The sequence below is a fragment of the Aegilops tauschii genome, chromosome 1 (genome assembly GCF_002575655.3).
Source record: "Aegilops tauschii subsp. strangulata cultivar AL8/78 chromosome 1, Aet v6.0, whole genome shotgun sequence".
NCBI lineage: Eukaryota > Viridiplantae > Streptophyta > Magnoliopsida > Poales > Poaceae > Aegilops > Aegilops tauschii.
The window spans coordinates 105,839,119-105,911,207 of record NC_053035.3 but is presented as its reverse complement, the minus strand read 5'-3'; the positions used below and the strand labels follow the sequence as shown (position 1 = coordinate 105,911,207).

Genomic DNA, 72,089 nt, shown 5'->3' with positions numbered 1-72,089 from the left:
CGAGTAACCCGGCCCCTCCTGGCGGGTGACTCTAGGGTTTATATCCTCAACATTAGGCCCCAGATTGATTTGAGCCGGCTCATGTCAATCTTCAATTCTTTCGAATGAAAATCTCCGGCTTACAATTGTGTGAAGGCCATAACCCGGTGTGACGTCATCCTCTGGATTCCGGGTAATCCGCCGTGACGTCATCTTCATTAAGTCCATTTTTTACTCCACCATATCCGCAACGGATCTTATCTTTATTGCCATCCCAAAAATCGAGGCGTTTTTATGGTGAGATAACCGCGCCGTGGCCTCCTCGTCATGCTGAGCTTGATCCGCCGGGTCAACCGCGGCGGTCAACAGGGCCGTCATCTTGTCCGTGAGATCCATCAGCACCTGAGCCGGCGAGGGCACCGGGTTTCCCGCCCCAGCAGCAGGGTTCTGAACAGGCTGCGCACCGGCCATGAAGATTCGAACCCGGCTCGGCGGCTCAAACGGGTCCGGAATACTGTCACCATCGGAACAACCCATGAGCCTGCCATCTTGAAGTTGATACAATGAGTTTGACTCATCTGTGGACGACTCGCCGTCAGAGCCGGCGGCCGTCTCATCACCAGATCCAGGTCCATCAGAGAGCCCTCCATGGACACATCCCACGAAAGCATGCTTCAAGGCAGGCAGGGCCCGGGCGGGTCGTGCGCGCTGAGCCGTCTCGATGAGATCGGCGCAGAGATCCGGCTCGGGGCCCGGCTCACCAATCTTGCCAATGAAAACATGAATTCCGCCGAAGGGGACCCGGTATCCGTACTCAATTGAGCCGGCGTCGGGCCCCCAGTTTGCATCGTCGATGTAGAGCTTGCCGCGACGACTCTTGGTCATCCGGCCTACCGCGTATCGCTTGAGCCCTTCGAAGCTGCCCTTCAAGAACTCAAATCCACCGTGCGCTGGCCCCACGGTGGGCGCCAACTGTCGTGGAATTGTCACGGCAGATGTCCTCAAGCTAGGACTTAGTCGTGGAGCCATCGCCGCTAGGAAGCTTGAAGGGGTTAAACGAGACAAGGAACACAAGGGTTTATACTGGTTCGGCCCCTTACGGTGAAGGTAAAAGCCTACGTCCATTTGAGGTGATATTGATTAGGGTTTCGATGACCAGGGAGCTTAACTGCTATGCCTGGCTCTCGATGAGATCTTTCTTGCCTCTAAACCGCTGCCGGGTCATCCCTTTATATAGAGAGGTTGACGCCCAACAGCTCTCAGAGTCCCGGCCGGCTCATAAGAGTGTCCGGCTCGGACTCTCAACTATTCTTGCCTTACACTACAAGTTCTACCATAATGATGATTGTAACTACGGGCCTTAAGCCATCTCCGGGTCTTAAGCCCATCTTTGGCCCACCGTCTTCAAGCTTGGCGCCGGGCTTCAGGCGATGACCATTATGAGTAACCCGGCCCCTCCTGGCGGGTGACTCTAGGGTTTATATCCTCAACAGAAATCGTGTACCTCAACCTTCGAAAAGCATCTGTTATACGAGTTATGGCAATACTCCCGAACTCGCGCCCCAGTACTGGGTGGCGTTGAGGTGATCTCACCAACAACTGCATAAAAGAGATTCCGATGTCGGCGAAACTCAGGTATTCCAGAACTGCAACGATAAAATTGTGACGACAACACCTCGGAGCTCAACTCCCCGGGACACTGCCACAACCCCTAAATGTCAGGAGGCACCAAGAACAATGTTCTCGTCACAAAATCATCGGAACGATTCCAAGATACCCGCGTGATCCTAAATTTTTTTAGTGAAATTTGAGGAGAGAATAGTCAAAACTTCTACGTCAGGAGACCTCACCAGAGCGACGAAGGGACTGAGGAGTAAAAAGAATCCTACTCCCCGATATATATAATCCTAAGACTCAAAACATTTTTGTTCTAGACTCAACAACGCCAGCGATTCGATCAAGCAGGGGGCTCCTAAGTCGGGGATGGCTCTGATTACCAACTTGTAACGCCCACGATGCGGTTATATCTCCCACGTGTCGAGGCACGACTTAGAGGCATAACCGCATAGTGGTTTTGTCACAAGAAGGGTCATCTTCACACAATCCCATGTAATGAACAAGAATGGGATAAAGAGTTGGCTTACAATCGCCACTTCACACAATACATAAATATAATCCATACATCATCCAAGATACACACATAGACCGGCTACGGTCAAGATCCAAATGAAAATAAGACAACCCCAAATGCTAGATCCCCGATCGTCCCAACTGGGCTCCACTACTGATCATCAGGAAAAGACACATAGTAACGACCACGTTCCTCATCGAACTCCCACTTGAGGTCGATCCCATCATCTGCACTGGCATCGTCGGCACCTGCAACTGTTTTGGTAGAATCTGTGAGTCACGAGGACTCAGCAATCTCACACCCGCGAGATCAAGACTATTTAAGCTTATAGGAAAGGATGGTGTAATGAGGTGGAGCTGCAGCAGGCACTAAGCAAATATGGTGGCTAACATACGCAAAAGAGAGCGAGAAGGGAAGCAACGGAACGGTCGTCATCTAGCAATGACCAAGAAGTGATCCTGAACTCCTACTTACGTCATTCATAACTCAAACCGTGTTCACTTCCCGGACTCCGCCGAGAAGAGACCATCACGGCTACACACACAGTTGATGTATTTTAACTGGGTCAAGTGACAAGTTCTCTACAACCGGACATTAACAAATTCCCATCTGCCTCATAACCGCAAGCACGGCTTTCGAAAGATAATACCCTGCAGGGGTGTCCCAACTTAGCCCATCATAAGCTCTCACGGTCAACGAAGGATAAACCTTCTCCCGGAAAAACCCGATCAGTCTCGGAATCCCGCTTTACAAGACATTTCGACAATGGTAAAACAAGACCAGCAAAGCCGCCCAAATGTGCCGACAAATCCCGATAGGAGCTGCACATATCTCATTCTCAGGGCACACCGGATGAACACTACGTACAACTAAAACCAATCCTCGAGTTTCCCCAAGGTGGCGCTGCAAGTGGCTCTAGTTTGGACCAGCACTCAGAGGAACACTGGCCCGGGGGTTTAAATAAAGATGACCCTCGGGCTTTAGAAAACCCGGGGGAAAAAGGCTTAGGTGGCAAATGGTAAATCCAAGGTTGGGCCTTGCTGGAGGAGTTTTATTCAAGGCGAACTGTCAAGGGGTCCCATAAATCACCCGACCGCGTAAGGAACGCAAACTCAAGGAACATAATACCGGTATGACAGAAACTAGGGCGGCAAGAGTGGAACAAAACACCAGGCATAAGGCCGAGCCTTCCACCCTTTACCAAATATATAGATGCATTAATTAAATAAGAGATATTGTGATATCCCAACATATCCATGTTCCGACATGGAACAAGCTTCAACTTCACCTGCAACTAGCAACGCTATAAGAAGGGCTGAGCAAAAGCGGTAACTTAGCCGAACAACGGTTTGCTAGGAAAGGATGGTTAGAGGCTGATATGGCAATATGGGAGGCATGATATAGCAAGTGGTAGGTAGCGCAGCATGGCAATAGAGCGAACAACTAGCAAAGCAAAGATAGAAGTGATTTCGAGGGGTGGTCATCTTGCCTGCAAGGTTCTCAGAGTTGTCGAAAGCTTGATCCTCGTAAGCGTACTCAACAGGTTCCTCATTCACGAACTCGTCTCCCGGCTCTACCCAAGACAAGAACACAAGCAACGGAACCACAATCAATCACGAGAAATGCACAAGCAACATGATGGAAAACATGTATGATATGCGAGATATGATATGCAATGCATATGCGTGCTCCGGAAGGAAAATGATGAACAAGGCAGTAACTTGCCAAACCAAGCATGCCACTGGAAAGATGAGATGATTTCGGTCGAAATCGATATAAAGATCACCGGAAACGGATGCACGGTTTGCAAATGGCAAGCAAAACAAGAATGACACGAATCTGCGAATAACAGCAAGATAGCACTTAAAATGCAACAAGTAGAAATGCTACAGCACTCCAACATAGCAACAAAGCATATGGCAGTAATCTACAGGAGATGCTTGACAAAAGATGAACACTGAGCTACGGCTAGATCACAACATATCAAGCTCAAACAAGCATGGCAAAAGTACAAAAGATAACAGGTTCACAGACTTGGTGAAATTACTGGACATGGCAGAAAACAGCATCAGGTAGCAATGTTCAGAGCAAGACAACAACATGCTACAGGAAGTTAACATATCAAAACAAGGCATGGAAGTATTCTACTAGATGCACATGACAAAAGTCCCTTACTGACCATAAACCAAAAAGGACCAGAAGATATGATGACAACCCCGTAAACATAGCAAGTTTCGTTAACAGGTTCCAGACTTAAAAAACAGAGCATGGCAGAAATAATAATATGAAGGCATCTTGGTGAGCTTGATGCACTCACCACAAAGCAATGCATGACAAAAAAAGCATACCTACAGCAAGATGGAATATTTATGAAGCTATCAATGGCAAGTAAAACTACATAGCATGTATGGATCAACTACAATAAGCTTGGCAAAAATGAATATCATGTTAAGAATCTGCCAGAAATATTTTATAGCAAAAGTAGAGCAAGATTGAGTCATGCTAGGTCACTCCATAATTGAAAACAAGGGTAGCAATGGAACAATTACAACAATATCTACAAAACATCCTTACTCAACATCTTCAAAATATGCTTGTATCTCTCTGTAGCATCAAGTTTACATGGCAACAAAATAACAGCAAACAAGGACTTAGAGAAATCACCAAGTCCCTGAAATCAGAAACATTACGGGGCCTAGTTTGCATGCTTGTGCTAGTCACCACAGAGATCAAAAAAATACATGGCATACACCACTGGAAAGATAGCATGGCATACAACAAAATACATGTAGAGCTCATGCCCATAAGATGCACAGATTAAATGATACAAAAATGACAAATCTCCAAATTCTGATAAGAACCAGCAGATAACAGCAAGTAGCACTCTTGCACCAGAGATTTGGGCATCAACATGGCCTCTAATGAACATGGTGCAATTGAACAAAATGTAGAGCATCACGAGACGAACAATTTGACATATTACACGCATGAAACGGAGCTATATGCAGAGAGTTACGATGCTATGAACAAGGGTACTTGCTGAAAAAATAAAATGACTTGGAAGTTTTTAGGGTTCGGGAAAAGTCAACCGTAGGCTGTTGCTCCAGATCCGATCGGGGGCGCGGCTCGAGGGAGCTCGCCGGCGGTGGGGAGGACGCTGGAGGAGAGGAGATGGAGACCGGGGCTCGGGGAGGCGCGAGGCACGGCGGAGGAGGTGGAGAGGGGCACCGGAGTGGCGGCGTCGGGCGCCGGGCGGCGGTGCGGTTGGAGCCGCGGCGGCGGCGGCGGGCGGGCTCGCCGGCGAGGCGACGCGGCGGGGGCCGACAACGGCGCGGGCAGGCGGAGGCCGGGCGGCGGCGGTGCGGGCGCTCGGGCCCGGGAGGGCCCGCGGCGGGCCTGCGGGCCGGCGCGGTGGAGAGGGCGGCGGTGACAGGTGGCGGGCTCCGGTTGGACGCGGGCGGCGGCGCGATTCCGTCCGGCCAGAGCAGACGTGCGGCGGCGCACGGGGATTTCTCTAGGGTTTCATCTGCGGATGTTTTCGGGAGGGGATGAGTATAAATAGGTAGAGGGAGCTAGGAGAGTCCAAATGAGGTGCGGTTTTCGCCCACACGATCGTGATCGAACGACCTAGAGCATGGAAGAGAGTTTGGTGGGTTTTGGGCTGGTTTTGAGGGGGGTTTTGCTGGAACCCACAGAAGGCGTCTGCGGTTACCCGGTTAACCGTTGGAGTACCAAACGACCTCCAAATGGAACGAAACTTGACCGGTGGTATCCCGGTAGTATACCAAGGCCACTTGACAAGCCTCGGTCCATTTCGAGAACGTTTGACACCCACTCACGAAAGAAAACAAGAGGGGTGCACCGGAGGAGATGGGAGCGCCGGATTGGAAAACGGACAACGGGGAAAATGCTCAGATGCAAGAGACGAACACGTATGCAAATGCAATGCACATGATGACATGATATGAAATGCATGACATGAACAAAATGCAAAACGACAAACAAAAACCCGACCACGGAGGGAATATCATAACACATAGCCGAAAATGGCAAGAGTTGGAGTTACAAATATGGAAAGTTACATCCGGGGTGTTACATTGAGATAGCTCGACCTCCATCAGTCTACGCACTAAATGGAGCCAAGCTTCCCAACGATTACCGGCTAGCGTTCTCCTGAATTGAATATTAAGGGGGATGGACTGAAATACTGTTGCAACAGACGCGTCGCGTCGTTGAACAATATTATAAAGAGTCGGGTATTGAAGCGCGAGGGGTGTCTCTCCTAGCCAAGTATCCTCCCAGAAACACGTGTTGGTACCATTTCCGATTATAAACTTGGTCCTATTGAAAAAGGCTGATTTGACTCGCATCAACCCTTTCCAGAAAGGCAAATCCGCCGGCCTTGCTGTCACTTGGGACAAAGTTTTGGAGTGAAGATACTTACTACGGAGAATCTGTGCCCATGTGGCCTCTGTCTCTACAGATAATTTAGACAACCACTTGCTGAGAAGACATCTGTTCTTGACCTCAAGATTTTCAATGCCAAGACCCCCTTGGTCTTTTGGTCTACAAATAATATCCCATTTGGCGAGTCTGTATTTTCGTTTTAGTTCATCGCTTTGCCAGAAGAAACGGGATCGATAGAAGTCTAGTGTTTTCCTAACTCCAACTGGAACCTAAAAAAAAGACAAAAGAAACATAGGCATACTCGTGTGAACCGAGTTAATGAGAATTAATTGGCCTCCGTATGACATGAGCTTGCCCTTCCAGCAACTCGTTTCTTCTCAAATCGATCCTCAATGCACTTCCATTCTCTGTTTGTTAGCTTACGATGGTGAATTGGTATACCTAAATACGTAAAAGATAGAGTCCCCAATTCGCACCCAAACAATTGCCTATAAGCCTCTTGTTCCTCATTGGCTTTTCCAAAACAGAAAAATTCACTTTTGTGAAAGTTAATCTTTAACCCGGTCAATTGTTCAAATAAGCATAACACCAGCTTCATATTTCTTGCTTTTGCCAAGTCATGCTCCATAAAGATGATAGTATCATCGGCGTATTGTAAGATGGACACACCTCCATCCACTAGATGAGGCACCAAGCCACCCACCTGTCCAGCTTCCTTAGCCCTTCCTATTAGAATTGCCAACATATCAACTACAATGTTGAATAAAATAGGAGACATCGGATCACCTTGTATAAGGCCCTTATGTGTCTGGAAGTAATGACCTATGTCATCATTCACTTTAATTCCAACACTCCCTTTTTGCGTGAAAGATTCTACCTGTCGTCTCCAGGCTTCATCAAAACCTTTCATATGCAAGGCCTGTTGAAGGAAAGGCCATTTGAATTTGTCGTACGCTTTCTCAAAATCCACCTTGAAAACAACTCCATCTAGTTTTTTCGTGTGAATTTCGTGGAGCGTTTCATGAAGGACCACAACCCCTTCTAGGATGTTTCTGTCTGGCATGAAAGCAGTTTGGGAGTGCTGCACCACAGAATGCGCAATCTGTGTGAGCCTATTAGTCCCGACCTTGGTGAAAATTTTGAAACTAACATTAAGAAGACAGATTGGCCTGAACTGCTCAATTCTCACAGCCTCTGTTTTCTTAGGAAGCAAGGTTATTTTTCCAAAATTTAGGTGAAATAACTGAAGCTGTCCAGAGAATAAATCATGGAACATTGGTAACAAATCCCCCTTAATAATATGCCAGCATTTTTTATAGAACTCCGTCGGAAATCCATCCGGGCCTGGAGCCTTATTATTTTTCATCTGCGAAATGGCTTCAAACACCTCTTTCTCCGAAAAAGGGTCAGTCAAAATATCATTCTCATCTATAGCCAATTGAGGAACATCCTCAATCCTAGACTAATCCAGGGATACACAATTATCCTCCGGAGGCCCAAACAACTGCTTGTAGTATTCGGTTATGTATAATTTTAGGTTTTCCTGCCCTAAGATCGTTCCTTCGTCTTGTTCAAGCTGAAATATCCTTTTCTTTCTATGCTTGCCATTAGCGATCATGTGAAAGAATTGCGTGTTCGCGTCCCCCTGGACAACTTTGCGAACCTTAGCCCGCAGCGCCCACTTCAATTCCTCTTCACCGAGAAGCTCTTTTAATCTCATCTCCGCTTCAAGTTTAGCATTAAGCTCTGAAGTGTGAAGAATTCTGGACTCAGCTTTTAAATCTAGGGACTGAATAAGAGTAAGGAGCCTTTCCTTTTCAACCTTATAAGTCCCACTAAGATGCTTAGCCCACCCACGCTAAAAACTCCTCATGTGCCGTATCTTATTCTGCCAGCGCTCAACCGAAGTTCTACCTCCTGCATCCTTAGCCCATTCCCTGGCTACCAGATCCAAGAATCCTTCTCTTTCAAACCACGCCAGTTCGAACGAAAAGGAGTTTTTGTTCCCCACGTGGGTTGCCTCACCGGAGTCCACCAGTAATGGCGTGTGGTCCGAAATTCCGCGAGAAAGCGCCTGGACCGTTACCAAGGGAAATTTATGTTCCCATTCAATGCTCGCAAGGACTCGATCCAGCTTCTCAAACGTCGGGTTTGGCAAGGTATTAGCCCAGGTGAAATTCTACCCGAAAGCTCAATCTCTCTCAGATCCAAGCTTTCAATAATGGTATTAAACATAAACGACCACTTGCCGTCGAAATTAGCATTGTTCTTTTCATTTGTCCTTCTAATAATGTTGAAATCACCCCCAACCAAGATTGGAAGCCGCTCAGAACCGCAAATTCGAACTAGATCAGCCAAAAACTTGGGTTTGAGTTCGGGCTGTGCGGCACCATATACCGCCACCAGTGCCCAGTTGAACCCATCGGCCTTCGATCTAACCCGAAACTTAACTGCGAAATCTCCCATCACTACACTTCGCACTACCAGCGATTCGCATCTAACTCCAAGTAAGATCCCTCCCGATCTTCCTCTCGGAGGAAGGCAGTGCCAATCAAAATCAACACCTCCTGATAAGGTACTGAGAAACTGGGGTGAAAAATTATCTCGACCAGTTTCCGAGAGTGCAATAAAATCCAACTTAACTCAATGGAAGCATCTGCAAGAAACCTTCTTTTAGCCAAGTATTTCAGACCTCTGCTATTCCAAAAGATTCCTCTCATATTTCATCATCAATTTTTTTAGAAGTACGGATCCTAGCATTCCTGCGCACCGCCGAAGCCGGGTAAATCTTCCACTTCCACTTGCGTTTAGGTTTGTTTTGATCCTCCACCCGGTCCTCACAACCGGGCTCCATGGATCTAACTACTTCACCCTCGAAAGTGTCATCCTCTTCCTCTGACTCAGGAAAGGATGGTGCAAGATCCGCACAAAAGTTATACAGTACCCTAACTCCCAACGCATCTATATCGGAGTCATTCATGGGTTTGACCGCTGCTAAGTTTCGAATCATTTCTAACACGCGTTCAACTTCCAAATCCAGGATATCATTTACAGAATTAGATATTTCACTATCATTGCTACCTAGTGAAACTCCTAATTGATTTGCATTATTAATAATCTCATTATTAGAAAAATGCGAAATGGAATTAGCGGTGTTGACCGACATACCAGTAATGACCTCAATGTCACGAAGCTTGGCCGCCCTCATGGCGCACCTCTGCTGCATGTCGTCAACCTCCGGAAGATCCTGGAGACGGCAGCTCATCCCCCGCCCCACAGATACCGGATCCGAAATCCCTCCAAACGCGATGACCTCCTCCCGAGTGGCCTCACACGAAGTAAGGCCTCCATCCTTACCTCGAACACAGTGCGGGGCTGCACCCATCGAAGAAGCAGCAGGAACTGCCGTGAGCAGCGGAGATGAGCTCCAAGGCCCCACCGACGTTGGCCTTGAACCGACGCCCTAGGGCGCAGTCACGCAAGGGGAGGGGGTACATGGGCTGCCTGCCCGTACTCCCCGCCCGCCCCGGCCCTCTGGCTAGAAGGCGTCGCGGGCGCCACAAGCGGCGCGGCCACCAAAGCCATAGGAGGAGAGGAAGGGGCCAAGGCCCCCTCCCCTAGGCTCAAACACCGTCGTCGGTGAGGCCATGGTCAGAGCGGGAGAAAGAGGGGCCTCCTGCCCAGGCTCCTCCCCCCTCCATCGACCGAGGTCATCAGAGAGACAATCACCTCCGAGCCCCTGAGCACCGGACCCTCAGCAGCATCAAAATCCAGCGGAGGGAGCGTACGCTCCAGCACGTCATCGGACTCCACCCGGTCACTCCATAGTCTGGGAGGAGCAGAAGCTAGCTCAAATGACCCAAATCTCAGCGCATTCATTGGCACCGAAGGGGATGGTGCCGTCCCGTCCCCGGGCATCTGAGAGACGGGCACCGAACCGTTGGACAACTCTCGTCCAGCATCATCCACTGGCGCCTCCTTGGCAGCAGAACTATCATCTCCCTCGTGCATGTCTACATCAGTCCCATTGATGGCCTCAGCGAAAAGCTTGGTATCCTCAAACTCAATCTCAAGGGTGAAGATTTCGCCCCTATATGTCCACTTAACCACATCAAGCACAAACTCAATATCCAGAACACTCACCAACAATCGAGCCACCCTGTGAGCTCGGGTGAAGGCCATATCCACTCTCTCAGTTTTCCCAACCAAAATACCCAGGCTAGCAACAACCCGAGCATCCTGCATCGGCTTCGAGGGAGCCCCAGAAAAACGTAACCAAACCTGAGTAAGAGGCTTGCCCTGTGGCTCAACCTTCTTCCACTCATGGAACTCCAGTATACATTCTGTGCCAGGCACTCGGCACAGCCCGAAACTAAGAAGTCTCTGCAAATCCTCAACAGATGGGAACTCAACCTTATACATGTTGCCTTCGAGACTGACAAGCTCCCACTGGTAGTCACCTGGAACTAACTCCATAAGCCTCTGCACAATCTGAGTCTCAGAGACATCACATTTGGTAACTTTCACAATTCCAGTGGTCATGCTCTGGGTCTCCTCTGGGATGTCACGCGCACTAGGAGACTCAAAGAACATCAACTCAGCACAATACACACCATCAATAGTAATAGTCGGCATCTGATCACGCAAAATCGGGCACTCCCCCGTATCATGGGCTACCTTGAGGCATGTATCACAAAGCTCAGTCACGCATTCCCCAATAAAGTGGCCCTTCTCACCACAACGATAGCACAACATCTTCTCCTTCTTGCGTGCCCACTTGAACGCCTTATCAGTATCTGCCATGTCTGCAACCTCAACCGACCCCGTCGCTGGGATCTCAGCCGTAGCCAGTGCGGCGACCACCTCCATAGCCTGACCGGGCGCTCCGGCGTCTGACCGGGATCGGCCGCCTCCGCGGAGTCCATCTGCTCAACGACGACAAGTGGAGGAGGTTGACGTTGCCGGTAGCGGCCACCTCGGCCACCACGACCACGATGACCATGGTAACGACCTCGCTGCCGGTAGTCAGGGCCCGATGCCCCCTCAACAAAGCCACCCGGAGGGCCGTAAAAAGGTCTCTCAGTTGTACCATCACTCTGCCAAGCATAACCACGGCTGCCGCCCGTCGACGACGAGCCTCGATGCTGGCCTTCACCATACGCATTGTAACCATCATCACCCCATTGTCCCCGGGCGGTCCATTAGCACCACTGTTAGCTGGGTCACGGGGCACACCCGCCCCTCCATTAGCAGACAGAGGCGGCGGTGTATGTGTCTGTGCCGGTCCAGGCCGCTTCTGCGTCGACCTCGCGACGTGGTGCGGCGGCGGTGTAGCCCGAGGCTGATGGCCAGGCGCCAGGACAGGCACGATGGCAGGCCTAGGCTACGGCGGCCATGGCCCTTGCGTAGCGCCGCCCCGTCCCGCAGTCGCACTTGGTCCATGCGGCGGTGGCCGCGGCCCAAGAGCCGTCCCGCCCCGACCCACGGTGGTCACCGCCGCCGGTACCTGCACCGGCGGCCTCTGCCCAATCTGGCCCCCACCGCGTCCCGCGGAGACGAGCGCTGCACCGGCCACCACCGGAGGTCTAGGAGCAGACGGTGCCACGACACCACGTCCGACTCCAGCCGCCGGAGGTCTCAGACCCGGCGCGCCGCCACCGCGTCCCGCACCGGCCGGCGCAGTCCCAGCGGCTACGGGGTTCTTCTGTCCAGTCGCCGCGCCACCACCACGGCCGACCGGCACAGTCCCGGCCGGGGGCTTCGGTCCAGTTGGACCACCTCCATTCCCCGCCATGGCTGCGAGGGGCGGAATACGGGCAGCACGGCCAGTCCCACACCTAAGAAATTCGGTCCAGGGGGTAGGGCGCGCCCTCCACCCTCATGGACGCCTCGTGTCCTTCCCAGACTACTTCTTATTTTCCTATTTTCTTAAATATTCCAAAATGGAGAAAAAATGCCATTAGAACTGTTTTGGAGTCGGTTTACTTACCATACCACATACCTATTCCTTTTCGGAGTCTGAAACGTTCTGGAAAGTGTCCCTTATGTATTCCTCCGGGGTTACGGTTTCAATAACATTAGTTTCAACATTTATAGGATTACCTGTGATATAATGTTTGATTCTTTGACCGTTCACCACCTTCTGATTTGTGCCTTCGAAGTTGTTGGTTTTTATGGCACCGGAATGATAGACCTCGATAACGTAAGGACCTTCCCATTTAGAGAGAAGTTTTCCTACAAAAAATCTTAAACGAGAGTTGAATAGCAACACACAATCACCTACATTAAACTCACGCTTTTGTATCCTTTTGTCATGCCATCTTCTAACTTTTTCTTTAAACAGTTTGGCATTCTCATAGGCCTGGGTTCTCCATTCATCAAGTGAGCTTATGTCAAATAACCTCTTCTCACTGGCAAGTTTGAAATCATAATTGAGCTCTTTAATTGCCCAATATGCCTTATGTTCTAGTTCGAGAGGTAAGTGACAAGCTTTTCCATAAACCATTTTATATGGAGACATACCCATAGGATTTTTATATGCAGTTCTATAGGCCCATAATGCATCATCAAGTTTCTTGGACCAATTCTTTCTATACCTATTAACAGTCTTTTGCAAAATTAATTTGAGCTCTCTATTACTCAATTCTACTTGACCACTAGACTGCGGGTGGTATGGAGATGCAATTCTATGATTAACATCATACTTAGCAAGCATTTTACAAAAAGCGCCATGAATAAAATGTGAACCACCATCAGTCATTAAATATCTAGGGACTCCAAACCTCGGAAAAATAACTTCTTTAAGCATCTTAATAGAGGTGTTATGATCAGCACTACTAGTTGGAATAGCTTCTACCCACTTAGTAACATAATCAACAACAACTAAAATATGTGTATACCCATTAGAGGAAGGAAACGGTCCCATATAATCAAAGCCCCAAACATCAAATGGTTCAATAACAAGTGAATAATTCATAGGCATTTCTTGACGTCTACTAATATTACCAATTCTTTGACATTCATCACAAGACAAGACAAACTTACGGGCATCTTTGAAGAGAGCAGGCCAATAAAAACCGGATTGCAATACCTTATGCGCAGTTCTATCTCTAGCGTGGTGTCCTCCATAAGCTTCGGAGTGACACTTGCGTAGGATCTCCCTGTTCATGCTCAGGTATACAACATCTAATAACACCATCTACTCCTTCTTTATAAAGGTGCGAGTCATCCCAGAAGTAATGTCTTAAATCATAGAAAAACTTTTTCTTTTGCTGGTATGTGAAACTAGGTGGTATAAATTTGGCAACAATGTAATTAGCATAATCAACATACCATGGAGCAGTACAACAAGCATTTATGGCAACTAATTGTTCATCAGGAAAGCTATCATCAATAGGTAGTGGGTCATCAAGAACATTCTCTAACCTAGACAAGTTGTCTGCAATGGGGTTCTCAGCTCCCTTTCTATCAATAATATGCAAATCAAATTCTTGTAGCAAGAGAACCCATCTAATAAGTCTAGGTTTAGCATCTTTCTTTTCCATAAGGTATTTAATAGCAGCGTGATCAGTGTGAACAGTTAATTTAGAATCAACAATATAAAGTCTGAACTTATCACAAGCAAATACAACTGCTAAAAATTCTTTTTCAGTAGTAGCATAATTTCTCTGGGCATTGTCTAGAGTTTTACTAGCATATTGGATAACATTTAATTTCTTATCAACTCTTTGTCTAGAACAGCACCTACATCATAATCACTAGCATCACACATAATTTCAAAGGGTAAATTCCAATCAGGTGGCTGAACAATAGGTGCAGAAATCAAAGCTTTCTTAAGTATTTCAAATGCTTCTACACAATCATCATCAAAGATAAAAGGGATATCTTTTTGTAAGAGATTAGTCAGACCTGGAGATTTTAGAGAAGTCCTTAATGAACCTCCTATAAAAACCGGCATGACCAAGGAAACTTATTATACCTTCAATGTCCTTGGGACACGACATCTTTTCAATAGCATCAACTTTAGCTTTATCAACTTCAATACGTCTTTCAGAAATTTTATGCCCCAAGACAATACCTTCATTAACCATAAAGTGGCACTTCTCCCAATTCAAGACAAGATTAGTTTCTTCACATCTCTACAAAAATCGATCAAGGTTGCTCAAGCAATCATCAAAAGAAGTTCCATATACGGAGAAATCATCCATGAAAACCTCAACAATATTTAAAAAAAAAATCAGAGAATATAGCCATCATGCATCTTTGAAAGGTAGCAGGTGCATTACATAAACCAAAAGGCATATGTCTATAAGCAAAGGTACCGAAAGGGCAAGTAAAAGTGATCTTTTCTTGATCCTCTTTTGACACAGGTATTTGAGAGAAACCAGAATAACCATCTAGAAAGCAAAAATACGTATGTTTGGATAATCTTTCTAGCATTTGATCGATAAAAGGTAAAGGGTAATGATCCTTTTTAGTAGCTTTATTTAATTTGCGGAAATCAATTACCATTCTATAACCTGTAATAATTCTTTGTGGGATCAATTCATATTTATCATTAGGAACAACAATAATACCTCCCTTCTTAGGGACACAATGGACAGGACTTACCCACTGACTATCAGCAACGGGATAAATTATACCTGCCTCCAGAAGCTTTAGTATTTCTTTTCTTACCACTTCTTTCATCTTAGGATTTAACTGTCGTTGGTCATCAACAACCGGTTTAGCGTCTTTCTCCAATTTTACTTTGTGTTGACATAGAGTGGGACTAAGGCCCTTAAGATCATCAAGAGTATATCCAATAGCAGCACGGTACTTCTTCAAAGTTTTCAATAATTTATTTTCTTCATGCTCTAAAGGTTAGCACTAATAATAACAGGATATATCTTCTTTTCGTGAAGATAAGCATATTTAAGAGTATCAGGTAATGGTTTAAGCTCAAATACGGGATCACCCTTGGGTGGAGGAGGATCCCCTAGGATTTCAACAGGCAAGTTGTGTTTCAAAATAGGTCCATGTTTAAAGAATACTTCATCTATTTCCCTTCTTTCATTCATAAACATATCATTTTCATGGTCGAGCAAATATTGTTCTAAAGGATCATTAGGAGGCACGACAATAGAAGCAAGGCCAATAATTTCATCTTTACTAGGCAATTCTTTATCATGGGGTTGTCTACGAAATTTAGCAAAATTAAACTCATGAGACATATCCCCCAAACCAACAGTAACAACATCCTTTTTGCAGTCTATCTTAGCATTAACAGTATTCAAGAAGGGTCTACCAAAAATGATGGGACAAAAGCTATATTGTGGGGAACCAAGAACAAGAAAATCAGCAGGGTATTTAACTTTCACACACAAGACTTCAACATCTCTAACAATCCCAACTGGTGAAATAGTGTCTCTATTGGCAAGCTTAATTGTAACATCAATTTCCTCTATCTCAGTAGGTGCAATATCATGCATAATTTCTTTGTATAAGGAATGAGGTATTGCACTTGCACTAGCACCCATATCACAGCCATGATAGCAATGATCTCCTATTTTAACATAAATAACAGGCATGCCTACAACAGGTCTATGTTTATTTTTAGTATCAGGTCTAGCAATTCTAGCAGCTTCATCACAGAAGTAAATAACATGCCCATCAATATTATCAGCCAAGAGATCATTAACCATAGCAATACTAGGTTCAACTTTAATTTGCTCAGGGGGTGTAGGTGTTCTAGTATTACTCTTACGAACCATAGTTGAAGCTTTAGCATGATCCTTTATTCTAACAGGGAAAGGTGGTTTCTCAATATAAGCAGCAGGAACAATAGGATCAACATTATAAGTGATAGTCTTTTCTTCAACTTTAATAGGTGCCACTACTTTTACTTCAACGGGAGGATTATATTTAAACCACTTCTCCTTAGGGAGATCAACATGAGTAGCAAAGGATTCACAGAAAGAAGCTACTATCTCAGAGTCAAGTCCATATTTAGTGCTAAATTCACGGAAAACATCGGTGTCCATAAAAGATTTAACACAATCAAACTTAGGTGTTACCTGACTCCTTACCTTCGTAGAGGTCCCAATCTTTAGAGTTGCGTTTAATTCTTTCCAATAAATCCCATTTGAAATCAATAGTCTTCATCATAAAAGATCCAGTACAAGAAGTATCGAGCATGGAGCGATTATTGAGAGAAAGCCGAGCATAAATTTTTTGAATAATAATTTCTCCTGAGAGCTCATGATTGGGGCATGAATATAACATTGACTTAAGCCTCCCCCAAGCTTGAGCGATGCTTTCTCCTTCACGAGGCCAAAAATTATATATATAATTGCGATCACGATGAACAAGATGCATAGGATAAAACTTATGATGAAATTCCAATTTCAATCGGTTGCATTTCCATGATCCCATATCATCACATAGCCTAAACCATGTCAATGCCTTTCCCTTCAAAGATAAAGGGAAGACCTTCTTCTTGATAACATCCTCGGGCATACCTGCAAGCTTAAATAATCCACAAACTTCATCCACATAGATTAGGTGCAAATCGGGATGCAATGTTCCATCACCTGTGAAAGGATTAGCTAGCAGTTTCTCTATCATACCCGAAGGAATTTCAAAGTAAACATTTTCAGTAGGTTCAGTAGGTTGAGGAGCAACTCTTTGCTCTACTGGTCGGGGTGAAGATACCCCGAACAAGCCCCTCAAACGATTATGTTCCATAGTAACAAGTGACAGTAAATTTCAGCACACTATATAAATTTTTACTTACCAAATTCCACCTACCAAAGGCGCTTCACTCCCCGGCAACGGCGCCAGAAAAGAGTCTTAATGACCCACAAGTATAGGGGATCTATCGTAGTCCTTTCGATAAGTAAGAGTGTCGAATCCAACGAGGAGCAGAAGGAAATGACAAGCGGTTTTCAGTAAGGTATTCTCTGCAAGCACTAAAATTATCGGTGACAGATAGTTTTGTGATAAGGTAATTTGTAACGGGTGACAAGTAATGAAAGTAAGTAAGGTGCAGCAAGATGGCCCAATCCTTTTTGTAGCAAAGGACAAGCCTGGACAAACTCTTATATAGAGAAAAGCGCTCCCGAGGACACATGGGAATTATCGTCAAGCTAGTTTTCATCACGCTCATATGATTCGCGTTCATTACTTTGATAATTTGGTATGTGGGTGGACCGGTGCTTGGGTTCTTCCCTTTCTTGGACAAGCATCCCACTTATGATTAACCCCTATTGCAAACATCCACAACTATAAGAGAAGTATTAAGGCAAACCTAACCATAGCATGAAACATATGGATCCAAATCAGCCCCTTACGAAGCAACTCATAAACTAGGGTTTAAGCTTCTGCCACTCTAGCAACCCATCATCTACTTATTACTTCCCAACGCCTTCCTCTAGGCCCAAACAATGGTGAAGTGTCATGTAGTCGACGTTCACATAACACCACTAGAGGAGAGACAACATACATCTCATCAAAATATCGAACGAATACCAAATTCACATGACTACTTATAGCAAGACTTTTCCCATGTCCTCAGGAACAAACGTAACTACTCACAAATCATATTCATGTTCATAATCAGAGGGGTATTAATATGCATTAAGGATCTGAACATATGATCTTTCACCAAGTAAACTAACTAGCATCAACTACAAGGAGTAATCAACACTACTAGCAACCCACATGTACCAATCTGAGGTTTTGGGACAAAGATTGGATACAAGAGATGAACTAGGGTTTTAGAGGAGATGGTGCTGGTGAAGATGTTGATGGAGATTGACCCCCTCCCGATGAGAGGATCGTTGGTGATGACGATGCCGATGATTTCCCCCTCCCGGAGGGATGTTTCCCCGGCAGAACAGCTCCGCCAGAGCCCTAGATTGGTTCCGCCTCGTGGCGGCGGTGTTTCGTCCCGAAAGCTTGCTTATGATTTTTTCCAGGGTAAAATACTTCATATAGCAGAAGATGGGCACCGGAGGCCTGCCAGGGGGCCCACGAGGCAGGGGGCGCGCCCAGGGGGGTAGGGCGCGCCCCCCACCCTCGTGGCCAGGGTGTGGGCCTCCTCTGGTTGATTCTTTCTCCAGTATTTTTTATTTATTCCAAAAAGTGCCTCCGTGAAGTTTCAGGACTTTTGGAGTTGTGCAGAATAGGTCTCTAATACTTGCTCCTTTTCCAGCCCAGAATTCCAGCTGTCGACATTTCCCTCTTCATGTAAACCTTGTAAAATAAGAGAGAAAAGGCATAAGTATTGTGACATAACGTGTAATAACAGCCCATAATGCAATAAATATCGATATAAAAGCATGATGCAAAATTGACGTATCACCTGCCTTGGCTTGTTGTTGGCGATTTCAATGAGGCCATGTGGGATTTTGAGCATCTATCTGCTACACCGCGTGGAGAGTCACAAATGGTTGCCTTTAGAGATACGTTGGAGATTTGTGGCCTAGTTGACCTAGGCTTCGTTGGGGTTCCCTTCACATATGACAACAAGAGGGGAGGAGGAGGCAATCTGAAGGTAAGGCTGGATAGGGCAGTTGGCACTAATGCATGGAGGAACTTGTTTGCGTATGCATCGGTGTTGCATGTTCCCTCGCCATGTTCGGACCATGTGGCTCTTGTCCTAAAGGGATCGGTCGATTCGGGGCCGAACGGTGGGAAGCAGAGGAGGTATGAGCTGTTTTGGGAGCGAGATATATCGCTGCCGGAGGTGATCAAAGAGGCATGGGAAGCAGTGGGGGGTGTGCATAATATGGCACAGTTTTAGGATGCGCTGCCTAAAACAATGACAACTCTCAGGCTATGGAGCAAAAAAATTGGCAATATCACTCGGGAGCTAGCCAAATCGCGCACTCAGCTAGAGGAGTTGATGAATATGAACGCTGATCGTCAAGATATCTCAAGAGTGACTGATAAAATGAACGAGCTTTTGTACCAGGAGGAGATGCTTTGGTTGCAACGGTCACGTATCACATGGTTGAAGGAAGGGGTCAGAAACACAAAATATTTCCAGAGTAAAGTAGTCTGGAGGGCGAGGAAGAACAAGATTCGAGAGTTTACGAATAGTGTCGGTGTAATTCACTCCGATCTTGCCTCTATGGGGGAGCTGGCTAACGTTTATTTTCATGATATTTTTATAGCTGATCCCTCGCTTAATGCTGCTCCTATTCTGGAATTAATTGATCCGGTGGTGACTGAAGAGGATAATATCAAATTATGTGCGCCTTTTACAGATAAAGAGATCTCGAATGCCTTTTTCCAAATTGGGCCACTAAAAGCTCCGGGTCCGGATGGCTTCCCTGCTAGATTCTTTCAGCGGAATTGGAACGCTCTCAAGGATGGTGTTTTGGCAGCGGTGAGGGACTTTTTTAGTACGGGTATCATGCCGGAGGGGGTAAATTCTACCTCTATTGTACTTATTCCCAAGGTTCCCAACCAGGTAAAAATTACGGATTACAGACCTATTAGCCTGTGTAATGTTATCTATAAGGTCATCTCCAAGTGCCTAGTGAATAGGATGAGGCCTCTGCTGGATGATCTCATATCTCCTGAACAAAGTGCTTTATTCCAGGGAGGATGATCACGGACAATGCACTAGTTGCTTTTGAGTGTATCCACCACATCAAGCAGGAAAAGGATCCTACAAAAAGTTTCTGTGCTTACAAATTGGATCTATCAAAAGCATATGATAGAGTGGATTGGGTCTTCTTGAGGCAAATGATGCAAAAGTTGGGTTTCTCTCAGTGATGGGTTGACTGGATAATGTCGTGTGTCACGTCGGTGAGATACTCTGTCAAACTTAATGGAACCCTCTTGGATTCTTTTGTGCCGATGCGTGGGCTTCGGCAAGGAGACCCCCTTTCTCCGTTACTATTTCTGCTTGTGGCAGATGGTCTGTCAGCTTTACTAAAAAGCAAAGTGGTTATGGGTGTTATCACGCTAGTGAAGGTTTCTAGAAGAGGACCGGGTGTCTCACACTTATTGTTTGCTGATGATACGTTGTTGTTTTTTGAGGCTTCGAGAGAGCAAGCAGAGGAGGTTAAAGTAGTGCTGGATATGTATGGTAGAGCGATGGGCCAGAGCCTGAATCCCAACAAGTGCTCCATCCTTTTTGGCGAGGCTTGTCCCATCGCGGTTCAGGAGGAAGTAAGGTCAGTACTACAGATTACAAACCTTCACTTCGAGGAAAAGTACTTGGGACTGCCGACACCGGAGGGTCGGATGTCTAAAGGGCGATTTCAGAATTTGCAGACCCGACTCACAAAACGGTTGATACAGTGGGGTGATGGCCTCTTGGCGCAGCCGGGGAGAGAAGTGCTGATCAAGTCGGTTGCTCAAGCACTCCCAACTTACATTATGGGCGTCTTCAAGTTACCGTTCTCGGTTTGTGATGATCTTACATGCATGGTGCGGAATTTTTATTGGGGGTCGGCAAAGGGCAAGAGGAAGGTGCATTGGAAGGGCTGGGACCATCTTGCAGCCCAAGGACAGGGGAGGTATCGGTTTTCGTGATTTCCGGATGTTTAACCAAGCCCTACTGGCTAGGCAGGCGTGGAGGCTGCTAACCAAGCCGGACAACCTTTGTGCTAGGGTTTTAAAAGCGCGATATTATCGAGATGGTAAGTTGGAAGATACAGTTTTTGCTTGGAATGGTTCATCATCTTGGCAGGCTATATGCCATGGTTTGGAGCTACTGAAGAAGGGGCTGCTTTGGAGAGTTGGGGACGGGGCAAGTATAAGGGTTTGGTGGGATAGTTGGATCCCGAGACCCTTCTCCTACAAGCCGATTTCCCCACAAGGGCGATGCCGCATTCGGTTCATCTCTAGACTTCTAAACACTAATGGGTCATGGAATGTTGAGCTCCTTCGAGAATACTTCGTGGATGCAGATGTGCATGAAATAATGAAGATTCGAGCCTCACCTAGACAGGAGGGAGATGTGATCGCATGGGGCCCCGGTAGGCATGGCATTTTTACAGTTAAATCAACGTACAAGTTGGCTTTCGACGAGGATCACCGCAGTACTGCGGCCGCGTCCAGCTCCTCGCCCTCGGGGAGCCGCACATGCTGGGATTTCATTTGGAAGTGTGACGCCCCTCCTACTGTGAAGCATTTTGCTTGGCGTCTGTCTAATGATGCACTACCCACGTGGCAGAGGAAACACCGAATTGGGCTAGAAACTGCAGGTATTTGCCCAGTGTGTGGGACAGAAGAGGAAGATAATTTCCATCCCTTTGTTCGTTGTTAGTTCGGGCGTGACCTGTTCTTGGCCATGGCCAAGGTGTGGAGGCTCCTGGATATTACATCAATACAATACAATGGGAAAGAATGGCTGCTCCACGTTCTGAGCCCTCTTACTGATCTTGAACGCACCATGATACTGATGATCTTTTGGAGGAGCTGGTATGTTCGGAATGAGCTAGTTCATGCTAAGCCTGCCCCGCCTATGGAAGCCTCGATAAGATTTCTGCAAAGCTATTTGGAGTTCTTGATCTGTATTAAGCAAAATCCACAAGCTGACCCATCCAAAGGTAAAGATATGGAGTGGAGAGACCCAGTGAGAAGGGGTATGTCGGAGTAAATGGCCACGGGTAGCCTAACCGACTCCCCCTGGCTCTTCGAAAAAATTATCAGGCCGTTCAGGCCTTCAAGCATACAAAGCATAGGGCCGCCCTCCCCCGGCCGGCTATCCCCAGGGCCGACTCCCAGAAGGCGACCCAGCCTCAGAAACCTCCCCCAAGAAAGATACGAGATAGCCGACTCCAGGGAGCCGGCCCCAAGAGGACCGACTCCCAGAAGCCGGCCATGAAGAAAGCCGACTCCCAGAAGCCGGCCATGAAGAAAGCCGGCCAAGACTGCACCTACTAAGACTGTACCCACGTAACGGCGATAGGATGGGGCGTGGCCGCAGTACAGCCCACTACCCCGAATCCCGGAACAGGCATGGCCACAGGGCGCCGTACGGGCCAGCCATCCCCCATCCAGCACGGAACTGTAGCCATGTTGGCCTCGATGTCACCCACGACAGGTGCTAGTACGGCCCGTGGGCGGCGGGCCCCTTTGCCAGAGAGACATCTGAAGACGGCCTGGCCTCCTCTAGTCGGCCAGGGATGCGGCCGGCTCCCAATAGCCGGCTACCTCCCTCCCTCGAAGCATGCGCCCCATTAAGGAGACAAGACGAGGTAAGGCTACAGTGAGAGCTCGCAAGGCGGTGACACTGTAGCCACGCTTACCTCGACAAAGCCCTCGTCATCAGAGGCGAGGCAACAGTAACCAGCCACCGACAAAGCCCCCAAGCAGTGGGGCCGGCCTGCCGGCCAAGAGGTCGGCAGCCGGCGGGACCCACCAGTCGGCGGGCCCCAATGACCGGCGGAGAAGCCGGCGAGCATAGACACTGACGGCTGGGACCCGCGCCCAGCCGGATTAAGATTGTACCCCTGGGGGGTAGGCCTATATAAACCCCCCAGGACACCCATGCAAAGGGTTGATCTCATAGAATTCCACACACCACATAGAGAGAAAAGGAGAGCTAGCCTTGCCCTTCTTCTTCCTCTAGCCAAACAGCTCAAGGAGCACTTGTAGCTACTTGTATTGATCTAGTGATCATGCGGAGACCCCGCAGAGTAGGACTAGGGGTGTTATCTCCACGGAGAGCCCCGAACCTGGGTAAGATCCGCCGGCGTGCATGTCTTCGCCTCATCCCGTTTCCAGGCACCGGCGATGTTTTACTGGCTCCCACAATGATAAGCCACCCGTTGGCATATGTCGCACCTACCACCCGACATTTGGCGCCCACCGTGGGGCCGGGTGCACCGTCGTCCGGAGACCTGTTCTGGACGGGAACCCTTTTTCTCCCCCGCGAGCGCAGCCAGCCTGCTACGCCCGACGCCGCTTGCCCCGACGCGCTGCAAGGCGTCGACGACGCCTGCGCGGCAAGCTGCCTCGCCGATCTTCTTGGCGAGACTCGCATCTCCGACGAGCCCGCGTCCGACGCAGGCATGGACTACCCCGAGAGCCGCCTCGTCAGCCTCCTCGACCAGCTTCACACCTCCAGCGAGCTTGCTGTAGACTTGGAGTCGGTCGGCTCCACCGACCCGATGCTTGTCGACTCCGACACGGCATCGTTCGACGCCTACCCCTCCGACGTGGTAGTCTTCGACGACCCTCTCCCTCGAGCTGACAGCGGCAGCAGCGCTGTCACTGAGGTGCCGGTCATCAGCCACGTCGCTGACTCGGGCGAGAACGCCCACGACGCCCTACAAGAGGCGATGCATGACTTGTCCATCCCCATCCCGGCCGATGCCGATGCCGAGACCCTGGAGGCACGCCGCCTCGCCCTCATCGCGGAGGGCCAGAAGATAGCCTCCGTGAGATGCCTCACCGAGGCCCACCAGCGCGAAGTCGACCGCGCCGCTTTTGGTACGCCGCCTCACGGCGGGCCGAGCCGAGTCGGCCTCGTCAAGAAGCGCGGTGCGGCCATCGCCAGCGTGCTGGGGGCGGACCGCCCCGTTTACGCCACACCGCTCGAAAATTTGCGAGCTGCTCAGGCGGCAGCAGAAGAGCTGAATGGGCTGGGGGCTGATGAGCTCCCCTACATGACAAGGCGCATCCAGCAGCTGATCGATGCGGCCGCAGAACGGCACGAAGCCGGCGCCCGCACTGAGAGCCCTCCCCCGCGCCGAGAGCACGCTGCGACATCCCGATCGCCGACTGCGAGCGGCGCCCACGCAAGGAAGGACAAGGAACCGACTGCTAGCCGCAGCCGGACTCGAATCACCATCGAGCGCGACGCGGAAGGCCGCCCTCGAGAAGTGGAGCACCAAGGCGATCTGCCTCCTCCCCCGCCCCGTGGGGAGAGATGTCTCACCCCGCCGCCTGTCACCCATCCGACTCTCGGTGGCCGACTAGGCCGCCGCGAGGGAGTCAGCGAGAACGACGCCCGCCACCGGATCGACCGCCTAGCTCAATCCCTGGCGCTAGAAGAAGAAGATGATGTCGGCCCGCCATGCTTTGGCCCCCGCATCCGTGACGAACCCTTCCCCAAAGGGTTCTCGCTCCCCAGAGACACGCCCAAGTACAACGGCTCTGTGAAGCCGGAAGATTGGCTCATCGACTACTCTACCGCCGTCAGCATTGCGAACGGCAATAGGCGCGTAGCCGTGAAGTACGTCCCTCTCATGCTGCAAGGCACGGCACGCACCTGGCTCAACAGCCTCAAGCCCTACAACGTCAACAGCTGGCTGGACTTCACGGAAGTCTTCGTCCGCAACTTCACCAGCACGTACAAGCGGCCTCCCAAGCCCCGCCAGCTCTCCTTATGCATCCAAGGGCCCAGCGAATCGACCCGTGACTACCTCACGCGGTGGGCCAAGCTCCGCAACTCCTGCGAGGGGGTGCACGAGGTGCAGGCCATCGAATACTTCACCGCCGGGTGCCGAGAGGGCACCCTCCTCAAGCATCGACTCCTCTGCAATGAGCCGGCAACCCTCGACGAGCTGCTGGTCATTGAAGACAAGTACGCCACAGCCGACTCCTCGATGAAGACCGAGCTCCGAGTGGACGCCTCTGGGAAGGTGCTCGCTCCGGCTCCTAAGACGCCAGCTGGCGACTCCAATCGGCGCCCCTACCAGAACGACCACAAGCGCAAGGCCCCTATGACGCCTTCCACCAGTCTGCAGGTGGCCACAGTCGAAGACGAGCAGCCCAAAGAGCGGCCCGCTCCCAAGAAGAAGTGCGGCAAGCCGGCTTGGCAGCCGGCCTTCTCCTACGAGCAGACTCTCGATGCCCCCTGCAAGTTCCACAGCGGCGCGAAGCCGTCCAACCACACGACCCGAAAGTGCCACTGGCTCACCCGGATCTACAAGGGCGAGGGGCTGGTGCCGCCTCCAGCTCCCCAGCAGCCGGCTGCCCGACCAGCAGTCAGAGCCATTCAAGATGAGTTCCCTGATGAGCACGCTGCCTACGTCGTCTTCACAAGCCAGGTTGAAGACAAGCGCAGCCGGCGCCGACAGCACCAAGAGGTCAACGCAGTCGCCTCCAGCAACCCCGAGTTCATGCATTGGTCCGAAAGGCCTATCAACTGGAGCCGGGCCGATCACCCAGAGGTGATGCCGTCCCCTGGCTCCTACGCATTGGTGTTGGATGTCACCCTCGCAACAGAGAGGCGGGCTGCCCGATTCTCCCACGTTCTGATTGATGGCGGAAGCAGTATCAACATACTGTACCGCGACACCATGGAGAAGTTGAACCTCAAGGCGAAGCAGCTCATGCCAAGCCGGACCGTTTTCCATGGCATCGTACCCGGCCTGTCCTGTTCCCCGATCGGCAAGATCAAGATGGATGTCCTCTTCGGAGACAAGGATCACTTTCACCGAGAAGCAATCTGGTTCGAGGTAGTGGATCTGGAAAGCCCTTACCACGCCTTGCTTGGCCGACCTGCTCTGGCCAAGTTCATGGCTGTGCCCCACTATGCCTACCTGAAGATGAAGATGCCGAGCTCGAAGGGGATCATCACTGTAGCCGGCGACTACAAGAAGTCCATCGAGTGCGCTGCAGCCAGCAGCCGGCTGGCCGAGTCCCTCGTAGTGGCAGAAGAGAAGAAGATGCTGGAGCGAGTTGTGGCCATGGCCGGCAAGCAGCCGGCCTTGTCCCCCAACCCTAAGGAATATGATGCGCAGGGCTCCTTCCAGCCGGCCAAGGAGACGAAGAAGATACCTCTGGACCCGGAGAACCCGGAGAGGTTTGCAGTCATTGGTGCAAACCTGGACAGTAAATAGGAAGGCAAGCTCGTCGACTTCCTCCGTGAGAATCGAGATATCTTTGCATAGTCCCCAAAGGACATGCCGGGTGTTCCGAAGGATTTCGCCGAGCACAAGTTACACGTCCGAGCCGACGCGAAGCCGGTCAAGCAGCCTCTCCGCCGACTGTCAGAAGAGAAGAGAAGAATCGTAGGAGAAGAGATAGCCCGGCTCCTTGCCGCCGGCTTTATTATGGAAGTGTTTTTTCCAGAGTGGCTTGCCAACCCAGTCTTGGTGATTGAAGAAAAACAACAAATGGCGTATGTGTATAGACTACACTAGCCTCAACAAGGCCTGCCCCAAAGATCCGTTTGCTCTGCCACGGATTGATCAAGTGGTAGACTCCATAGCCGGATGCGAGCTATTGAGTTTCTTGGATGCCTACTCAGGATACCACCAGATTAAGTTGGACCCAGCAGACCGCCTGAAGACCGCCTTCATCACACCATTCGGAGCTTTCTGTTACCTGACTATGACATTCGGCTTGAGGAATGCCGGTGCCACTTTTCAGCGTTGCATGCAGAAATGCCTCCTCAAGCAACTCGGCAGAAATGCCCACGTCTACGTAGACGATATTGTGGTGAAGACAGAGAAGCGTGGCACCCTGCTGGAAGACCTCAAAGAAACATTTGCCAACTTGCGCCGATTCCAGATCAAGCTCAACCCCGAGAAATGCGTGTTCGGAGTACCAGCCGGCCAGCTTCTAGGCTTTCTGGTCTCCGAACGCGGCATTGAGTGCAACCCTGTGAAGATCAAGGCCATTGAGAGAATGGAGATTCCCACCAAGTTGCGAGACGTGTAGATGTTCACTAGGTGCCTGGCCTCCCTAAACCGCTTTATCAGCCGGCTAGGAGAGAAGGCTCTCCCCCTGTACCGACTCATGAAGAAATCCACTCATTTCGAGTGGAATGACCATGCAGACCAAGCCTTCCATGAGTTGAAGAAGATGCTGACCACTCCACCTGTCCTGGCGGCGCCGACTGAGAAGGAGCCCATGCTCCTCTACATTGCCGCAACTAGCCGAGTGGTCAGTACAGTCATCGTGGTCCAGCGCCCAGAAGAAGGCCGAGCCCAGCTAGTCCAGAGGCCGGTATATTATCTAAGCGAGGTACTGTCCAGCTCAAAGCAAAACTACCCACACTACCAGAAGATGTGCTATGGAGTGTACTTTGCTACCAAGAAGCTGAAGCCCTACTTTCAAGAGCATCCCATCACGGTCGTATGCACCGCCCCGCTTGCCGAGATCATAGGCAGCCGGGATGCATCTGGCCGGGTGGCTAAATGGGCCATTGCGCTTGCACCTTACACAATCTTCTACCAGCCCCGCACCGCCATCAAGTCCCAAGCATTGGCCGACTTCCTCGTCGACTGGGCCAAGACCCAGTACCTACCGCCGGCTCCCGACTCTACTCATTGGCGAATGCACTTCGATGGGTCCAAGATGCGCACCGGCTTGGGAGCCGGCATCGTCCTCGCCTCTCCCAAAGGCGACCAGCTCAGATACACGCTGCAAATCCACTTTGCCGCTTCCAACAACGTGGCTGAATACGAGGCGCTCATACACGGGCTCCGGCTAGCCAAAGAGCTCGGCATACGCCGGATCCTGTGTTATGGCAACTCGGACTTGGTGGTCCAGCAGTCATCTGGTGACTGGGACGCCAAGGATGCAAACATGGCGAGCTATCGATTCCTCGTCCAGCAGATCAGTGGGTACTTCGAAGGGTGCGAGTTCCTTCACATGCCACGGGCCGACAACGACCAGGCAGACGCCCTGGCACGGATCGGCTCCACCGACAGGCTATACCAACCAGTGTCTCTCTCCAGTGCCTCCTCAAACCATCTATCAAGCCGTCTCCAGAGTCGGACTCTATCTTCGTACCACCCGCCCCCGATGCAACCGGATCCGACTGGAGGAACCCAGCAGGCGGCTCGGGGACTTCGACAAGCGGCCCGGGGACGGCCGCAGTCGCACCCGGCTCGGGGACTTCAGAACCCGGCCTGGGGACTGCAGCAGTCGGCCCGGGGACTGCAGCGACACAAGAAGCGGTGGCCGACTCCAACTCTCCAACACCCAACCCACCCATCCGAGTCACAGTGGCCGTACTAACAGTAGAAGAAGTCACAGCTCCATCATGGGCCCAGCCCATCCTCAACTTCCTAGTCAACAGAGAGCTGCCGACTGATGATATCTCGGCAAGACTAGTGCAACGCCGAGCCGGAGCATATGCAATAATAAACAGAGAACTTGTCAAGCGTAGCGTCACTGGGGTCTTCCAGCGCTGCGTCGAGCCAGAAAAGGGTGTAGCAATCCTCAAGGATATCCACCAAGGCGAATGCGGCCACCACGCAGCCTCAAGATCACTTGTGACCAAAGCCTTCCGCCACGGTTTCTTCTCGCCGACTGCCTTGGAGATGCCAAAGAAATAGTCAAATGCTGCAAAGGATGCCAAGTCTTCAGTTCCAAACAACACCTGCCGGCTTCCGCACTCAAGACCATCCCCCTCACCTGGCCCTTTGTCGTCTGGGGGCTGGACATGGTGGGCCCATTCAAGACAGCCCGCGGCGGCTTGACACATTTGCTTGTCGCCGTGGACAAATTTACCAAGTGGATCGAAGCGAAGCCGATCAAGAAGCTGAACGGGCTGACGGCCGTGACATTTATTGCCGACATCACTACTCGGTATGGCGTGCCGCACAGCATCATCACCGACAACGGCACAAACTTTGCCAAAGGAGCACTGGCACGTTTCTGCGCGACACAAGGCATCCGACTGGACTTAGCGTCCGTTGCCCACCCGCAGTCAAATGGCCAGGTCGAACGAGCAAACGGCCTCATCCTCTCCGGCATCAAGCCCCGCCTGGTCGTACCACTGGAGCGCTCGGCCGGCTGCTGGCTCGACGAGTTGCCGGCTGTCCTCTGGAGTCTGCGTACTACCCCAAACAAGTCAACCGGCTTCACTCCGTTCTTCCTTGTATATGGTGCCGAGGCCGTCATCCCAACTGACATCGAGTTCGACTCGCCTCGGGTCACCATGTACACGAAAGCGGAGGCCAAGGAAGCGCGAGAAGACGGCGTCGACCTGCTGGAAGAAGGCCGGCTGTTAGTACTCAGTCGGTCCGCCATCTACCAGCAGGGTTTGCGCCGTTACCACAACCGGAAGGTCAAGCCGAGATCCTTCCAAGAGGGCGACCTTGTGCTTTGGCTGATCCAGCGAACAGCCGGCCAGCACAAGCTCTCGGCCCCTTGGGAAGGCCCTTTCGTCATCAGCAAGGCACTAGGCAACGACTCCTACTACTTGATCGACGCACAAAAACCAAGAGCACGCAAGAGGGATGATTCCGGCAAGGAGTCGGAGCGACCATGGAACGCAAACCTCCCGAGAAGATTTTACAGTTGAAAGCAGTATGTATCATGCTACCGTTCTTTTTTAAATATGAGACAAACGGGCCCCCCGTGGCACACTCGGGAACTGGCCTCCTTTATCTATGAATGAAGAGTGTCATACTCATGAATGTATTATTACATTTGGTTTTTTGTCCGGCACCGGGTTCGACTAGTCGGACCGGGGACTGGCCGCCTTAAGTTATATTACAAGTTCTACCTGAAGTCAGATAAGTAGTGTGTCGGCACCCGAGCAATCTCTTGTCGAAAGTCGCAGCTCGAAGAACCGACTGTCCGACTGGCAAGAGCCAAAGGCAGAAAGGATGCCCACACGAAAAACGGCTAAGGACCAACGAACTTATATAACGCAAAGACGGCCTCCAACCACGCCTACCGGCTGTCAAAACAGCCGGCCGGCCGGCCTCCCAATCACTTCGCTATAATCCAACAAAGCTAGAGTACTTGCCCTCCCAAGCACTTTCCCAGCCATAGATTGCAGAGCAGCTGTCCGGCTGGGAAGGCGGCAACCAAGGGAGGGCGGCAAAGGAAACAGCCGAAGGATGAAAAGCAAAGAACAAGGGAAAGCCAAACGCATGCATAATTATATTTACACATAAGGCCCCCAACAGGCCGGCGGTCAATATAGTTCGAATACACCCCCAGTGGGTGGAATTGTGCAAACTTAACAAAATACTGTTCCAAGAATGGTGAAACAGGAAAGTAGAGGCAGCAGACTAGACTAAGGGCGCAGCAAGGAAGCCGGGCTGGTCGGTGGAGACGGCGCCACCGGCTGGAGGAGTGGCCGGCTGGTGGGTCTCGGCTTGATCATCGCCGGCTGCAGGCGGTGCACCCGCGCGTGCCTTGTTGCTGGAGGCACGGTCAAGCTGAGGCTGACCGGCCGCTCCACCATCTGGCGCGGCATCTTCACTCTCCTCCTCCTCCTCGCCCTCGTCGCTGGAGTCGATCTCCTCCGCCGAGTCCTCGCCGTCTGCCAGGTTCAGCCCGAATCACTCCTCCGGCTGGGCAACGCCGTTGTCGTCCACCTCAGGAGTGAAGGCGCTGGTGTCGGTGTAGTCGGCAATCGCCAAAGCCCGCTGGATGATAGCCGGCCGCGCCGGCTCCAGCTCCGTGTCGGCCTCCTGCCGCCAGGTGGCCAGCTGGTCCAGACTCAGCTCGGGATACCAGGCCTTGGCGAACTCCAGTGCCCGCCTGGCGCCGGACCGAGCCACAGAAGCCTTCCAGGCCTCGAAGCGATCGACCGCCACCTCCAGCCAGTCGGCAGTCCGACTGGGGGTGCGGGGAATCACCTCACCAGGCCAGAGAGCGGCCAACACCTGCGCCCCAACACGCTGAAGCCGACGGAGCATGCGGTGAGCCGGCCGGAGGCGGACCTGAATCGCCAAGAGCTGCTCCTCCAGCGACCGGCGAGCGTTCGGTGCGATCTCGGCGCCAGCCTGCCTTCGTACCTTGCGGTGGGCCTCGATGACCTGGTTGGCGGCGGTAGAGTAGCCAGGGAAGTACTCTGCGCAAGAAAGAAAGAGAAAGAAGAGAAAAACAGCAAGTCAGAAAATGAGCCAAACGGCAAGCGGCAAGCAAGGACGAAGAAGAAGGCGGCCTACCGTCAACCAAGTCTTCGATCTGGCCATAGCCGTTGATCAGCGTCTGCTTCGCTTCGGCCCAGCTGGCCGCCTCTGTCTCATACTCGGCTTGGAGGGCGGCCTCGCTGTCCTGCACCGCCTTCAGGGCCGCCTTGTGGCTTTTCTCCTGGTCGGCCAACCTCTTGGCCAGGCGGTCACGCTCCTGTGCCAAGGCGTCAAACTCGGCCTCCTTAGCACGGAGGGCGGCCTGAGCCCCGCCCAGCTGCTCCCTCAGACTGGCGTTGGCCGCTGCAGGGATGGCAGAAAAGAAAGAAGCAATAAGGAAGAAGTCGTCAAGGAAGATCCGACCCGACTGCTCAGCAGTCGGCCCGAATCTCAGGGACTACACCCAGTGGGTGCGCTGACGTGCCCCCACGTGAGATAAAAGACGAAGCACTTACCCGGCTCTCAGATAGGTCAGCATTCTTCTGGTCAGCTCCCGAGCCTGGGAGTTGAAGGCAGCCGCGCGGAGGTTGTGGTAGTCCTGCGAGACAGGCAGAGGAGCGAATGAGAACAAGATAGCAAAACAAAGCCCGCTAAGAAGTTCCAAGCCGCCTGCTCAGCAGCCGACTCGGAACTCGGGGACTACACCCAGTGGGTGCGCTGACGCGCCCCCACGGAAGAAACCAAGATCAAAAAAGCAAAAATAGGAAGACTAACCCGAATGGCCGCCCGCGTCGCAAGGAACTCGTCATTGTATTTCCTCAGCGCCGCAGCCTGGGACTGAAGCCGGTTCCGGACATCCTGCGCTGCCACGTTCACCACGGCCGTCCCTCCATCCGGCGTCCACCCCGAGCTGGCGCTGGCCGCCTCCACGTCTTGGGCCGACGAACTGAGGCCCGCGGCTTTCTGCGGGTCCGATGCGGCCTTCCCCGTGCGCTGGCGCGATGGCGACCGGACCACCAGGTCCATCCTCGCAGCCGGCTCGCCCCCAGCCGATTGCGCAGGCGGCACGTTAGGCCGGCCGCCTTGAGCCGCCCCAGTCGGCGGGGCCGGTGCCGCCTCCCTCTCCGGGACGACGACGTCGTCCTCCCTCTCCAATCCCGGCTGGTGGCCGCCGGCTTCCTCTGGCGGGGGCTCTGGGGCCTCAGGCGCCGCGACGCGCAGAGGGGTGACGAGCAAGGCCCCCTCCGTTGTTGCCGCGGCCGTAGCCTCCGCTTGGGCCTTAGCCGCTGCATCGGCGCACGCCTTCGCCGCCTCCTCCTCCTGTGCCGCCTTGGCGGCAGCCGCCCTCAACTCCTCCGCCTCCCGCACGTTTTGCTCCGTCGCTGCCTGAAGCTCGGCGCGGGGGTCCACGCGGCGGGTGCTCCCGGATCCTCCCGGCGATCCAACGACGGAGGCGGCAGCAACCCGCTCGAGCAAAAGCGGAGCCCTGATTTTTTTTAGAAAAGGGCAAGAATTCAGAAATCACCAAGAAAAGAAGAAAGAATGTACAAAGGAATATACACTTACGCCGACACCATCTGCGGCTGCTTCACCACCTTGCGGAAGCGGGCCGCCTTCGCGGCCGCCTCATCCCGCCTGGTCGCCGCCGCCCCACCCTTGGGCTTCTTCGGCCGGCTCCCGAACAAGCCCGACGCGGCACGGCGCTTCTGCCCGCCGCCCCGAGCAGGCGGCACGGCGGAGGAACCCGAGCCGTGGCCAGACGCCGGCTGGCGGCATGGGACGACTTCCGCCTCGTCATCCGGCCAGTCGTCGAAACTGGCTCCAAGCTCGGAGCTGCTTGCTTTGCCGCCACCCACCTCGGTGTTGTCCTCCATGGCGGCCGCCCCCAAGTCGTGGTCCTCCAGGTCATGCTCCGCCCGGTCGGGGAGGAATCGGTGCCCCGCCTCCGACCCGGCTGCAGGTCGAAGGAGAAGGCTCTGCGAAGGCGTGCCGACTGGTCAGAGACAGCCAGAAGGAATTCGGCAACAAAACTAAGAAAAGAAAAGGAAAAAGAAAACATACCGTGGGCGGAGGATGTGCACGGGAATATGGCTCCTTGCCAAACCGCCACTCTGCGGAGAGCTTGCAGTTCGCAAGGTAATTCACCATGTGGGCCACCTCGTCGTGCGGCATGTCCTTGGTGCACATCTGACTCAGATCGAGCTGGCCGCTCATCTGACAGATCAGGTGAGGGCGGCTCTGAAGCGGAAGCACCCGGCGCGCGACGAAGGCGGCCAGCAAGTCGGACCCAGTCAGGCCCTCCGACTGGATCATCACCCGCAGTCGGGCGACGGCCGCGGCTCAAGCCGGCGTCAGCATCGCGGCCCGATAGGACCAGTGGGGCCGCCTCCCAGCCGGCGGGCCAGCTACGTAAGCCGGCAAGTTGATGTAGTCGCTTTGTGGGGCGATGTTCTTCACGTAGAAATATGACTTCTGCCAGCGCTTCACCCACTGGATTAACGTGATGACGGGGAAGGGGTTGTCGGCCGCCGGCCTCTGCATCGCGATGAAGGCGCAGCTCTGGGCCGGCACGCCCTGCATGCGGGTGCCCAGCTTAGATTGGAAGAACTCCCCCCAGAGCTCGAGGGTGGGGAGAACGCCAAGGAAGCCTTCGCACAAGGTGACGAAGGCGGACAGCAGCACCACCGTGTTCGGGGTGAGGTGGTGCGGCTGGAGTTGATAGAAGTCGAGGAAGGAGCGGAAGAAAGCGCTCGCCGGCAAGCCGATGCCGCGCAGGAAATGCTAGCGGAAGACTACCCGCTCGCCTTCCTCCGGCTCCGGCGTGATCTCCTTCGCAGGCGCGAGACGGACCCGCACCTGGTCCGCGTCGGGCAACCGCCGCGTCTTGCGGAGGAACTCGATGTGGTCCATGTGGACGTTGGAGCCGTCCCAGTCCCTGCCGTACTGCATGGTGGCGAGAAGTTAGCGAGGAAGAGTGCGGCGGCGGAGAAAGCACGGCCCTGCGGCGGCAGAGCTGCGGGGCGGAGTGAAGAATGGTGGGACGGCGCGGCGGCGAGGCGCTGCTGCAAGGGAAAGCAGGAGGAAGAAGATGGCGGAGAGGAGAGGAGCGTGCGAGCATCTGCCGCTTCCCCCTCCTCCCCCTACTTATAGCCTCGTGCGGCGAAGCCGAGGAGGCGAGGCGTGGGGAGGAACGTGGGATTAACTGCGCCCACTCCCCCACGTCCCGCGATTATTGCGCCCTAACGGCGTGCGGAAACCGCCGCCGGAAGACGTGCGGAGGGCTTTGGGCCGCAAAGAATCCGCGCCTGGGCCTAGGCGTAGGAGTGGTGGGCACTCGGCCTGCGGCGACGTCTTGTCGCGCGCGTGGGTTGGCAGGCTCTTATCAGCCAAGGGACGCCACGTGGTTCGCAGGCGGCGAGCGGCTGGCCCGCAGCCCGGCGCACGCGCCAACAGACTCCCGCCTTCCGACTTTAAAATTTTCGCCAAGACGGCGCGCCCAACCGAAGCCGGCTCCCAGCTGCTGGCTCGTCAAGATAAGAAGCTGGCCGAGCTTCTCGACCTCCTCTCAGCCTCGAAGCCCAACTAGCTTCGGGGACTACTGTCGGAGTAAATGGCCACGGGTAGCCTAACCGACTCCCCCTGGCTCTTTGAAAAAATTATCAGGCCGTTCAGGCCTTCAAGCATACAAAGCATAGGGCCGCCTTCCCCCGGCCGGCTATCCCCAGGGCCGACTCCCAGAAGGCGACCCAGCCTTAGTAACCTCCCCCAAGAAAGATACGAGATAGCCGACTCCAGGGAGCCGGCCCCAAGAGGACCGACTCCCAGAAGCCGGCCATGAAGAAAGCCGACTCCCAGAAGCCGGCCATGAAGAAAGCCGGCCAAGACTGCACCTACTAAGACTGTACCCACGTAACGGCGATAGGATGGGGCGTGGCTGCAGTACAGCCCACTACCCCCGAATCCCGGAACAGGCATGGCCATAGGGCGCCGTACGGGCCAGCCATCCCCCGTCCGGCGCGGCACTGTAGCCATGGTGGCCTCGATGTCACCCACGACAGGTGCCAGTACGGCCCGTGGGCGGTGGGCCCCTTTGCCAGAGAGACATCTGAAGACGGCCTGGCCTCCTCTAGTCGGCCAGGGATGTGGCCGGCTCCCAATAGCCGGCTACCTCCCTCCCTCGAAGCATGCGCCCCATTAAGGAGACAAGACGAGGTAAGGCTACAGTGAGAGCTCGCAAGGCGGTGACACTGTAGCCACGCTTACCTCGACAAAGCCCTCGTCATCAGAGACGAGGCAACAGTAACCAGCCGCCGACAAAGCCCCCAAGCAGTGGGGCCAGCCTGCCGGCCAAGAGGCCGACAGCCGGCGGGACCCACCAGTCGGCGGGCCCCAATGACCGGCGGAGAAGCCGGCAAGCATAGACACCGACGGCTGGGACCCGCGCCCAGCCGGATTACCATTGTACCCCTGGGGGTAGGCCTATATAAATCCCCCAGGACACCCATGCAAAGGGTTGATCTCATAGAATTCCACACACCACATAGAGAGAAAAGGAGAGCTAGCCTTGCCCTTCTTCTTCCTCTAGCCAAACAGCTCAAGGAGCACTTGTAGCTACTTGTATTGATCTAGTGATCATGCGGAGACCCCGCAGAGCAGGACTATGGGTGTTATCTCCATGGAGAGCCCCGAACCTGGGTAAGATCCGCCGGCGTGCATGTCTTCGCCTCATCCCGTTTCCAGGCACCGGCGATGTTTTACTGGCTCCCACAATGATAAGCCACCCGTTGGCATATGTCGCACCTACCACCCGACAGGGTAGAAGCAACATTGATCAAGAGGAACGGAGATGGTCTACGCCGGAACCGGGGTGGTGCAAATTGAATACTGATGGCTCATTTGTTGCTTCAGATGAAGCTGGTGCTGGTATGATCTTGCGTGATCATCTGGGGGCTACTAACTTTTCGGCATGCAGGGCTTTGTATTCGTGCAGAGACCCCCTTGAGGCGGAGCTTTGTGCGTGTATGGAGGGTCTTTCCCTTGCTGCAGCGAAGTGAACTGCCAATTGCTTTGGAGTTGGATTCTCTCGAAGCGGTCTCTCTCATATCAAGCTCGGACACTGATCGTTCTGTTTACTCTTCACTTGTTAGAGAGATTAAGGCTGTGTTCGGGAATCCTCTGCTCCTCCGCCAGGGAGCAGAGCGGGCGGAGCACCCCTTTCGCCGCTCGCTAAAATTGAACTGGTTGCCGCTCCGCTCCGCGGCGGAGTTACAGAGCAGAGTGATTCCGAACGGCCCCTAAGTACTTAATGGGTTTTCGGAAAACTTGTATTTCTCATATCGCTAGAACTTAAAATAAAGCTAGTGATAGCTTAGCTAGTTTTGCTAGAACCTAAGGTAGGACCACGACTTGGTTAGGAGCTGGTCCAGTCGAAGTAGTGGAGATAGCATCGAATGATTGTAAAGATGTTGTGATTGAGTAATACAATGCTATTTCCCCGGGAAAAAAAATGTCCATACCGCGGTCAGCCAAGCCAGTTCAGTCTCTGCCGAGTTACCAGTCAATGGAGGCAGCAGCCGGGTGGACGACAAAGGAGGTCGGAGGAGTACACGGAGTAGACCGACAAACTGTCCGCTGTCACGCGGTGCTGGTTACTGGTGAGCATATGATCAGACCACCAAATCAGTCGCATGTGGCCGTTGATTGACCCCGCGTCTTCCATAAACCCTACCACGCGCGGGTATCTACGTATCGACGCCTGCCCTCGCTGCATGGCGTGAACCCTGCGCCGAGCCGTCGACTTGATCCGGTCTCCATCGCTTTCACTCTCTCTCATGTCAGGTCAGGTGTGAAAGGCTGAAAGTTCCCGCTGGCCCCATCCCAACCGGAAGAATAGACCGACTCGGAGTCGCACGGGTCCCCACCGAGACGCGGACAGCGTCAACTCCCAAGTCTTCCTGACGAACTGGTCTGGTTCGACGGGCAATCCAAGGGCCAGGAATTCCCGGGATCGGGTCATGCAAGTTCAGTCTTCCTCCCCGAGCCGTCCGGGCGTGCCACCTGTGCATGCTATATATAAGTGGAGTGGAGATCAATGGATCCGCACCAGCCCAAACACGACCGCGTACATGGCTGGGAGAATGGAGGCCAAGATCGCGGCCCCCGCGCTGCTCTCGCTCGTCGCAGTCACCCTGCTCGCGCACACGCTCCTCCTCCACCGTCCGCGCGCCACCGCCTGGCTCCTCTCCACCGTCGACGCCTTCCGGTTCGACGGCCGCCGCCTCGTCGAGCTCGTCACCCGGAGAAACATGATCCTCCTCTGCAACGCCATCCTCCTGGTCATCCTCAAGGACGCCGGGCTACTGGCCGCTCCAGCTCGGCCACGCAGCAGCACCACCGCCCCTGATACAGCGGCCGGTGGAGCTGCCTGCTCCAGCTCCGAGGCACGGCCTCAGCCCAAGACTCGGGCGACCAGTACGGCGGCTGGCGCGACCGGCGCCGACGAAGGTCGGCTCGAGCGTGAACATCGAGGCGCTGAGACGGCCACGGCGCGAGTGCGGCGCGGGAAGCCGCTGACGAGAGCGACGCAGAGGGAATATGCCGCGCTCCAAGAGATCGATTCCGCGGAGAAACAGAGATCGGCCTACAGCTTCAACCACTTTCACCATGGTGCTGGCTATGAGATTGCCGTGGTGGCGGATAGGATCTCTAGTTTGCATGACGAGAGAAGCAGAGGAGAGGAGCACACGGTGCGGCAGGAAACAGAGGCCGGGTGCGCTGACGACGTGAAGGAGATGAACAAGAAATTCGAAGAGTTCATCGCCAGCATGAGGAGGAAGATGCATCTCGAGACCCTGCAGCTGCAGCAGCAGGTCGAGGTCTAGACTCTAGAGACAGAGCGGAAAATCATGTACTCCGCATTCATTCGCAGACCGCGGGGGGGGGGGGACGGACGGACCAGTCTCCAACGGCAACCATAAATTTTCTTCCGCATTCATTCGCAGACCGCGGGGGGGAGGGGGGGGGGGGGGGGGGGGGGACGGACGGACCAGTCTGCGGACACGGATGCCGGAGGCCACCATTCAATGCTAGCGACATACATTTTGATAATAACTCAAACTAAGCGGAGAAATTCGATCAAACACGATCTGATTTCATATAAACATGACGGACTTCATTACATTTACATCGATTAAGCGGATCTCATCTGGCTAGGTCTAAATGGTCGCCGGCGCCCGTTCCCCGTGTCCAGCCATGAACCAAGAAAACTGAAGCTTCGCCTTTTCCAGTTTCGCCTCGGCGCTCTCCAGCTCTGCCTCCGTAACCTCCGCCTCCGGAAGCCCGGGAAGTGAAGCTGTCCGCCTCCACATCACCGCCAAGCGACTAATCGGCCAAAGATGCTCAGCGCACCAAAGCTTGGCGTCGACGGGAGGGGAGGAGCGGTGGCCTTCCTGAGACCAGAGCGGCGGTGTCCTACCATGGACTATTCTTCGGCGCCCGCGGACGAGCCGGCTTCTTCGTGGTGGCGGCGGGGCGCGGCCTCGGCGTTGTCCTCCTCCTCCACGGTCTCGCCGAACACCGCCTTGTCCACTTGATCGTCGCACTCCTTGCCGGCGGCCGTCACCTGCTGCCGGTACCGTCAATAAAATCCGCTCTTTGTCGGAAAGTTAATTGGGAGTTAATGAGCTTACACCAACGACGTGTTTGGTTCGTCCTCACGTAACGTGTTCGTTTAAGGTATCGGGAAGCTCCGTTTTCCTTTTTTTTTCTTTACGACGAACACGTGATGTGTTTGGCTTTTCTAATGATCTGGGTGTTTTCGAGTTTGTGAATCTCCGTATCGGAAGACACTGCTACGGAATACGTTGTGGGCGTAGCAGGACAGGGGAGCTTCGCTTTCTTCAACCAGCACTGTTGGTTGTACGTCCCCATGCGCACCCTTCAGGAAAACCCTATCAACCAATTCAAGCTCTCTCTGATTTCTATTTCAGTTGACCTTTTTGATGTTTCTACTTTGGTTCGTGTAGATGCCTCGCACTATTGTCGTAAAAATAATCCCCCCCCCCTTTTTTTTTGCATAATAGCTGTTTGTGTTAATGCCTGGGAAGAGAAATCAAGCCGATTGTGTTTTCATTGGAAATTCGTTCCTTGTAGAGAGGTATGTACATTGATGCCATGTAAGTCTGTTTGGTGGAATCTTTAATGTAAGCATTGCATAAGATTTCAGTTCTGCCCCGTTGTAATGCCCTGCTAGACAGTCTTGATAAGACCAAAGTTCTTTGGCTTTGACGCATACATTGACTATGATGATGCCGTGGTGTGTGGCCCTTTTTTGGTGGTGTTTTGTGTTCGGCTGATTCCAATTTTGTTTGCTTGGTTCATGTAGCAATGAAAACTTCTAATTTATTCCCATAAAAAACATATAACACAGGATTTTACGGGCGTCCTACGGTAGCCGCTGGTGAGATCCTCGACGTCAATGTAGTGGAGGGCGGAGTCAACAGCCAACTTGAGGACGGAGGGAGGCCCCAGTTGGCGGAAGCAATGATCAATGATGGAGGGGGGCACCGCGCGCACGGCTAAAAGATCAATGATCAATTGTTGTGTCCTTGGGGTGCCCCCTGCCCCCGTATATAAAAGGAGCTAGGGGGAGGCGGCCGACCAAGGAGGAGGGCGCGCCAAGGGGGGAGTCCTACTCCCACCAGGAGTAGGACTCCTCTTTTCCTAGTAGGAGTCGGAGAAGGGGGAAGGAGGAGAGAGAGGGGAAGGAAAGGGGGGCGCCCCCCCCCCTTGTCCAATTCGGAGTAGAGGGGGAGGGGGCACGCGGCCTGCCCTGGCCGCCCCTCCTCTTCTCCTCTAAGGCCCATTAGGCCCAATATACTCCCCGGTGGGGGGGGGGGGTCCGGTAACCCCTCGGTACTCCGGTATATCTCTGAAACCTCCCGAAACACTTCCTGTGTCCGAACATAGTCATCCAATATATTGATCTTTACATCTCGACCATTTCGAGACTCCTCGTCATGTCCGTGATCATATCCAGGACTCCGAACTACCTTCGGTACATCAAAACACAAAAACTCATAATACCGATAGTCACAGAACTTTAAGCGTGCCGCCCTACGGTTCGAGAACTATGTAGACATGACCGAGACACGTCTCCGGTCCATAACCAACAGCGGAACCTGGATGCTCATGTTGATTCCTACATATTCTACGAAGATCTTTATCGGTCAAACCGCATAACAACATACGTTGTTCCCTTTGTCATCGGTATGTTACTTGCCCGAGATTCGATCGTCGGTATCTTAATACCTAGCTCAATCTCGTTACCGGCAAGTTTCTTTACTCGTTCCGCAGTGCATCATCCCGTAACTAACTCATTAGTCACATTGCTTGCAAGGCTTATAGTGATGTGCATTACCGAGAGGGCCCAGAGATACCTCTCCGACAATCGGAGTGACAAATCCTAATCTCGATCTATGCCAACTCAACAAGTACCACCGGAGACACCTGTAGAGCACCATTATAATCACCCAGTTACGTTGTGATGTTTGGTAGCACACAAAGTGTTCCTCCGGTAATCGGGAGTTGCATAATCTCATAGTCATAGGAACATGTATAAGTCATGAAGAAAGCAATAGCAGTAAACTAAACGATCAAGTGCTAAGCTGACGGAATGGGTCAAGTCAATCACATCATTCTCCTAATGATGTGATCCAGTTAATCAAATGACAACTCATGTCTATGGCTAGGAAACTCAACCATCTTTGATCAACGAGCTAGTCAAGTAGAGGCATTCTAGTGACACTATGTTTGTCTATGTATTCACACATGTATTATGTTTCCGGTTAATACAATTCTAGCATGAATAATAAACATTTATCATGATATGAGGAAATAAATAATAACTTTATTATTGCCTCTAGGGCATATTTCCTTCAGTCTCCCACTTGCACTAGAGTCAATAATCTAGATTACAAAGTAATGATTCTAACACCCATGGAGTCTTGGTGTTGATCATGTTTTGCTCGCGGAAGAGGCTTAGTCAACGGGTCTGCAACATTCAGATCCGTATGTATCTTGCAAATCTCTATGTCTCCCACCTGGACTTGATCCCGGATGGAATTGAAGCGTCTCTTGATGTGCTTGGTTCTCTTGTGAAATCTGGATTCCTTTGCCAAGGCAATTGCACCAGTATTGTCACAAAAGATTTTCATTGGACCCGATGCACTAAGTATGACACCTAGATCGGATATGAACTCCTTCATCCAGACTCCTTCATTTGCTGCTTCCGAAGCAGCTATGTACGCTGCTTCACATGTAGATCCCGCCACGATGCTTTGTTTAGAACTGCACCAACTGACAGCTCCATCGTTTAATGTAAACACGTATCCGGTTTGCGATTTGAATCATCCGGATCAGTGTCAAAGCTTGCATCGATGTAACCATTTGCGATGAGCTCTTTGTCACCACCATAAACGAGAAACACATCCCTAGTCCTTTTCAGGTATTTCAGGATGTTCTTGACCGCTGTCCAGTGATCCACTCCTGGATTACTTTGGTACTTCCCTGCTAAGCTAATAGCAAGGCACACATCAGGTCTGGTACACAGCATTGCATACATGATAGAGCCTATGGCTGAAGCATAGGGAACACTTTTCATTTTCTCTCTATCTTCTGCAGTGGTCGGGCATTGAGTCTGACTCAACTTCACACCTTGTACCACAGACAAGAACCCTTTCTTTGCTTGATCCATTCTGAACTTCTTCAAAACTTTATCAAGGTATGTGCTTTGTGAAAGTCCAATTAAGCGTCTTGATCTGTATCTATAGATCTTGATGCCCAATATGTAAGCAGCTTCACCGAGGTCTTTCATTGAAAAACTCTTATTCAAGTATCCTTTTATGCTATCCAGAAATTCTATATCATTTCCAATCAGCAATATGCCATCCACATATAATATTAGAAATGCTACAGAGCTCCCACTCACTTTCTTGTAAATACAGGCTTCTCCAAAACTCTGTATAAAACCATATGCTTTGATCACACTATCAAAACGTTTATTCCAACTCCGAGAGGCTTGCACCAGTCCATAAATGGATCGCTGGAGCTTGCACACTTTGTTAGCTCCCTTTGGATCGACAAAACCTTCCGGTTGCATCATATACAACTCTTCTTCCAGAAATCCATTCAGGAATGCAGTTTTGACATCCATTTGCCAAATTTCATAATCATAAAATGCGGCAATTGCTAACATGATTCGGACAGACTTAAGCATCGCTACAGGTGAGAAAGTCTCATCATAGTCAACTCCTCGAACTTGTCGAAAACCTTTCGCAACAAGTCGAGCTTTGTATACAGTAACATTACCGTCAGCGTCAGTCTTGTTCTTGAAGATCCATTTATTCTCTATGGCTTGCCGATCATCGGGCAAGTCAACCAAAGTCCACACTTTGTTCTCATACATGGATCCCATCTCAGATTTCATGGCCTCAAGCCATTTTTTGGAATCTGGGCTCACCATCGCTTCTTCATAGTTCATAGGTTCGCCTTGGTCAAGTAACATGACCTCCAGAATAGGATTACTGTACCACTCTGGTGAGGATCTTACTCTGGTTGACCTACGAGGTTCGGTAGTAACTTGATCTGAAGTTTCATGATCAATATCATTAGCTTCCTCACTAATTGGTGTAGGTGTCACAGGAACCGGTTTCTATGATGAACCACTTTCCAATAAGGGAGCAGGTACAGTTACCTCATCAAGTTTTACTTTCCTCCCACTCACTTCTTTCGAGAGAAACTCCTTCTCTAGAAAGGATCCATTCTTAGCAACGAATGTCTTGCCTTCGGATCTGTGATAGAAGGTGTACCCAACAGTTTCCTTTGGGTATCCTATGAAGACACATTTCTCCGATTTGGGTTCGAGCTTACCAGGTTGTAGCTTTTTCACATAAGCATCGCAGCCCCAAACTTTAAGAAATGACAACTTTGGTTTCTTGCCAAACCACAGTTCATAAGGCGTCGTCTCAACGGATTTCGATGGTGCCCTATTTAACGTGAATGCAACCGTCTCTAATGCATAACCCCAAAACGATAGCGGTAAATCAATAAGAGACATCATAGATCGCACCATATCTAGTAAAGTACGATTACGACGTTCGGACACACCATTACGCTGTGGTGTTCCGGGTGGCGTGAGTTGCGAAACTATTCCGCATTGTTTCAAATATAGACCGAACTCGTAACTCAAATTTTCTCCTCCACGATCAGATCGTAGAAACTTTATTTTCTTGTTACAATGATTTTCCACTTCACTCTGAAATTCTTTGAACTTTTCAAATGTTTCAGACTTATGTTTCATTAAGTAGATATACCCATATCTGCTCAAATCATCTGTGAAGGTGAGAAAATAACGATACCCGCCCGAGCCTCAATATTCATTGGACCACATACATCAGTATGTATGATTTCCAACAAATTCGTTGCTTGCTCCATTGTTCCGGAGAACGGCGTTTTAGTCATCTTGCCCATGAGGCATGGTTCGCAAGTACCAAGTGATTCATAATCAAGTGATTCCAGAAGTCCATCAGTATGGAGTTTCTTCATGCGCTTTACACCAATATGACCCAAACGGCAGTGCCACAAATAAGTTGCACTATCATTATCAACTCTGCATCTTTTGGCTTCAACATTATGAATATGTGTATCACTACTATCGAGATTCATCACAAATAGACAACTCTTCATGGGTGTATGACCATAAAAGATATTACTCATATAAATAGAACAACCATTATTCTCAGATTTAAATGAATAACCATCTCACATCAAACAAGATCCAGATATAATGTTCATGCTTAATGCTGGCACCAAATAACAATTATTCAGGTCTAAAACTAATCCCGAAGGTAGATGTAGAGGTAGTGTCGTGGAATTGTCACGGCAGATGTCCTCGGGTTAGGACTTAGTCGTGGAGCCATCGCAATTGGGAAGCTTGAAGGGGTTAAGTGGGACAAGGAACACGAGGGTTTATACTGGTTCGGCCCCTTACGGTGAAGGTAAAAGCCTACGTCCAGTTGAGGTGGTATTAATCAGGGTTTCGATAACCAGGGAGCTAAACAGCTATGCCCGGCTCTCGATCAGATTGTTGTTGCCCCTAAACCGCTGCCGGGTCGTCCCTTTATATAGGGAGGTTGACACCCAGCGGCCCTTAGAGTCCCGGCCGGCTCATAAGAGTGTCCGGCTCGGACTCTAAACAATACTTGCCTTACACTACAAGTCTATTATAACAATAAAGATTGTACTACGGGCTTTAAGCCATTACCGGGTCTCGGCCCATCTCTGGCCCATTATCTTGAAACTTAGCTCCGGGCTTCAGGCAATGACCCTTAGTGTAACCCGGCCCTCCTGGCGGGTGACTCCCAGGTCTATATCCTCAACATTAGGCCCCAGATTGACTTGAGCCGGCTCGTGTCAATCTTCAACTCTGCCGACAGAAAAATCTCCGGCTTACCGTTTGTGTGAAGGCCATAACCCGGAGAGACGTCATTCTCCGGACTCCGGATAATCCGCCATGACGTCATCCTCCATTAAGTCCGTTTTTTACTCCGCCAGATCCGCAACGGATCTCTGCTTTTACTGTCTTTGCGAAAATCGAGGCGCCGTGAGGGGGAGATAACCACGCCGTGGTCTCCTTGAATCTCGCTCCCACTTATGACTTACCTTATAAATAGGCCGGCCCGGCACTCTCTTCTTACACTCTCCTTCTTCTTCCTCGCGCTGTCGTTCCTCTGCCCGAGCTTCTGCCGCCGCCGCCGCCGTCGCGCCCCTGATCTTCATCGACCCGGCCGCTGCATCACCCTGACCCGGATCAGATAACGGCGGCGACCTTCGCTCTTCCTCAACTCCGGTGAGTCTTCTCTGCCTTGCTAGAACAAATCTGTGGTAGGGTTCATCTTGTGTTCTTCGCGTTCTTCACCATTGCCGCAAGTTTCAGTAACCCCTGTAGTCACTGCCCCCGTTGATCTTAACTCTTCGTAGAACCTTTGCGGTAAATGTTCAAGATCCATTCCATCTGCAAAAAATCCTCTTTTTACTGCTTAAAAACCATGTTCCACCTTAAGAACTTCTCCTGCTTCTGTTTCTTTAGGTCTAGAAAATTTTCATCTTGCCCGACCATTTTGATCCGAAAAAGTTACTGTAATATGTGAAATCTGTTTTACCACACTTAGTAAAAACTGCAGCCCTTGAATCTTGGCGGCTTATATTTCCGACTTAAAGAAAACACGCGCCGTAGAACTTTCCGGTTTAAAGAGAACCATGCTCTGTAGTATCTTCCGACTTAACCGCAGTAAACCGTAGATGACCAACTCATCCTGAATGCCCCGACGGCTTAGATAACCCACCGTATCAATACATACCATTAGTCCCCTTCATAAGCCGTCATTGTAGTTTGAATGATAAACGCCGGCTTATAATTAACCCGGACACCTTCCTCTTTATCATAGATCACCAACCGTCACCATGCCTCCCAAAGCTCCCATCACTTGCAACTGGATGAGATCCAACGTCACTGATGAGACCCTGGCCAACTTCGTTAAGTCCGGATATCTGCCCAGGAAGGAAGTGATGTCCTACCGTGCCCCTGATCCGTCCGAAGAAAGACCACAGCCGAGGGAGGGGGAGGTAGTGATCTTTGCGGACCATATGAGCCGGGGCTTCGCACCGCCCGGCTCAAAATTCTTCCGGGACGTGCTCAACTTCTTTGACCTTCGGCCTCAGGATATAGGACCCAATTCCATATCCAACATCTGCAACTTCCAAGTTTTTTGTGAAGTATATCTTGGAGAAGAGCCGAGTCTGCTGCTCTTCAGAGAGCTGTTTTATTTGAACCACCAAAATGAGTGTGCCAACGGGCCAAGTCTAGAGCTAGGCGGCATCTCCATCCAGCGACGTAGGGACTGTCTGTTCCCTTACGCAGAGCCGCCGAGCCACCCTAAGGACTGGAATATGACTTGGTTCTACTGCCAAGATACATCCCCGGCTGACGAGAATCCACTGCCCGGCTTTCGCCCAACACGCCTGGAGCCGACTCACCCGTTATCCGACAAGCTTACTGCCGCGGAACGCCAACCTTTGCTTCCAACGATCAACAAGATCAAGGCCCAACTAGGCAATGGTCTGAACGGAATTGATCTGGTCCGGGTCTGGATCTCATGGCGGGTGATCCCATTGAGCCGCCGCCCCGGCTTAATGTGTGAGTACACCGGGCGAAAGGATGACCCGCAAAGGCACAGTCGCAATGATCTTCCAGAAGACGTTGCTGAAGAAGAGACCAAAGCTCTGTTAAACGAGAGCCCGGCAGACTGTGGAAGAACCGGGCTAGCCCCGTTCTGCAAGACCAATCCAGCCCCAGCGGTAAGCCGCTGACTTTAACCTTTCAGCTTCTTTGATATGTCACCTTGCTCTGAACCATTTCAAGAATTCATTACTGTATTTCTCAGGCTGATGATAAATTCTGGCGGGTCAAGTATGACCATGAGGCGGCCAAGAAGGCCAGGAAGGCGAAGAAAGCCGCCAAGAGAGCCGCCCCTCGCAAAAAGGGAAACAGACCCACTGCTTCGGAGCTGCTGCAATTAAGCGATAGCTCCGAGTCAGAGGTAACCCTTAAACCTTTAAACTCTTGTCATATTTGTTGTTTGCTGCTGTCCACTTTACCATCATTTTGCTTATTGACAGGATGACACCGGCGCCAGTAACCCGGTGATTGAAGAGGTAACATTACTCCCCTCCGACTCGGAGCCTTTGCCACAGCTGAAAGTCCGAAGGGTAACCCGAAAAGTAAGCTTTTCTCATCCATTAGCTCATCAAGACCCTCAATTTCTTTTGAAGCAGCAGGTTCACGAAAGCCGGCGTCTCACCCGGGCCCGCAAGGACACCGACCTCTCCGCCGGGTTACCCGACGCAACAAGGAAACGTCGCACCGAGGTCTTTTCTCACTTGTACCCTTTTCATCCGTTGGCGGGTGTTATCCGTCAACCACTTAATTCTTCTGACTCCAATTACCAGGAGACCTCCCCCTCTTCGGGTGACTCCATGCAATCAAGTCTGCCGGCCTTCAAGACTGCACCCGGGTAATAACAATCACCTTACATTATCTGTCTGTATTTACTCTTTGTATGCCTAACACTTCTGTCTTTTCAGTGCCCAGGCAAAGCTCACAAAAAGAGCAAAGAAGACCATGTCAGCCGGAGTGCCGGACTTGCCTGAGCCGGAGACGACGGCTCAAGATCCGCCAGCCGCCTCCGAGGCCACCATTCCCATGGATACGGCGCCTGAAGCCCCTGCCCCGACCACCAAGACAACGACCGAAGCGTCAGCTAATCCGGAGGCGTCCGGCTCAGCCCCACCAGCTAACGACCCGGACGTGGTAATTACCCGGACGGAGTATGTTGAGCCGGGGAGGCCGACCGCACTGGCCAAATGCTCCGCGAATGGGGAGTTGCTGCAACCCCATCGGGTGAATCTGGATCTCTCCAGCTACACCGATTTAAGCATTGGAGAGCTTGTCTCAGGCTACATCAGCCAAGTTCACAAGAGCCGAGACGCCGAGATCGCCATGGTCAACCAGATCCAACAGAAATCTGAGGTAACCTTCTGCTGTTTTCTTATTTCTGCATAGTGATCCTTCTCATCCTAGCCCCCAAGTCTAGCACTTATACTGGAATATGTTGTAGACTTAGATTCCGGCTTACTGAACTGAGCCGGCCGTACATAGATAGACACGTTCAATATGCATTAGCCCCCCAAGTGCCAAGTGTCTTTACTTGGAAAGCGCTTGGGACTTTATAGAATGACTGTCAATAACCCGGAAATATATGCAGGCTGTTGGCAAGAAATTAGAGTCGGACCTGGCGGATCTCAAGGGCCGGTTAAAAACTCAAGAGATGGAGACCCGGAAGGCGAATGCCAAGTTTGTCTCCAGCATCGCCGCTCAGGAGAAATTGAAGACTGAATTCGACGCTGAGCGGAAGGCCTGGGCTGAGGAGAAAGCCGCACTGGTGACCCGGGCAGAACAGGCGGAGAAGGCCCTCACTGAGAAGACCGCTGAGCTCTCCAGTCTAAAGCACCAGGTTTCCCAAATGGTGGCTGCTATCTTCGGTAAGTCGCCTCACCGGCTTTCATCAAGTCTGCACATGTTACGATTCACCCCTGTCATCGGCTTACCTGACCTTTATTAAACAGGTCCCAGGAGTGCCAACCTCAACCAGAGCGTGGTCACCAAGCTAAAGGCCGTGTACACCCTGGTGGAACAACTCTACACCGGGTCACAGCGCGCCTTAGCTGTGGTGGCCCTATCCAATGAGGTGCCAAACCATCTGGCTGAAGTCCTGCGCCGGCTCGCAGTTTTGCCACAGCGAATCCAAGAGCTACGTCGAGCCTCCGCAAGATCTGGAGCAATTGCCGCGCTGAGCCGGGCCAAAGCCTTCCTGCCGGAGCTAGACCCGGCAGACATCGCCCTGGGTTACCCCAGCCTGAAGGAAGACGGCTCCACCTTCGACCAGAAGGATTTCGCGGCATGCGTGAAGGCTGTACGCCCGGTGGCCACCATCATCGGGAACGACACCGACTTAACCAAGTATCAGCCGGGGTACAACGCGGAGAATCAGAGGATTCCAACCCCTCGCTATGAAGCTCTTAGTCTGATTCCTCCGGCTCGCCAACACACCTACGCCCCCGAGATTGACCCGGCCGGGTTAATTGACGAAGAAGCTCAGTTCGAAGCTCTCAGCGGCATCAACTGGAAATCGTCGACTTTCGAAGCATTGGGATCAGCCGGAGCAGAAGATGAGCCGGGGACTTCAACCCAGCAGGCATCGTAAAGCGGCTGGCGGTTCATCGAACAACGCTCCAACCTTGAGACTTGAGGAATTTTTGTAATAGACGAGGTGCAACATTTTATCTCTGCCGTGCCATCGTGCACGTAATGAACGCTGAAATCCCTTGAAATTATCCTTTGTGTTCCTCCGGGTAGTAATTATCCCTTTGTCCTCCTCAACCTTAAAAGGTGCCTTTAAGTATCTGCATAGAAAGGTAAATCACAAATCGCAAGGCGGCTTACCGCCCTGAGAATCAGGTGTGTGAGATGGGTAACCCGGAATACGAACCGAAAAGACTGGCCCTTAACTATACTCTGAACATAGCTGTGATAACACACTGAACAGCCTGTAAGCATACCTCCGGTTTAAATAACCCGGGTAGCACGGTTGGTACCTTAACTCGAATTTACTTGTCTTGATGACATCCATGATGTTCGACTAACAAGATAAACCAAAATTAAGCCGGTAAGTGAGACCCGGCAGTACATACTGTGACATGATCAGAGTAGACTTGTGATATAATATAAAAACGTAGGGGCTTCCGGTTCGAATACGACCAGAAACTCGGTCCAAAGGGGTTAAGCTAAGATTCGGATACGATCATATAGCCCCCAGTGGGTGTGGCGATGCCAATCAAGAGGGTATCGACAGCTATGTTCTATTTGGTTCGAATACGACCCATGTTTAAACAGGAAGCCCCCAAGTGATTCTGAAAATTGTTTAACGACGCTGATTCGAATACGATCCACGTCGGTTCTCAGAGGGGTTACACTATGATTCAAATATGACCAGAGGCAACTTCCCAATGAGCTCGGCACTTTGCCAATCAAATGGGTATCGACAGCTATGTTCTCTTGGGTTCGAATACGACCCATGTGTGAACAGGAAGCCCCCAAGTGATTTTACTGCCTACGACTAGATTCGGAGATGATCATAAGCCGGATCTTCTGTAAGTCTGCAACACACATATTTGGAAGAGAACAAAGGACAGAGGCCCTGCTTTATTGCTTTATCATAATATATACATGGCTGAGATAAATATATACACCACAAGAGCCGGTAGCTCAAGTGTAGTAAGGCCGAAGCTGAGCTATGTTCCACGGCCGGCGGGTCTCCTCCTCAGATTTACGCGAGTCCTTATGCTCCCGGATATCAATGAGGTAATATGACCCGTTGTGCAAGTTCTTACTGACCACAAAAGGCCCTTCCCAAGGTGGGGATAACTTGTGTGCATCTGTTTGATCCTGGATGAGCCGGAGCACCAGGTCGCCTTCCTGAAAGACCCGGGACTTGACTCGGCGGCTATGATAACGGCACAGGTCTTGTTGGTAAATTGCTGAACGGGCGGTTGCCACATCACGCTGTTCGTCCAACAAGTCCAGAGCATCTTGGCGCGCCTGTTCATTATCCGTCTCAACATAAGCCGCCACACGAGGTGAATCATGACGGATGTCGCTGGGGAGAACCGCTTCTGCTCCATAAACCATGAAGAAAGGCGTGAAGCCTGTAGACCTGTTAGGAGTAGTGTTGATGCTCCATAAGACGGAGGGCAATTCCTCCACCCAACAACCCGGCGTCCGTTGCAAAGGGACCAAAAGCCAGGGTTTGATGCCCTTCAGAATCTCCTGGTTAGCTCTCTCAGCTTGACCATTGGACTGGGGATGAGCCACTGAAGAAACATCAAGCCGGATATGCTCTCGTTGACAAAACTCCTCCATAGCGCCTTTGGACAGATTAGTGCCATTGTCTGTTATGATGCTGTGCGGAAAGCCGAAGCGGAAGATCACCTTTTTCATGAATTGAACCGCCGTGGCTGCATCACACTTGCTAACTGGCTCAGCTTCCACCCACTTCGTGAATTTGTCCACTGCCACCAAGAGGTGGGTCTTCTTATCCCTGGACCGTTTAAAAGGCCCAACGATATCAAGCCCCCAGACCGCAAAGGGCCAGGTGATTGGAATCATCCTCAACTCCTGAGCCGACACATGAGCCCGTCGTGAGAACCTTTGGCAGCCATCACATTTACTGACCAAGTCCTCTGCATCAGCGTGAGCCGTCAGCCAATAAAAACCATGACGGAAAGCCTTGGCCACAAGAGATTTTGAACCAGCATGATGGCCACAATCCCCTTCATGGATCTCGCGCAAGATCTCTTGACCTTCCTCAGGGGAGATACAACGCTGAAATGCCCCTGAAACACTGCGATGATACAACTCGCCATCGATAACAATCATTGACTTGGCCCGCCGGATTATTTGCCTGGCCAAAGTTTCATCCTCAGGCAACTCTCCCCGGGTTATATAAACCAAGTACGACACTGTCCAGTCTGGTATGACATGAAGAGCCGCCACCAGTCGTGCCTCCGGGTCAGGGATAGCCAAGTCCTCCTCTCTAGGCAACTTAACCGAAGGGTTATATAGGACATCCAGGAAAGTGTTAGGCGGCACCGGCTTTCGCTGAGAGCCGAGCCGGCTTAAAGCATCAGCCGCCTCGTTCTTCCTGCGATCAATGTGCTCCACTTGATATCCCTGAAAGTGCCCCGCAATGGCATCAACCTTGCGGCGATAAGCCGCCATGAGGGGATCCTTAGAATCCCAAGTGCCTGATACTTGTTGAACCACCAAATCTGAGTCCCCAAAGCACCGTACCCGGCTTAAGCTCATCTCCTTAGCCACCCGAAGACCGTGGAGTAAGGCCTCGTATTCAGCCGCATTGTTAGTGCAAGGAAACATCAATTGTAACACATACTGGAACTTGTCACCCCTAGGGGAAGCCAATACAACACCAGCCCCCGAGCCCTCCAGCTGCCTGGACCCATCAAAGTGAATAGTCCAATAGGTGTTATCCGGCTTCTGCTCAGGCACTTGCGACTCTGTCCAATCATTAATAAAATCCACCAAAGCCTGAGACTTAACAGCAGTGCATGGCACATATTTGAGGCCATGAGGCCCAAGCTCAATAGCCCACTTAGCAATTCTCCCTGTAGCCTCTCGGTTCTGGATAATATCCCCAAGAGGGGCAGAACTGACCACAGTGATGGGATGACCCTGAAAATAATGCTTGAGTTTCCGGCTCGCCATGAACACACCATATACAAGCTTCTGCCAGTGCGGGTATCGCTGCTTGGACTCAATAAGCACCTCACTGACATAATAAACCGGCCGCTGAACCAGATGCTCCTTACCCGTCTCCTTACGCTCCACCACCATAGCCACACTGACGGCTCGTGTGTTTGCCGCCACATACAGTAGCAAGGGCTCCTTATCAACCGGAGCAGCAAGGACGGGGGGCTCTGCCAGTTGCTTTTTCAAATCCTCGAAGGCGGTATTAGCTGCATCATTCCAGACAAAGTTATCCGTTTTCTTCATCAACTGATATAAGGGCATAGCCTTCTCACCCAAGCGGCTTATGAACCGGCTTAAAGCAGCGATGCGACCTGCCAAACGCTGAACATCATTTATACATGCCGGCTTAGCTAGAGAAGTGATAGCTTTGATCTTCTCCGGGTTAGCTTCAATTCCTCTGTCAGAAACCAAGAAGCCCAATAGCTTGCCCGCAGGAACACCAAAAACACATTTGGCCGGGTTAAGCATCATCTTGTAGACCCAGAGATTATCGAAGGTTTCCCTTAAGTCATCTATCAGGGTTTCCTCCTTGATGGACTTAACCACAATATCGTCCACGTAAGCGTGAACATTGCGCCCGATCTGTTTACGGAGACAATTCTGTACACAACGCTGGTAAGTCGCCTGCGCACACTTGAGCCCAAAGGGCATAGAGACATAGCAGAAGGCTCCAAAGGGAGTGATGAACGACGTCTTCTCCTGGTCCTTAACTGCCATCTTAATCTGATGATACCCGGAATAGGCATCCAAGAAACTTAAGCGTGCACAACCTGCCGTAGCATCAATGATCTGATCAATACGGGGGAGAGCAAAAGGATCAGCCGGACACGCCTTGTTCAAGTCCGTGTAGTCCACACACATCCGCCAGGTGCCATTCTTCTTAAGTACAAGCATCGGGTTAGCCAACCACTCCGGGTGAAAAACCTCAACAATGAACCCGGCCGCCAAAAGCCGGGCCACCTCTTCACCAATAGCCTTCCGCCTCTCTTCGTTAAACCGTCGAAGAAACTGTCTGACCGGCTTAAATTTTGGATCAACATTGAGAGTGTGCTCAGCGAGTTCTCTAGGTACACCTGGCATGTCAGAGGGTTTCCATGCGAAGATGTCCCTATTCTCACGGATGAACTCGATGAGCGCGCCTTCCTATTTCGGGTCCAGATTTGCACTGACGCTGAACAGCTGAGACGAGTCACCTGGAACAAAATCAACAAGTTTAGTCTCATCAGCTGATTTAAACTTCATTGCTGGTTCATTCTCCGTGGTTGGCTTTTTCAGAGAGGTCATATCTGTTGGGTCAACATTGTCTTTATAAAATTTCAACTCTTCTGTGGCACAAACAGACTCTGCATAAGCCGCGTCACCTTCCTCGCACTCCAGAGCCACTTTCCGGCTGCCGTGGACCGTAATGGTCCCGTTGTGACCTGGCATCTTGAGTTGTAAGTACACATAACACGGCCGTGCCATGAACTTGGCGTAAGCCGGCCGTCCAAATATGGCGTGGTAAGGACTTCTTATCTTGACCACCTCAAAGGTCAACTTCTCCACCCTGTAGTTGTTCTCATCACCGAAGGCCACTTCCAGCTCGATCTTGCCGACTGGATAAGCCGATTTACCGGGTACCACACCATGGAAGATAGTGTTTGACTGGCTGAGGTTCTTATCAACTAGCCCCATACGACGGAAAGTCTCATAATAGAGGATGTTGATGCTGCTGCCTCCATCCATGAGTACCTTTGTGAACTTATAGCCTCCCACTTGAGGAGCCACTACTAAGGCCAGGTGGCCCGGGTTATCCACCCGGGGAGGGTGATCCTCCCTACTCCACACTATGGGCTGCTCCGACCACCGTAAGTAGCGTGGAACCGCCGGCTCAACAGCATTAACAGCCCTCTTGTGAAGCTTCTCGTCTCGTTTGCACAAACTAGTGGTGAACACGTGATACTGTCCACCGCTAAGCTGCTTTGGGTTGGTCTGATAGCCCCCCTGTTGCTGTTGATGACCCTGACCAGACTGTTGATTAAAGCCCCCTTGACCGTTCTGAGGACCGGAATTTGACCCGCCGCCCGGGCCGTGAAAACCGCCGGCGCCTGAGCCGCCACCCGGCCCATTGTAGTTTTTAAAGGCCTTCATGATAGCACAATCCTTCCACAGATGAGTCGCTGGCTTCTCTCTAGAACCGTGTCTCGGACAAGGTTCATTCAACAGCTGTTCCAGAGAAGGTCCTGACCCGCCGCCTCGGGGAGGGGGCCTCCCCTTGCGTCGCTGGTTATTACCTTGAGAGTTGGTGTTGGCTACAAACTCAAGGCTGCCATCGGCCTTGCGCTTGCCTCCTCCTTGGTTCCCCGGGCTAAACTGAGGACCCTTGCCGTTGTCGTTCTTCTTTCCCTTCCCTGCCCTTTCATCATCTGAAGGGGGATCCTTGGTACCATCGGAATCGGCGTACTTGACAAGAGCTGCCATCAGTGTACCCATATCAGTACAGTCACGCTTAAGCCGACCGAGTTTCATCTTTAGGGGCACAAAGTGACAGTTTTGTTCCAACATTAAGACTGCAGAGCCGGCATCCATCTTATCCGATGAATGTATGATCTCCTTGACCCGGCGAACCCAATGGGTCGTGGATTCACCCTCCTGCTGCTTATAGTTAGTTAGATCCACGATTGACATAGATTGCCTGCAGGTATCTTTGAAGTTTTGAATGAACCGGGCTTTCAGCTCAGCCCAGGACCCAATGGAGTTCGGCGGTAACCCTTTCAACCACGTGCGGGCAGTTCCATCTAACATCATGGTGAAATATTTGGCCATGGCCGCCTCACTGACTTCCAGTAATTCCATAGCCATCTCATAACTCTCAATCCAGGCTGCAGGCTGTAAGTCTGCTGTATAGTTAGGCACCTTCCTAGGTCCTTTGAAGTCCTTGGGTAGACGTTCATTACGGATAGCTGGCACCAAACAAGGGACACCCCCGGTTCTGGTAGGGATACCCGCATCAACGGACGTCGTCGGATAAGCCGGGGGGGGGGTCTGGTAAGCCGTCAATTGAGGCGCCTGCTCCGCCTCCTGGCGTGCTTGGTCTGCTACGTATTAGGCTCCATTATGAACCGGGCCATGACCAGGGGCGGGTCATGGCATCGGACATTACTTGAGCCGGTCGCCGAGACCATGTGCCGGCTGTAACTCGGGCTCTGCCCTGGACGTGGGGTTGAGTGGATCCTATCCCGGCTGTAGGAGTACGCCTCTTGCTGCGCCAGTGCTGTATGAAGGAGTTCTTTGACCCGGCGGGTCTCAATAGCCGTCGGAGAGTCGCCATCAACGGGCAGAGCCGCCAGCCGTGCCGCCGCGGCGACCATGTTCTCCAGCGGGTTATTATAATGGCCCGGGGATATTGGCACATATTGAGGCGGGGCAGGGGGCCCCTGGGGAGGCCCCATCACTCGTGGTTGAATAAGGGGTCCCGACCCGGGTGCTACGACCCCTGGCGGGTGACTAGACCCTGCACCTGGCGTGTTGAAGAGGTTGCGCGGATCGTAGACCGGCGGGAGTCGAGATTGAGCCTTTTGATGCCTCCTTCTCATGACCTCATTGGCCGCGTTCTGGTCCATCGTGAGTTGGAAGGACTGCGCCTGAATCAGCTGGGTCTGGGCGTCGAGAGCCGCCCGCTCCGCAGCCAGCCTGATCCCTTCCGCTGCAAGGTCCTTTTTAGCTTTTATTAGATCCAACTTTAGCTGTGCCACCGCCGCATCATGCTGAACTTGATTCGCCGGGTCGACCGTGGCGGTTAACAGGGCCGTCATCTTATCCGTGAGATCCATCAGCACCTGAGCCGGGGAAGGCACCGGGTTTTCCGATCCGGAAGCGGGGTTCTGAACAGGCTGCGCACCAGCCATAAAAACTCCAACCTGACTTGGCGGCTCAAAAAGGTCCGGAATACTGCTGCCATCGGAATAACTCATGAGCCTGCCATCCTGAAGTTGGTACAACGAGTTTGACTCATCAGCGGCCGACTCGCCGTCAGAGCCGGCGGCCGCCTCATCCCCAGACCCAGATGGATCAGAGGGCCCTCCGTGGATGCATCCCACAAAAGCGCGCTTTAAGGCAGGCCGGGCCCGGGCGGGTCGTGCGCGCTGAGCCGTTTCGATGAGACCGGCGCGGAGATCCGGCTCGGGGCCCGGCTCTCCAATCTTGCCGATGAAGACATGAATTCCACCGAAGGGGACCCGGTACCCGTACTCCACTGAGCCGGCGTCGGGGCCCCAGTCCGCATCGTCGATGTAGAGCTTGCCGCGACGACTCTCGGTCATCCGGCCCACAGCGTATCCCTTGAGCCCTTCGAAGCTGCCCTTCAAGAACTCAAATCCACCGTGCGCCAGCCCCACGGTGGGCGCCAACTGTCGTGGAATTGTCACGGCATATGTCCTCGGGTTAGGACTTAGTCATGGAGCCATCGCAATTGGGAAGCTTGAAGGGGTTAAGTGGGACAAGGAACACGAGGGTTTATACTGGTTTGGCCCCTTACGGTGAAGGTAAAAGCCTACGTCCAGTTGAGGTGGTATTAATCAGGGTTCGATAACCAGGGAGCTAAACAGCTATGCGCGGCTCTCGATCAGATTGTTGTTGCCCCTAAACCGCTGCCGGGTCGTCCCTTTATATAGGGAGGTTGACACCCAGCGGCCCTTAGAGTCCCGGCCGGCTCATAAGAGTGTCCGGCTCGGACTCTAAACAATACTTGCCTTACACTACAAGTCTATTATAACAATAAAGATTGTACTACGGGCTTTAAGCCATTACCGGGTCTCGGCCCATCTCTGGCCCATTATCTTGAAACTTAGCTCCGGGCTTCAGGCAATGACCCTTAGTGTAACCCGGCCCTCCTGGCGGGTGACTCCCAGGTCTATATCCTCAACAGGTAGCGTGCCGACGGCGATCACATCGACTTTGGAACCATTTCCCACGTGCATCGTCACCTCGTCCTTAGCCAGTCTTCGCTTAATCTGTAGTCCCTATTTCGAGTTGCAAATATTAGCAATAGAACTAGTATCAAATACCCAGGTGCTACTGCGAGCTCTAGTAAGGTACACATCAATAACATGTATATCACATATACCTTTGTTCACCTTGGCATCCTTCTTATCCACCAAATACTTGGGGCAGTTCCGCTTCTAGTGACCAGTCTGTTTGCAGTAGAAGCACTCAGTCTCAGGCTTAGGTCCAGACTTGGGTTTCTTCTCTTGAGCAGCAACTTGTTTGCCATTCTTCTTGAAGTTCCCCTTCTTCTTCCCTTTACCCTTTTTCTTGAAACTGGTGGTCTTGTTGACCATCAACACTTGATGCTCCTTCTTGATTTCTACCTCCGCAGCCTTTAGCATTGCGAAGAGCTCGGGAATTGTCTTATCCATCCCTTGCATATTATAGTTCATCATGAAGCTCTTGTAGCTTGGTGGCAGTGATTGAAGAATTCTGTCAATGACACTATCATCCTGAAGATTAACTCCCAGTTGAATCAAGTGATTGTTATACCCAGACATTTTGAGTATATGCTCACTGGCAGAACTATTCTCCTCCATCTTGCAGCTGTAGAACTTATTGGGGACTTCATATCTCTCAATCTGGGCATTTGCTTGAAATATTAACATCAACTCCTGGAACATCTCATATGCTCCATGACGTTCAAAACGTCGGTGAAGTCCCGGTTCTAAGCCGTAAAGCATGGCACACTGAACTATCGAGTAGTCATCAGCTTTGCTCTGCCAGACGTTCATAACATATGGCGTTGCTCCTGCAGCGGGTTTGGCACCTAGCGGTGCTTCCAGGACGTAATTCTTCTGTGCAGCAATGAGGATAATCCTCAAGTTACAGACCCAGTCCGTGTAATTGGTACCATCATCTTTCAACTTTGCTTTCTCAAGGAACGTATTAAAATTCAACGGAACAATAGCACGGGCCATCTATCTACGACAACATAGGCATGCAAAATACTATCACGTACTAAGTTCATGATAAATTAAAGTTCAATTAATCAAATTACTTAAGAACTCCCACTTAGATAGACATCCCTCTAATCATCTAAGTGATCACGTGATCCATATCAACTAAACCATGTCCGATCATCACGTGAGATGGAGTAGTTTTCAATGGTGAACATCACTATGTTGATCATATCTACTATATGATTCACGCTCGACCTTTCGGTCTCAGTGTTTCGAGGCCATATCTGCATATGCTAGGCTCGTCAAGTTTAACCCGAGTATTCTACATGTGCAAAACTGGCTTGCACGGTGGGCATGTTCTGGTTCTCATCTCCGACTCCAGCAGTGAGCATTTCGGGATCTTCGTGGCCGTCTGTGGCTTTTGTTGCCGCTAGCCTCCCCGCACGAGCCTGCGCCCAAGCTTTCCCCTAATCAGGTCAACCTAGTGCACGACCACGGTTTGTGGCCTGCGGTGAAAACATCCTTACCTTGCTGCCATCACAGGTATGGACCTTTACATCTCCAAATCAGGAGTTATGATCTGCATTCCACTACTTTATGCTCTGTCTCAGGCGTGATATTCATGTTGCTCTATGAGCAGTGTATATGAACATGTGACATAAACGATAATAACTGGCTTCTTACTCTTAAAGCAGCTCATAAATATTTCTTCCCCAAATACTCCTGGTCTTGGCCAATTGTAATGTAGAAAGCACATGCAACAACTTGCAAAGAAGGTCTGTAGTTCTTCAAATTGAAGTGATTTTTGTTGCTTGGGAAATTAGAATGACCTACACTGGATGTGCTGGTGCAAAATGCATGAGATGAGATGCACTAGGCTGAAGATCTCATCATGGTTGCTTGTGAAAATTATATGGCGATTATGTGGCACCAAGTCAATCCATTATTTCACTATGAGTTGGGGTGACAAGTAAATACCTTCTGTTGAAGCAAACTAAGTATTCTCTCATATTTGAAGAGTGAATTGCGGAAAAACATCGACATTGAAGGCTATGATTACAGAAACAACATTTGTACAATTTTGTGCCAAAAAAAATTTGAGCGTATTTTTTGCAAAAAACACTGGTTGACGGCTTAGACCATTTTAAGCATGATTATGACAGGTGGGACCCTCATTTGCCGACGTGGCATACCGGTTCGCGACGGACGGTGTTAGAATGGGTCTTTTGACAAAAAAGTCCTCCCATCCCTACCAAAATCTCCTCCTCCCATAAAAAAAGATCCAACTTCCCTGTCCTACCCGATCCAGATCGGGATCGAGGTTTCCAGCACACCATCGCCCTCCCCTCCACTGACGTTGTCGCCATGGTGTACTGTCGTCGCGGCTGGGTCCAAGGTGCTTGCCGCCTCCTTCTTGCTGGGCACCCTCGTGGCCGTCCTGTCATCGTCGAACACATCGGGATGCACATCCTCCGCCTCGTGCCTGTCGGCGACATAGATCCGCACTCCCGCGGCTGCCGCGGATCCCTTCCACGGCGGCATAGACCCGCTCGCGAGATAAATCCTCCCTCCCATGGCAGACTTAGTCCACGACAATAGGGTGGCGCGCATGCGCCCGCAGCACCCCGTGAGCATGTCCACCTCCAGTGTGGCGCCGGGGCTGACGAGGAAGATCTCGCAACCCAGCAATGTGGAGCTCGAGCCTGCCGGTGTGTGGAGCTGCAGTGTGCCGGCGTGCGCACCAGCAGCAGCTCCACCGCGTCGGCCGGGCCATGTGCAGCAACAGCTCCATCGCGCCAGCCCTGCGCCGGCCGGGCCATGACCAGTAGCAGCTCCATGAGATGCTGCGAGAGATGACGCGAGTGATGCCCCCCCAAAGGCCCCCGCGTCGCTCCCGCAGGGGCGGCTCGGGCGGCTCAAACCCTAGCCCGCCGCCGGGGCTCCCTTCCCCTTTTCCTCTCCCTCGTTGCCGCCGGAGGGGGTCGGCGGAGCGCCGCGCGGCCGCCGGGGATGGTGGCGGCGAGGATCTGGTCGCTCCGCCCCTGCGGAGGATCTCGGAGCCGAGGTGGCGACCTCGGGCGGTGGTGCTGCGTCGTCCTCAACAAACGGTGGCAGCGGGTGCTGGTCGCCCATCTCGGCCGTGCGAGCGGCGCGGTGACAGCAGGCGATGGCTGTGGTGCGAGGTGGCTCCGGGGCACCCGCATCAGATCTGAAGGCATCTTCCTCTTCAACCTCTTGTCATCCTCGTCTCAGATCCGTTCTCCGGCGGCCTCCGGGCACTGTAGCCGTGTCTCCTCTCAAGGTGGGGGTTGGGTGAGGGGACCGGAGAAATCCGTGGCTGGCTATGCCGGCCTGCCGGCGGCGACGCGCATGGGCGCCTTACCCTACTTGTAGGCGCTGGTAAAAATGCCCCCTTTCCCCCTCCTCTTCCTCCCGTGTTGCTCGTGGACCAGGTGAAAACCCAAATCCCTCGGGATTGGGCGGCAGTGATGCTGTGGGCGCCGTCACCCTCAAGGGGGTGCCGTCTTTGGTGAGCTCTGGGGGAAGTGTGCTTGTTCCGGTTGGGGGTTGCTCGGTCTTCAGCAGCCATGCCGTGTAGCTTGCTTCTCCTCGTGTGCAGATATCATGTATTGCCAATGCTTTCCTTGGATGAGCTCCAAGTAGTTTGGCGGTGGTGTCCTGGTGTGGTCTTCCGGTTGGCAACGGCGTCGGTCGCTCTTTAGCCCTCGGGTGGGCGTCTCCACCTTTCGACGGATTGGCGTCCTTCATGCCAGGGCGAGGGGGTAGGGAGCCCCCTTCTGAGGTGGAGGAGGGCACATCGACGGCCAAAGCCCATGGAGCTGACAACGGAGCTCCTCCAACTACTGTTTGGTTCTTCCCCAAGCTTTGCTGGTGCCCTGCGTGGTGTTCTGCTCGCTGTGGAGGGCTTCCTCGACTTCTAGCTGGACTTGTGCTTTAGTTTCCATATCTTTGCTAGTAGTTTGTAGTAGCCTGATAGCTTTTACACAGCACCATGTATCGGCTTGCTGTTTTGTTCTTTGTTTCCTTTGTTTGTTCGATGTAATCCTGGCCGGTTGATGGCTTTGTTAATTCAAAGCCGGGCTCTTCTTGAGCCTCCGTTCTAAAAAAATGACACGAGCAGCAGCAGCGCCGACGTTTGGCCAGGCCGCGAGCAGCAGCAGCTGCGCCGATGTTTGGCCGGTCCACGAGTAGCTTTGGGGCTGATTCCTCTTTTATTTTTGAATCCTGCAAAACTACAGGGACTGTTTTGTAAATCCCAAAAACCCCTCATATAACAATGTCTAACTTGAACCATTACGCCACGTCATCATCTGTGGGACCTACTTGTCATAATCATGCTCAAAACGGTCTAAGTCATCAACTAGTGTTTTTTACAAAAGAAAAATTAGGCTGGGAATTAGTGGGTTTTGGCACAAAACTGTAGAAGTGTGGTTTTCGCAACCCTAGCCTTCAATGTCGATGTTATCTGCAATTCACTCCGTATCTGAATGAGCTTAGGGGTATTTTCCATGTTGTAGTACCCCCTACTAATGTATTTTATGTACATATTGTAAGTACCGAAGTACACAACCTAAAGTGTGGAAATATTCATATGCCCCTTGCAATGCTCAACTATTGAAGTTTGAAAAAGTTTATGATATTATGGAACTATTGAATTGTGATTTTTTATTCAATATGGAGAGTATGTTCAAGAGACGGGGATCATGCATAAATAAGCAGGCTTGCTGAACAGAGTATGACAGGTCGGGACGAGTAATGGTAAGGTATTGGAGCGCACCGGTGATGCTGCGAGAGGGTGGCATTGTGAAAAGGTTCATCGTTGGAAGATAGTTTGGCACCAGTGTCAACGGGAGTATGGGAAAGGCTGACAGGCAAGCATACCAGCGTGAGAAAGAATATCAAGGATGCATTGTCGTTGAGATACTAAGAGACCAGTGGAATCACAACTAACGACGATGCCCAAGAAGTGATGAAGATGACTGAGGTCAGTCATGGAGAACTCAGACTGAAGAAGAGAAATAATATGAGCTAAGAACAAAGAGGAAGATGCAGTGAGGATGATATCATCAACTTATAGAAGTAAGTAGGCAGTGTGGTTATCAGAATGATGAATAAAAAGAGAGGAATCAGAGAGAGAGAAGGAACAATGCCGATAGACTGAAGGTAGGTGGCGAAACATTGACACCACGCATGAGGCACTTGTTTTAAGCCGTAAAGAGATTTTTTAAGGAGGCAAACATGATTGGGAAGAGAGGGATCCTTGTCGGGGTTGGGTCCGACATATGCCAAAGGATGGCTTATCATGGTGGGAGCGAGTAGAACGTCACCGGTGCCTGGAAGCGGGATGAGGCGTAGACATGAACGCCGACGCACTTTACGCAGGTTCGGGGCTCTCCTAGGAGATAACACCCCTAGTCCTGCTCTGCGGGGTCTCCGCATGATCACTAAGGCACTAGTGATACAATGGTGCTCCTCGAGTTGTATGCTAGAGGTGGGAGAAAGCAAGGCTAGCTCTCTCCTTTCTCTATGGGTGAGTCTAGTTCTAACAGGTTGGGAACCCTTTGCATGGGTGCCCTGGGGGTTTATATAGGCCTACCCCCCAGGGGTACATTGGTAATCTTGCCAGGTGTAGGGCCCGGTTGTCAGTGCCTCTGGTCTCCGGCTTCTCCGCTGGCTGCTGGGGCTCGCCGCCTGATGGGACCCGCTGACTGGTCTGGTACGGAGCCGGCAGGCCGCTCCGGCCGCTTGCAGGTCTTGCCAGCTGCTGATCACTATAGTCATGATGCTAACGATGCAGGCTTGGTCGGGGGTGCGTGGCTACAGTCCCACCGACTGGCGGGCGATCACTGTAGCCACACCGTGTCTTGTCTGGTTAATGGCGCACGGGCCTCGAGGGAGGAACAAGCCGCCTGCTGGAACCCGGCTTCCCTCCGGTTCGGCTAGTCCGGCTTCCTCTGCCTTCACGGCTCTCACTGCCTGGCAGGCCCCGCCGCCTACGGGCCGTACCGACATGCCGTCGTGGGAACAGGCTCCGTCCGCCAGGAGTGACGTCAAGGGGGGAGTGGCAACAGTGCCGCGCCGCGCAGAGATCTCCGCCTGTACGGGGCACTATGGCCACGCCCGGCCCTGGACTTGAGAGGGATGGGCTACACTGTAGCCACTCCCTGTCCTGCCTTTCTCTATGAGGGTGTAGACTTTGTGGGCGCCACGGGCCGGCTGCTAGGGGCCGGCTTCTCTGGAAGCCGCCCACTAGGAGTCGTCTTGTCTGATGCCGGCTTCTGGAACTCGGCCGCCTATGGGCAACCGGCCATTCCTCCAGCCGGCCACCAGAAGGCGATACTTCGTCTTGATGCGGGCGCAGACTTTGAGGGCGCCACAGGCCGACTGCTAGGAGTCGACTTCTCTGGAAGCCGCCTACTAGGAGTCGGCCTGTCTTGATACCGTCTTCTGGAACTCGGCACTTCATCTTGACGCTTTGAGGGGCGCGGCCAGCCCCGATGTCTTGAAAGGTTTTGGGTCTCGGGTTAGCCTACCCGTGGCCCATTTCTCCGACAGTAGTCCCCGAAGCTGGTGAGGCGCCGCGGCTGAGCAGCCGAGGAGCCTCAGCAGTTTCCTTTTTCGAGTGCTCGCGGTGGAGTTTCGTCAGACTTCTGCCGAGCCGCCTGACGGGAGTCGGCCTTAGCCAGGCGGACTTGACCAGAACTTCAAATTGCCCCGGCGGGAACCAGGTGGCTTGCTTGCTAAGCTTCCGGGCCGCCGCCCGTCGTGGGCATGCCACATGGCGTCGAGTGGCCGGGTCGGCCTGCCAGCCCACGCGCGCGATGGGACGCGCCTGCGGGCGGGGCCTGCCACTACCGGGCCTTGGGACACGAGCGGATCCGCTGCGGCCGAGGCGGGCGGTTGAGTTTCCCCGCGGAGTTACTGCGCGCAGTAACTCGTGCGATAAAGGCAGGAGTGTGGGGTCGTGGGCACAGTTAATCCCACGATCCCACGCCCGCCCCCTCGGCTTCGTAGCCCGTAGGCCTATAAGTAGGGGGAGGAGGGGGAGCGGCAGAGCACGCGCGCCCCTCCACCCCATTCTTTCCTCCTTCTTCTTCCTCTCGCCGTAGCGGCTCCAAGCCACACCAAGCGCTGCAGTGGTTTGTCTCCGATGAGCTCATCTGCCAACCCCATGCCCCCATGGCACGCTCCGGAGCATGGGACGGCTCCGAAGTCCATGAAGACCACATCGACTTTCTCCACCAGACGCGACGGCTGCCCGGCAAGGACTACGGGAAGGTTCACCTCGCGCCGGAGAGGGAGGTCTCGCCGGCACCGGAGGAGGGCGAGCGGGTCATCTTGCACTCGCACTGCCTGCGCTCGGCCTACCGGCGAGCGGCTTCTTCCGGGCCTTCCTCGAGTTCTACAATCTTCAGCCGCACCACCTCACCCCGAACAAGGTGGTTCTGCTGTCCGCCTTTGTCACTCTGTGCGAAGGCTTCCTCGGTGTCCTCCCCACCATCGAGCTTTGGGGGGAGTTCTTCTACACCAAGCTCGGCACCCTCGTCGCGGGTGTGCCGGCTCAATCTGGCGCTTTCATTGCGGTGCGGAGGCCAGCGGCCGAAAATCCATTTCCTCCCATCACGCTAATCAAGTCGGTGAAGATGTGGCAGCAGTCGTACTTCTATGTGAAGAGCGTCTTCCCGGAGGGCGACTGGGTCAACTTGCCGGCTTACGCAGCCGGCCCGCCGGCTGGGAGGTGGCCCAACTGGTCGTACCGGGCCAAGACACTTTCGCCTTCTGGAGTCACCGCCATCGCGCGGCTCAGAGTGTTGACATAGTCGGAGGGCCTGACCGGGCCCGACTTGCTTTCCGCCTTCGTGGCGCGCCGGGTGCTCCCGCTCCAGGGCCGCCCTCACATGATCTGTCAGATGAGCGGGCATCGGGACCCAAGCCGGCTGTGCACCAAGGAGATGCCTCACATAGAGGTAGCTCACATGGTGAACTACCTTGCGAACTGCGAGCTCACGGAGGAGTGGCGGTTTGGCAAGGAGCCGTATTCACGCGCCGACCCCCCCGCCTATGGTAAGTTATCTTTCTTTTTCTCTATCTTTTTTGTTGCCAAGTTCTGCTTGTCCAACCTAACCAATCGGCCTTTGAACAGAGTCCCCTCCTCCAGCCGGCCGCCGGCGCCGCGGGGCCGGAGCGTCGGTTCCTCCCCAACCGAGCGGAGAGCGACGTGGATGACCCCGACTTGGGGGCGGCGGCTTTGGAGGACGACACCGAGGGAGGAGGCAGCAAAACAGGCAGCTCAGGGCTCGGGGCCGGCCTCAAGGACTTGCCCGACGATGATGCGTGGGAAGTCGTCCCGCGCCGCCAGCCGGGGTCCGACCAGCAGGGCACGAGCTCGTCTGCCATGCCGGCAGCCCGAGGTGGTGCGCACAAGCGCAGGGCCGCACCGAGTCTGTTCGGCAGCCGGCCGAAGAAACCCAAGGGCTCGGCCGCGGCGACTAAGCGGGATGAAGCGGCCAAGAAGGCCATCCGCTTCCTCAAGGCGGTGAAGGAGCCGCAGCTGGTTTCCGCGTAAGTACTGCCTTCCTCTCGCGCCTTCATCTTTCCCTTGTTGATTCTTTCTGAGTTTCTTTCACTTTATCTTCTTGACTTAGGGCCCCACTCTCTCTTGAGAAGTCGGCCGCCACCTCCATCGTTGGGTCGACGGAGACTTCTGCCACCACCCGGCGAATCGACCCGGCCGCCGACCTCCGGGAGGCAAAGGAGCGAAATGCGCGGGAGGCGCGCGAGGAGCAGGAGGCCGCCCGCCTGGAGAAGGCGGAGGCTGCTACCCTGAAGAAACTGGCGGAGGCCGAGGCAGCCAACGCGGCGAAGAAGCAGGCCGAGGAGGCCGCACACCGCCAGTCGGCGATATTCGTCGCCCCCTTGAGCTCCGTGCCACCACCGCCGGAGTTTGTGGCACAGACTGGGGAGGCCGACGGTGAGCACCCTATCATGGAGAGGGATAACGTCGACGTCGCCATGCTGGACGTAATTGTGCCTCCACCGCCACCGTCCGGGAACGTGCAAGGCGAGCAGCCCGCGGACCCACCGGTGCCGCCAGCTGGAAACAAGGTGGCGACAGGCCCGACTCCTGAGGTCCGCACACCAACGCGCCGTCGGCTTGCAAAGGCGGCTTCAGCGCCACGCCCGCTGGAGACCGGCACCGCAAGCTCCTCGATCCCGGACACCGAGGCGACCAGCGCCGCGCCTACTAGATGGGTGCGGGGAGGCGGGACGGGCCCTCTGAACAAGGCGATCCTGGATGTTCAAGCCAAACTCCGTGCTGAGGCCGACGCTATCAAGCACTGCAACAAGGCGTTCCTGGAATCGCGAGAGGACATCTGGGTATGCTTCTTGCTTCTTCATTTTTAACTCTTGTATTCCTTCGTGGGGGCGCGTCAGTGCACCCACTGGGTGTAGTCCCCGAGTTTCGGGCCGGCTGCTGAGCAGGTGGCTCGGAACTTTAATTAGCAGGCTCTGAGTGCTAATATCCTTGCTGCAGGATTATCATAACCTCCGTGCCGCCGCCTTCAACTCCAAAGTCCAGGAGTTGGATCAACGTGTTGTCGACTTGTCGGAGAGCCAGAGGAAGTCTTCTTCTTTCTCTGCGGGGGCGCGCTGGCGCACCCGCGGGCTGTAGTCCCCAAGATTCGGGCCGACTGCTGCGCAGTCGGGCCAGATCTCCCCGACAACTATTCTTCTTTTCTGTTGATTTTGATGACTCCTTTCTCCGCGGGGGCGCGCTGGCGCACCCGCGGGCTATAGTCCCCAAGATTCGGGCCGACTGCTGAGTAGTCGGGCCGGATCTCCCCGGCGACTATACGTCTTCTCTGTTGGCAACTGACACCTTTCCCTTCTTCTTTTCTCTGCAGAGGCCAACGCCGTCTTGCAGCAGCAGCTGGGCGAAGCCAACACCACGCTGCGTGCTAAGGAGGTGGAGTTCGGCAAGCTGGCTGAAGAACGTGACCGGCTGGTCGCGCAACTAGCGGAGCAGGCAGAGCTTCTCAAGAAGGCCCAGAAGGAGGTGGAGGACAAGGAGACCAGCCTCCTTGCTGAGTTCGCGACCGAACGCTCCGCCTGGTCCGACAGGGAGGCGATGTTGACTTCCGGCTTTCACGAGATTGAAGACATAGTTGATGGTGAGCTTCCCTCTTTTTCCTTCTTTGAGCTGCCGGCTGCTGGTCGAGCCGGCCTCTCGTCTCTAACTTTGGCTCTGCTTTCTGTTTTGGCAGACTTCTTCCCTGGTCATTCTGACGCCGCCAATCAGGCCACTGAAGCTGATCGCGAAGGACGTAGGGCGGAAGGCGCACATATCGCTGCCGACACCCCCCGAACCCTTAGCGAGCAGCTCCTGAGCATCGAGGCCCGTCTTTGGCTGGCTCACCGGATGATGCGCCGTCTTCAGCGTGTCGGAGCCTAGGCGATCGCTGCTTTATGGCTCGACATGCCGGCACCGCGTACTCCTAGTCGAACTGCCGACTGGCTGGAGGTGGCGGCCGGCCGTCTTGAGGCCTGGAAGGGCTCCTCGGCCCGAGCTGGAGCGCGCCGGGCCTTGGAGTTTGTCAAGGCGTGGTACCCTGGGCTAAATCTTGCCCAGTTGACCACGTTTCGGCTGGAGGCCTAGGAGGAGCTGGCGGCAGTAGAGGATGACCTTGTCAAGCGCGCGGCGGCAATCACCGAGTACACCGGCACCAGCGTCTTCATCCTGAAATGGGTCAAGAACGGCGTCGAGGCGCCACCAGAATGGTTCAGGCTGAACCCGGAGGACGGCGAGGACTAGGCTGAGGTGATCGACTCCAGCGGCGAGGAAGGACACGAGGAGGAGGAGGAAGGCGAAGAGGAGGCGCCAGAGGTCGGAGCGGACGGCCAACCTCAGCTCGACCGCGCCTCCAGCAACGAGCCATGCCCGGGCGAGCCGGCTGCCACTGGAGGCGACCAAGCGGGGACTGACCAGCCGGCCGCTCCACCAACCGGCACCACCGACTCCTCCGATCCACCGAACCCGTCTGCTTCTCCCTAGGCTGTCAGTTTCTTTTGCTTTGCCTGCTTATCAGTCTCGATGAACTTGTTAACTTTGCACAATTCCACCCGCGGGGTGTATTTCAAACTTCTGTTGAATGCTGGCCAAGGGCCTTTGATGTGTAAATATTTTCTGAGTTCTATCTTTTCTTGCTTTCTGTTCCTTGGCCTTTTTCCTTTGCCGCCCTCCCTTAGTTGTCGTCTTTCCACTCTGACAGCCGCTCTGCGGACTGTGGCTGGGTCAAGTACTTAGCTACTTTCGGGAAGGCAAGTACTTAGCCGATTAGAACGTTTTAGCAAGTTAAGTAGAAGCCGGCTGGCCGGCTGCTCAACAGCTGGTCGTAGAGGCGGGAAGCCGGCTTGAACTATGCACATGCTTTGGGTCCTTAGCCATTTTTCATGTGGGCACCCTTTCTGCCTTTCTCCTACCCACCAGACAGTCGCTCTGCGAGCTGCGGCTTCTGGCAGGAGACGGCTTAAGTGCCAACACATTACTTGTCCGGTTGCAGGAAGCATTTCATAGTACAAGGCAGCGAGTCCCCGGGCCGACTGGTCGGACCCGGTGCCAAGCGGCATAAAGGAAATAACACATTCATAGGCATAATTATTATCGTATAGATAAAAGAGGGCAGTCCCCGAGCTCTTCTCGGGGGGCCCGGAGTCTTCGTACTTTAATACAAAAGGTAGCATGGTACATACTACATCAACTGTAAAATCTTCGGAGGAGATTTGCATTCCATGTCCGCTCCGTTTCCTTGCCGGAGTCGTCCCTCTTGCGCACTCGAGGCTTTTGAGCGTCGATCAGGTAGTAGGAGTCGTTGCCCAACACCTTGCTGATGATGAAGGGGCCTTCCCAAGGCGCTGACAGCTTGTGCTGGCCGGCTGTTCGCTGGATCAGCCGGAGCACAAGGTCTCCCTCTTGGAAGGATCTCGGCTTGACCTTCCGGTTGTAGTATCGCCGCAGGCTCTGCTGGTAAATGGTGGACCGGCTGAGTGCCAACAGTCGGCCCTCTTCCAGCAAATCGACGCCGTCTTGACGTGCTTCTTCTGCCTCCTCTTCGGTGTACATGGTAACTCGAGGGGAGTCGAATTCTATGTCCGTCGGGATGATGGCTTCGGCACCGTAGACGAGGAAGAAAGGCGTGACACCCGTTGACTTGTTTGGAGTTGTGCGCAGGCTCCAAACGATGGCCGGCAGCTCGTCGAGCCAGCAGCCGGCCGAACGCTCCAGAGGCTCGACTAGTCGGGGCTTGATGCCGGACAAAATGAGGCCGTTTGCTCGCTCCACCTGGGCGTTTGACTGCGGATGGGCAACGGACGCTAAGTCCAGTCGGATGCCCTGCCTCGCGTAGAAACGGGCCAAGGCGCCTTTGGCAAAGTTTGTGCCATTGTCGGTGATGATGCTGTGCGGTATGCCATACCGGATGGTGATGTCGGAGATGAAAGTCACGGCAGTCGGACCATTTAATTTCTTGATTGGTTTTGCTTCTATCCACTTGGTGAACTTGTCCACCGCGACAAGCAGATGAGTCATGCCACCTCGCGCTGTTTTGAATGGTCCCACCATGTCCAGGCCCCAGACGGCAAAGGGCCAGGCAATGGGGATGGTCTTGAGTGCGGAAGCCAGCTGATGTGGCTTGGAGCGGAACTTTTGGCACCCTTTGCATTTCTGGACCAAGTCTTTGGCGTCTTCTAGAGCAGTCGGCCAGAAAAAACCATGACAGAAAGCTTTGGCGACAAGTGCTCTTGAAGCCGCGTGGTGACCACACTCGCCTTGATGGATATCTTTGAGGATTGCTTGGCCTTGCTCCGGCTCCACGCAGCGCTGGTACACACCAGTGACACTACGCCTTACGAGCTCTCTGTTGACTATGGTGTATGCTGCTGCCCGGCGTTGCACTTGTCGGGCCGAGATCTCATCAACCGGCAGCTCTTTGTTCACCAGAAAGTTGAGGATGGGCTGGGCCCATGAAGGTGCTGCAATTTCTTCGACTGCTGGGACTGCAACTTGGACGAGGGCGGTTGGGCCGGGAGGCGGCGGGTTGGAGTCGGCTGCCGCTTGCTGGTTCGATGAAGTCCCCGGGGCGACTGCTGCAGTCCCCGGGTCGTGCTCTGAAGTCCCCGAGCTGACCGCTGCAGTCCCCGTGCCGGGTGCGACTGCCGCGGCCCCCGGGCCGCCTGCCGGAATTCCCGTGCCGGCTGCTGGGGCTCTCAAGTCGGATCCGACTGCTTCAGGAGGAGCCGGCACGAAGATGGAATCCGACTCTGGCGATGGCTTGACAGACGGCTTGAGGAGGCGTTGCAGGGCGACGCCGGCTGGTATTGCTTGTCGGGCGGAGCCGATTCGTGCCAAGGCGTCTGCCTGCTCATTGTCATTTCTTGGCACATGGAGGAACTCGCACCCTTCAAAGTATCCACTGAGCTGCTGGACGAGGAAACGGTAGCTGGCCAAGTTTGCATCTTTGGTGTCCCAATCGCCCGACGACTGCTGGACCACCAAGTCAGAGTCTCCATAACACAGGATCCGGCGAATGCCGAGTTCCTTGGCAAGCCGGAGCCCGTGTATGAGTGCTTCGTATTCAGCGACGTTGTTGGAGGCGGCGAAATGGATCTGCATCACATATCTGAGCTTGTCGCCTTTGGGAGAGGTGAGGACGATGCCGGCTCCCAAACCGGTGCGCATCTTGGAACCATCAAAGTGCATTCGCCAATGGGTGGAGTCCGGCACTGGCGGCAGGTACTGGGTCTCGGCCTAGTCGACGAGGAAGTAGGCCAGTGCTTGTGACTTGATGGCGGTGCGAGACTGGTAGTAGATGGTGTAGGGGGCCAAATCTATGGCCCATTTGGCCACTCGGCCCGAAGCATCTAGGCTTCCAATGATCTCGGCAAGCGGAGCTGTGCAGACCACATTGATTGGGTGCTCTTGAAAATACGGCTTCAATTTCTTGGCGGCAAAGTGCACGCCGTAGCACATCTTCTGATAGTGGGGGTAGTTTTGCTTGGAGGCGGACAACACTTCACTCAGGTAATACATTGGCCTCTGGACTGGTAGTGCTTTGCCTTCCTCCTTGTGCTCCACAACTATGACAGTGCTGACCACCCAGCTGGTGGCGGCGATGTAGAGGAGCATGGGCTCCTTAGGAGTCAGAGCCGCCGGGACAGGCGGAGTGGTCAACATCTTCTTGAGCTGGAGAAAAGCTTCGTCCGCCTTGTCGTTCCACTCGAAAAAGTGGTCTTCTTCATGAGCTAGTACAGGGGAAGAGCCTTCTCGCCCAACCGACTGATGAAGCGGCTGATAGACGCCAAGCAGCCGGTGAATTTCTGTACATCCAGCACTCGGGTGGGCACTTCCATCCTCTCGATGGTCTTGATTTTCACGAGGTTGCACTCTATGCCGCGCTCTGAGACCAGGAAGCCAAAAAGCTGGCCGGCTGGTACTCCAAATAAGTTGCACTATCATTATCAACTCTGCATCTTTTGGTTTCAATATTATGAATATGTGTATCACTACTATCGAGATTCAACAAAAATAGACCACTCTTCAAGGGTGCATGACCATAAAAGATATTACTCATATAAATAGAACAACCATTATTCTCTGATTTAAATGAATAACCGTCTCGCATCAAACAAGATCCAGATATAATGTTCATGCTTAACGCTGGCACCAAATAACAACTATTCAGGTCTAAAACTAATTCTGAAGGTAGATGTAGAGGTAGCGTGCCGACTGCGATCACATCGACTTTGGAACCATTTCCTACGCGCATCGTCACCTCGTCCTTAGCCAATCTTCGCTTAATCCGTAGTCCCTGTTTCGAGTTGCAAATATTAGCTGAAGGAAATATGCC

General features: G+C 52.7%; 1 protein-coding gene across 1 annotated transcript; it reads left to right on the top strand.

The window, feature by feature from the left end:
* Nucleotides 1-37,315: 37,315 nt before the first annotated feature.
* LOC109755224 (uncharacterized) lies at nucleotides 37,316-38,217 on the top strand. Its single transcript, XM_020314122.4, has one exon. The coding sequence runs from the start codon at nucleotides 37,362-37,364 to the stop codon at nucleotides 38,115-38,117; it is 756 nt and encodes a 251-aa protein (XP_020169711.1). The 5' UTR covers nucleotides 37,316-37,361; the 3' UTR covers nucleotides 38,118-38,217.
* Nucleotides 38,218-72,089: the final 33,872 nt, after the last annotated feature.

Coding starts and splice junctions, on each gene's coding strand:
- LOC109755224 (XM_020314122.4), top strand. CDS start 37,362: ATGGCTGGGAGAATGGAGGCCAAGATCGCGGCCCCCGCGCTGCTCTCG.